This window comes from Peromyscus leucopus, chromosome 13 (assembly GCF_004664715.2).
Source record: "Peromyscus leucopus breed LL Stock chromosome 13, UCI_PerLeu_2.1, whole genome shotgun sequence".
NCBI lineage: Eukaryota > Metazoa > Chordata > Mammalia > Rodentia > Cricetidae > Peromyscus > Peromyscus leucopus.
The window spans coordinates 48903847-48975935 of NC_051074.1; the positions used below are offsets into that span (position 1 = coordinate 48903847).

The 72089-nt window shown below is 42.0% G+C and overlaps 1 protein-coding gene and 1 non-coding gene across 4 annotated transcripts; one reads left to right on the forward strand and one right to left on the reverse strand.

The window, feature by feature from the left end:
- Positions 1-14059: 14059 nt before the first annotated feature.
- Zdbf2 (zinc finger DBF-type containing 2) lies at positions 14060-58565 on the reverse strand. Of its 3 annotated transcripts, XM_037210345.1 has the most exons (7): positions 58306-58565; positions 53849-53901; positions 51460-51566; positions 43178-43280; positions 38349-38482; positions 21381-28311; positions 14060-20642 (listed from the first exon to the last, which is right to left on the reverse strand). In XM_037210345.1, exons 4-7 carry the CDS (start codon positions 43220-43222, stop codon positions 18807-18809), a joined length of 8946 nt encoding a protein of 2981 aa, XP_037066240.1. In that variant the 5' UTR covers positions 43223-43280; positions 51460-51566; positions 53849-53901; positions 58306-58565; the 3' UTR covers positions 14060-18806. The 3 variants fall into 3 exon arrangements, with proteins under 3 accessions (XP_037066240.1, XP_037066239.1, XP_037066241.1); XM_037210344.1 differs by lacking the exon at positions 43178-43280; XM_037210346.1 differs by lacking the exons at positions 43178-43280; positions 51460-51566.
- Positions 30712-30814, forward strand: LOC114708218. Its single transcript, XR_003736761.1, has one exon. It is a non-coding gene; the product is annotated as a U6 spliceosomal RNA (small nuclear RNA).
- Positions 58566-72089: the final 13524 nt, after the last annotated feature.

Genomic DNA, 72089 nt, shown 5'->3' on the forward strand with positions numbered 1-72089 from the left:
TACAGGGTTTCGTGTTCGCTAGGTCGGGTTTAGGTCTTATTTGGATCCAATCTTTCCTTGCTGTCCCCCATTCCTCCCTCTTGGGATGAGGATGTTTGTTCTGTACCATTATATAGTACAAGTGAAAGGCTCGAGCAGCCCTGAGCATGGCAAGCATGGCTCTGGCAGGCCTTGCCCTTCTCCCCCATCCCCTCTGCCCTGCTAAACTGTTAGATCACATTCTGAAAGCGAGCTACCGAAGTCTATTCCCTTATTTGGCCACTTCCTCCTCCTGAGGCTGACCACCAAGGTCCAGCTGTAGAAGTATTGAAGTCCGGCAATCAAAAGCCCCCTTTTGGCTACCCTAATTAACATGCCCAATCAAAACAAACCAACTCATCCTAACACAGGCTTTCCCCTTTCCCCTATATAAACTGCTATTTGTCTATGGGCCACATCTGTTTCCTCTCTGTCCAGAGTCAGTCCTTTCTCCCTTTAGGGCAAATATCCCCTCCCCTTCTCCCTTGTGCCTTTTCTCATCTCCCCTGTCCTTCATCTCCTGTTCCTGTCTCTTATTCCCTGACCTTTGTCCCTCTGGGGCAAATAAACGTCCTTTGTGCTGAGAACTTGGTCTTAGGATATTCTGGGTCGACACCAATCTTTTCAAGAAGTATGTAACTTTTGAAAATTTCTACAAGGGCTCACCTCACAGTTAGGAATGTATCCAGACAGGGCTGGAGAGTGGCTCTTCAGTTAAGAGCAGATGTTCTTCTTGCTGAGGACCTGAGTTCAGTTTCCATCACCCAAATGGCAGCTCACAACCATCTGTTCACCCCAGTTCCAGATTATCTGGCTCCCTCTTCCAGCCTCTCTGGGCCCAAGCAAGCACACTGTATACATAAATGCAGGTGAATATTCATATATATATTTAAATTTTTTAAAAATAATTTTTCTTGAGTCTCAGAGGAGACATTAGATGTTCAAACAGTATTGGGAATATTAAAGACTATAGGATCCTCAAAATGGAACAGAATGCATTACACATTGTGAGAAATGTGTGACTTTGAGGGTCAAGGGTGGAAGATTATGACTTAAAAATTATGCGCTTAGGTGTCAGATTGAGAAGGATGAAGCTGTGGTGTTAGGTCATCATTGTCACCTTCTCTGGATTAATAATCACAGCCTAGCAGGCACACATCTTGGCATGTCTGCATTTCCAAAGAGGTTGAATGAGGGAAGATACACGCTGAATGTGGCCATCGCTGTCTTAAGAACTAGGATCGTGGACTGGATAAGAGATAAAAAGCAACCTGGACACGAGCATTTCTCTCTCTACTTTCTGACTGCACACGCAGGGCAACCAGCACCTTCCACTCCTGTCCATCAAGCTAGCGTCTACCACCATGTCCTCTTCACTGTGATGAACTTTATCCATGAACTGGACACCAAACGAAACCTTCCCTTCCTCAGGTTGCTTTTATCAGATACCTTGTCCCGACAGTGAGAAAAGTAAGCAATAAAGGGGAAATATGTATCGTGTAGAATCCTGGCCAGCAATGAATGGGCTGGTCAAGAGCTTGGAAGGAAATTCTGGAGGTAGTTTGAATGAAAATGGCCCCCATGTACCCAGGCAGGGGATTGGGATCTGTCCCTGGTCTGTGGTCAGATTTCTGGAACCCGGTGCCTGTGATGTGATACCTTGCACAGCCTTGGTGCAGTGGGGAGGGGCTTGGACCTGCCTAGGCTCAGTGTGCTGGGCTCTGCTGACTCCCCCTGGAGACCTTGATTTGGGGGATGTGTGGATGCGGGGTGGCTTGAGAAAGAGGGCTGGGGGTGGGAGGAGGGAGGAGCAGGGATCTGTGGATAGTATGTGGAGTGAGTAGAAAATTTCTTAATAAAGAAAAAAATTAAATAAAAAAAAAATGGCCCCCACAGGCTCACAGGAAGTGGCACTATTAGGAGGAGTGGCCCTGTTGGAGGAAATGTATCACTGGGAGTGGGCTTTGAGGTTTCAGAAGCTCAACCTAGGCCCAATGGCTCACTCTTCCTTCCCGCCGCCTGTGGATCCAGATGTAGAACGCTCAGCACCTCTCCAGCACCGTGTCTGCCTGCACGCCGCCATGCTTCCCTCCATGGTGACCATGGACTGAACCTCTGAACTGTAAGCCAGCCCCAGTGGAACGTTTTCCTTTATAGGAGTTGTTGCGGTCACAGTGTCTCTTCACAGCAATAGACTCCCTAACCAAGACAACTACTGTAAGAACTTCTAGAGTAGAGTCGAATGGACGGACAATGGGAACGAGCATGAAGTGTAAGCTTTTGTATCACACATTCACGTCCACCAGAAAGCAACTGCCACAGAAGAGGAAATAAACAACCCAGCAACTGAGAGGGCTCAGTCAGTAAATGCCAGGAATCCTTCATCTGAAGATGAGAACAATGAACACACTGATGGAGGACTCACTATGGCGGAGACGGAGGCAGCATCTGGGTTTAACAGCACGGGCTTTTACTCTAGCCTGCCAACCATAGAGACGACAGTGGACACTTTGTGTCATGGAGTGAGTGGCCAATGATGTATTCTCTCAGGGACAGACACTTATTTCCAGTTTGGCCTTATCTTGTCTTCCATCCTTCCTGTCACTGCCATGGCTGTGGTTTTAGATCTTACAGTGGCCAATCTGCAGGCATAAAACCACACGAAAGAGCCGGGTGTGGCGGCGCACGCCTTTGATCCCGGCACTCAGGAAGCAGACACAGGTGGACCCCTGAGTTTGAGGCCAGCCTGGTCTACAGAGTCAGTTCTAGGACAACCACAGCTACACAAAGAAACCCTGTCTCAAAAAAACAAAAAACAAAAACAAAATGAAAGAAAGAGAAAAAAAACAAAAGAAAGAAAGAAAAATGAACAAAACAACAACAACAAAAAACCTCTCCTGAAAAGCAACCAGCATGTTCTAACTGTCTGTCTGGAGAAAGAGCCTGTCAAGGCAATACTCTACAATGAACCTTGGATCCGCATGGCACTCAGAGAAGACTATTGTAGCCTTAGGGTGAATCCCTCGGATCTGCTTTCATGAACAGCTTGCTGACAATCTCCATCCATAGCATCTTCAGGAGCCACGAAACATTTAGACTGAACCGGTGATCTTCTTGGCCTGCCCAATTTACGAAGCCATCACTTACAATTTGGAACTCATTCTTGGACAATTATTTTATTGGAACTCCTGGGGGGCTAGCTGAGGTTTTCTCCAACTGGCACCACAGTCTGTGACTCTCTCTTTACCCTCTCCTTTCACAGGTGACAATCCACACTGATCTGAAGACATTCTCTGTGGTTTGAATAAGAATAGTCCCCACAGGCTCGTATATTTAAATGTTTGTTTCCCAGTTGATGGAACTGTTTGGGAAGGATTAAGAAGTGGAGTCTTGTTGAAGGAAATGTGTGACTCAGGGTGGGCTTTGAGGTTTCAAGAACCAGTGCCCGGCCCAGTCTCACTATTTCTGTGCCTCCTACCTGCAGATCAGGATGTAAAGCTCTTAGCAACTGCTCCAGGACCATATCTGCCTGCCTGCTACCATGATAGTCATAAACTAACTCCCTGAAATTCAATGAAAAAAAAAAGGAAAATACCTCCCATGCATTGTAGTTGGAATTTTTCTTTGGGCTACCAACCAGCTCCCAAATAAAGACACTGAGACTTATTATTAATTATGAAAGCTTGACTTTAGCTTAGGCTTGTCCCACTAGCCCTTATAACTTAATTTAACTTGTATCTATTCATCTATGTTTTGCCTGGGAACTTTCTACCTTTCTTTCATTCTGTATGTCCTACTTTCCTGCTTCCTCTACGTCTGGCTCACTGGTCCCTGGTGGCTGTTTTTCTTTCTTCTCCCAGCCTAAATTCCTCCTCTTACTTACTCTCACTGACCAGAAGTCCCACCTATACCTCCTCCCTTGTTATTGGCCATTCAGCTTTTTATTAGATCAATCAGGTGCCTTAAGCAGGCAGGGTAAAACAGCAACACAACAGCAACAAAGTTAAACAAAAGCAACACATTTTTATATAATTAAATAAATGCAACACACCTTTACATAGTTAAACAAATATTCCACAACTAAACAAATGCAATACATATTTATATAGTTAAACAAATGCAACAAATATTTGCACAGTTAAACAAATATTTTGCAACAATGCATATTAAGAAGGCAAAAGCTATGTGGGAATTAACAAGACATTAACCTTTCCAGAATCCCAGTGTATGATGTTTGAATTTCAGTGTATACAAATTTAATATATAGTTCTATATAAATTGCTTTCAGAGCAAATTATTAAGGAAAAAGAAATAAGATCTGGACTTCAAATTCTGTGGGCTTTAAGGGGAGCCAGATGTAAGTGTTATCCAGTCTGGATTGACAAGACTCTCATTCTGGGATCAGAATGGTGTACAATACACAGTAACAAATGAAGCATGACTAAGGCCCAGTTGACAGGTTCAGTCAGGAGAAACACACGGGCCTTTTGAGACATAGACATTTTATTCCATGCATAAATGAAAGGTAGCATAAACTCCAGTTCCATGGGCTCTTTTTCCCATATAACAAAAAGGACAACTCAAAACCGAAAGGGTCAGCTGATTACATGAGCCCTGGGACATCTTATTCCAGGGAAGCTAATTCTAGGTTGCCACAGGGTGCTTTTAAAGTCTGTATATTACAAATATATGAATTAGAAAACTTCCCATCTCATCAGTATCTAGGGGACAACAAAAAACTTACGGATCTCCAGGGCAGGCTCCATGCTCAGAAGTAGTTGCCCAACACAAATTGGACTCCATGTTTTTGTTCTTGTTTTTTTTTTTTTTTTTTTTTTTTTTTTTTTAAGAAAAAGAATATGAAGTTGGATATGTAGGAAGGTGAGGGAAGCTCTGGGGTTGGGGAGGGAAGAATACAAGCAACATTTGTTGCATGAAATTCTCAAAGAATAAGTAGAAACACTTTATTATGTAAAGAAGAAGAGAGAAACTCATGGATGATAGACAGAAAATCTGGTATCATCCTCTTGTATTCTGATAGAATGAGAAACTCTGCCATGGCTATGATTCCCTGTGGTTCATGCCTTTGCCTGCACGGCTGAAGTAGCTCCGTGAAAGCTGCCAGTGTGGCAGAGGGGAGATGCTCCTCTACAGGCCCATGTGGATGCTGGCCTTGTGAATCCAACACAAAGTCAAGTAAGGCCTTTTTTCTCTTTCCTGCTGAGGCACCCCAGCCTTGCCCTTGTCTCTGTCTGTCACACCTGCCTTGGTGGACAACTGCTAACTGCAGTTAGCCCATTTTTGCTGTAGCAAAGGACATGTCTTCTAGTTCTGCATTTTAATTTTAATAAGAGTTTTTAACTTCATGATGGTTATGAATGGAAACTTTTGTATGTACAAAAACTAAATAAGTCAATAGGAACAAAACAAGAAAGAAGACCCAAACTTTAAGATTTCTGCTTGCTCCAATGGAAACAAGAAAGCATCTTCAACAAATGGTGCTGGTCTAACTGGATGTCAGCATGTAGAAGAATGCAAATTGATCCATATCTATCACTTTGCACGAAATTCAAGTCCAAGTGGATCAAAGACCCAGTAGATAAAAAACAAGATGCACAGCTTCAGACCAACCTGGTCTACACAGTGAGTTCCAGGACAGCCAGTGCTATATAGTGAAATCCTGTGTCGGGGGCAGGGGCGGGGGGGGGGGGGGTGGTGCGGCACGCAGGGAATGGATACAGTAAACCTAATAGAAGAGAAAGTGGACAATAGCTTTGAATGTATTGGCACAGAAGACAACTTCCTGAACAGAACACTGATAGTGCAGGTATTTAAAAAAAAAAAAAAATCAATAAATGGGACCTCATGAAACTGAAAAGCTCCTATAAGGCAAAGGACACCATCAGCAGGACAAAATGGCAGCCTACAGAACTGGGAAAGATTTTCACCAATTCCACACCCAACAGAGAGCTCATTCCCAAAATACATAAAGAACTCAAGAAACTAGACATCAAGAAAACAAATAACCCAATTTAAAAATGGGGTACAGATCTAAACAGAGAAGTCTCAACAGAGGAGTCTCAAATGGCCAAGAAACACTAAGAAATGTTTAGCATCCTTAGCCATCAGGGAAATGCAAATCAAAACTCTTTTGAGATTCCATCTTACACCTGTCAGAATGGCTAAGATCAAAAACACAAGTGACAGCTCATGCTGGCAAGGATATGGAGTAAGGGGAACACTCCTCCATTGCTGCCGGAGCACAAACTTGTACAGCCACTTTGAAAATCAATATGGTGGTTCCTCCAAAAATTGGGAATTGATATACCTCAAGATCCAGCCACTTTAGTTAGGTTTTTTTTGTTTTTTGTTTTTTGTTTTTTGTTTTTTGCTATGAAGAGACACCATGATCATGGCAACTCTTATAAATGAAAACATTTAATTGAGGGGACTCACTTACAATTTCAGAGGTTAAGTCTATTATCATCATGGAAGGGAGCATGGTGGCATGCAGGCAGACATGGTGCTGGAGCTGAGTCCTACATCTTGTCTCAAAGGCAACAGAAAGTTGACTGACACAGTGAGTGATATCCTAAGCGTAGGAAACCTCAAAGTCGGTCCCACAGTGACACACTTCCTCCAACAAGGCCATACCTACTCCAACAAAGTCACAACTCCTAATAGTGCCACTCCCTGTGAGAGTATGGGGGCCAATGACATTCAAACTACCACACCAGGTACACCATTCTTGGGCATACACCCAAAGGACACTCCATCCTACCACAAGGACACTTGCTCAATCAACCATGTTCATTGCAGCTTTATTCATAATAGTCAAAAACTAGAAACAATCTAGATGTCTCTCAACTGAAAAATGAATAAAGAAAATGTGGTACATTTAAACAATGGAGTATTATTCAGCTGTTAAAAACAATGACATCATGAAATTTGCAGGCAAATCGATGGAACTAGAAAAAAAAATTATTCTGAGCGAAGTAACCCAGACCCAGAAAGACAAACTTTCTTTGTATGTACTCACTTGTAAGTGGACATTAGCTGTTAAATAAAAGATAATAATGCTACAATCCACAGACCCAGAGAGGCTAAGTAACAAGAAGGACTCAAGGGGAGACACATGGCTCTCCCAGGAAAATTGGAATAGAATAGATTTCAAGGGTGGACTAGGGGCTGGTGGGGATGGGAACAGGAGTGATCCAAGAGGGGATGAAAGGAATGAAAGGAGAGAGTACTGGAAGAGACAACTGGAAAGGGAGAGAGTACTGTGGAAACTTCCTGTAATCTACAAGAGTAATCCTATAGAAATCTAGTAACAGGGATATGGAGCCCAAACTGGCCACCTTCTATAACCAGGCAAGGCTTCTAGCATTGGGACTGGGACATGAACCCAGGCACAAAACCTTCAACTTACTATTAGACCTGCCTGAAAGATGTGCTAGGGTAATGGTGGTGCAGAATTTGTGGAAGTGGCCAACCAATGACTGGTCCTACTTGAGGACTACACCATGAGAGGAAGCCCATAACTGACACTGCCTGGATGGCCAGGAACCAGAGGCAGGATAACCCAGAAACCCAGGATAGAACCAAACACAACTGGCAAAAAAAATCAGTGAAATGATTTTAATGATATTTTGCTATACACATAGATCAGTGCCTAGCCCAAGTGTCATCAGAAGGGACAGAAACTGATGGGAGCAAATACAGAGACACACAGCCAAATACTAGGTGGAGTGTGGTGATATATTGTGTACCCTAATAAAATTTGCCTGAAGATCAGAGGATAGAACAAGCCACTAGGATTAAACACGGAAGCCAGGTGGCACACACCTTTAATCCTAGCACTCGGGAGGCAGAGATCCATTTAGATCTCTGTGAGTTCAAAGCCAGCCTGGACTATATGAGATTGACTAAGTCAAGGAGAGAAACAGAGCCAGGCAGTAGTGGCACATACCTTTAAGCCCAGTACTTGGGAAATCACATGCCTTTAATCCCAGCACTAAGCAGAAAGTGATGGCTGGGCAGAGAAAGGTATATAAGGCATGAGGAGACAGGAACTGAAGCTTTCTCAGGCTGAGGAGTCCAAGAGGTAAGTGGTGGTGGCTTGTTCCTTTTTCTCTCTGATCTTTCAACATTTACCCCAATATCTGGCTCTGGGTTTTATATTATAAGACCATTTAAAATTCATGTCACAGCAGAGCTCGGGAAACCCCAGAGAAGAGGGGAAGAAAGGATTGTAGGAGCCAGAGGGGTCAAGGACACCTTGAAACACAGCCCACAGAGTCAACTAATCAGGGCTATTAGAGGCTCATAGAGACTGAAACAACCAACACAGACACTGTGTGGGTCTGAGCTAGGTCCTCTGCATATATCTCATGGTTGTGTAGCTTGGTGTTCTTGTGGGACTCTCAGTAGTAGAAGTGAGGGGTGTCTCTGAATCTTTAGCCTACTCTTGGGACCCTTTTCTTCCTACTGGGTCAGTTCATCCAGCCTTGATATGAAGTTTTGTGCCTAGTGTTATTGTAACTTGTTAAGCCATGTTTGGTGGATATCCCTGGGAGGCCTACTCTTTTTTTTTTTTTTTTAAGGAAAATGGAGGCGGGGGGACTGTCATTGGGATGTAACACAAGAGAAAAATAAAAGAATAAAATAAAATAAGATGGATTAATCTACTGGGGGAAAAACAATTTCTGTGTGTTCACTGAAGAGAATTAGAGTAGGTGATCAATTACCCAACCACATTCAGCAGGGGCAAGCAGACAGGCCAAGAATTCCAGACCCATATAGAGATCACCCCTATCTACCTGGAAATTGTACGTTGGCCAAGTCAAAACAATTAGTGGCTTTTCCAACCTCCAAAATAAGGATATTAATGTGTGGAGCACTGATAACTAGTAATATTATCTAAAAGTGACCATGAGGTGCTACTTCCTTTCATTCATTAATTTGTTCATAATTTACTTATTCAACACATTTTTTGCAAACCTATTGACAGGCAGATATTGTTAGAGGATGAACAAATATTGTTGAATAAAGTAGATGAGGCCCAATTCTGATGAAGTCTATGTGCCAGTGAGGAAAACAGACACACAGAAAATGCAATATGCACAAATTACACCAAGTGTTAAGAAGGAAAAGTATTTGGCTGAATGCAGTATCTTTTTTTGTTTGTTTGTTTGTTTTGGTTTTTCGAGACAGGGTTTCTCCATTTAGTTTTGGTGCCTTTCCCGAAACTCATTCTGTAGACCAGGCTGGCCTCGAACTTGGAGAGATCTGCCTGCTTCTGCCTCCCAACTGCTGGGATTAAAGGCATGTGCCACCACTGCCCGGCCTGAATGCAGTATCTTACATAATTATTACATGTTTGTACAAATCATACACTTTTTAATTTATTTTCTCATGTGCATTGGTGTTTTGCCCTCATGTTTATCTGTGTGAGGGCATCAGATCCCTGGAACTGGAATTGCAAGCAGTTGTGAGCTGCCATGTGGGTGCTGGGAATTGAACCCAGGTCCTCTGGAAGAGCAGGGAGTGCTCTTAAGCACTGAGCCATCTCTCCATCCCTAAACATACACATTATATATATATATATATATATATATATATATATATATATATATGCTTTCGATTTCAGAATTTCTAATTCTACTTTCTCTTTATTGGTACCCTTTGGGAAAATATTTTCCTACTTTCTGTAATGACTATTCTTGGTTGCCAACTTGACTGTATCTGGAATTAACTAAAACCCAAAAATGGAGGACACACCTATGAGGGATTTTTTGCTTAATTTGAAGAAAGTAAACCCACTTGTAATTCCAGATCTTTGAGGTGGGAAGAGAAACACTGTAGTGGGTAGCTATTCCAGCTTGGATCTGGAAGTTCCAACCCCCATTGAGACTCTGGCAACTGTCACGCCTACGAGGCGGGGCCAAGGGAGGCGCCTGGAGACCCGAGACCTGGATGGGCAAGCGCTCTCTCTGTTCCTGGACCCTGGACGGTGGAGGTTGACTGAGCAGAGCTCCAGAGAACACCGCTGGACTGCAATACACCTTCCCCAGACCCCCGCAACCTATCTATTCCTTCATTTGTAAGTCACCCACTAAATAAATCTTCCTTTTAACTACGTGGAGTGGCCTTAATAATTTCACCAATAACACACCTTTAATCTGGATCTTGAGGCAGGAAGACATACCTTTAATCTGGACCACACCTTCTGCTGGAAGTCTATATAAGGACTTGAAGAAGGAAGCTTTTGCTCTTTGCCTGCTTGCCCTCACCTTGCTAGCAAATCCATTCCTTTCCTAGCATTAGGGCCTACTTCTTCAGGATTCCAGCATATACTGAAAACCAGCTGAGACATTCAACCTTGTGGACTGAGAAACCACTGGATTTTTGGGCTTTCTGGTCACAGCCAGCCATTGTTGGATTAGCTGGACCACAGCCTGTAAGTCATTCTAATATACCCCCTTTCTATATATAGAGAGAGATTCATTCTATAAGTTCTGTAACTCTAGAGAACCCTGACTAATACAATTCCTCACATATGATTTCTTTTGGTTTTGCTTTTAAATTGATATTTATAAATCATATACATTACACGTATATAGTAGCTGGGTTAATGTCTTTATTGCAAGTCCGCCGTTCAAGGACATTTTCTATTAAGTGCATCTGGTTCTTCTTCTATATATGGTCATAGTTTCCTGGGTTTTTTTTCTATTTTTTAAATAAAAAATGGGTATTTTAGGATTGAGAAGATGAATCTGTAGGTAAAGTTCTTGCAACACAAGCATTAAGACCTGTGTCCAAATCCCCAGTACTCCAGGGAAAAAATGGGCATGCTGATGCTGAGAAAGTCAAGACAGGAGTATCCTGGAGGCTTTCTGGCCAGATAGTCTAGCCTCTTGCTTCTACACATGCACACATGGGAACATGTACATGCCCCACCCCACCTCACCACACACACACATAGACAGCACAGGTATTTAAGGCTGTACTGCTAGGGATCAAATCCAGGGCTTTTCGTGCATGCGAAGAAAGCACTTTTCTACTGAACCTCATTCCCAGCCCCCAAAACAGTATCTTGTATATGACATCTCTGGAAGTTGGTTATTAATGTCACTATTTGATAGTTTGGTGATTTCCACGAGCTATTTCTGTGAAGCCCGACTCCCTGTACTGTGAATCCACTGACTTATCTGTTCATTGAGCTTACTGGTCAGCTAATGATGGGTCAGAATTAATATCCCATGAGAATGCTTTATGCGTATGTGTTATTAGTATTTGCCCTCAGATCTCTGGCAGTTTACAACTCTGCCTTGGCCCTAACTTCCTGCTTAAATGGGGTCTCTAGTCAGTCAGACATGAATGAGGCCTTCTCTAGATTTTCTAGGGCACGAGGCCAACCTTCGTGTAACCTTTTAGATCACCAGGAGTTATCAGAGCTTTTCCCATTGACACTTTGCTTCCCAACCTGTCCAGATTGGATCAAGTTCTTGCTTGCTTCATGTGGTAATACTGTCCTAGGTGGCCATGATGTTAGACAATTTCCAGTGAGTGTTCAAGAAAAATGCTCTGAGAATAGTTTTCAGCAGAATTAACTCCATATCAGGACAAACTAATGTAACTCCCTCCAAATGGAGCTTTCCCAGGAAGATATGAAGGTATGTCAAAATGTCCGTTCTGGGGATAAGGTTTTGGAGGAGCACCACAATAATACCTCCTCTGGAGCTACAAGGCTACTGGTTTTCATAGCAACTAAATAGCAAGGTTTTCTAGTTTAAGGTTACAGTAGAGCTGGTGGGTATATAATGAGAGCAATTCAAAATGCTGTCAGGCACACAATCCTGAGACTTGGAAGGTTTTTGTTAATATTCATTATAGTATTGCAAGCCTTCAATTTCTAGAGACCAGAAAGCTGTTTACCTTTCTGCTTTCTCATTGTTCTTAAGGAAGGGACAGATTTACAGAGGTCTTCATTTTAACACTCCAGAAGCTCCAGACTCTTTGAAGTTAAATGAAAATTTCTGAGATGATGTTCTAATTTTGTGGCCACAGGCATGGAGACAAGCATTATGGGAGAATTATTTGTAGACCTCATTGAGGTGTAGGTTATATACAAACTTTAATCACTCTGAGTATAGCTTGATGGGTTAGTGTTTTTAACAATTTTTGATGTAAAAAAAAAAATACGGTAGTTTTGTATCTCTGTAGTAGAAAGATCAGAGCAACAATACCTATGACCTCAACTATCCTTTGTAGTGAAAACATTGAACAAATCATTGTTTTGAAATATACACTAATTGTGACCTTTTACTACTCCTGATTGTGCCCTTGTACCCACAGAACAGTGTCAGAACATGGTCCAGGAATGGAGTCCTGGGAGAATTCTGAGAGCTTGTGAGGAAACTCCAAGAGTCTTGTGATCTCAGGTTATTCAGAACATGGAATTGCTCTTGGAATGTGTTTTCAAGATCCTCCCAGGTGTAGTGGATAGGAGTGGATAGTCCTTCAGACTAGTCATTATAACTGTCTGTTAATGAGACTCATTCATCAACTCCATTCTCCCAAGATCCCATGGCCTAGAGTGGTGACAGACCAGGAATCTCTCCTTTTCCGTCCTCTCAACCAGGCTCTCCTCTCCACTTCTGAGTTTGACATTTTTAGAATCCACACATAAATGAGATTCTTAAGTTTATATGCATTAGCCTATTTCATTTAGAATGTTCCCCCCGAGTTGACCCAAATTGTCTTAAATGAATTTTTTTTTCTTTTTCTTTTTTGTGGCTGGATAGTATTTCATTGTAAACAGAAGACTGATTTTATATCCATTCACATGTTGATTGACTGTGGGAAAACTTGTAGGTAAGTGAAATGATGGAAATTGTGTGAACTTAGTATATTATTCTCCTAATCACACATGTTCAAGACTGAGGTGATTCCCTAGCAGAACGGACCCAGCTTAAGCACCGGAATCTTGATGCTTCCAAATATTGTTATCAGTGTGTACTGGTATCTCCGGCAAGTATTGACTTAATTCCCATATAACTATTGTTTCTCAGAAGGAAATTACTCAGGCCTGGGAATGCTAAATTCTAAATAATATATAATACTAATCCACAGAAGGCTTACATATCGAATATTTGTCATAAATACTGGACAGGAATTAAGAAAAGAAACTCGATCTCATGACTATTCCATAGAGTTTGGAATAATTCATGTAATCTGTACTACAAAGTGCTTATGCTTTCCTATAAAATGTTTCTCTAACCCTAGTAAGTAAAAGGAATTTTTGCACATGCTTTCACCTCTGGTGAGTGAAGTTTTAACTGAAAAAGATGTAGGAAAAGAATGTACCCATCTCAGCACAGAAGTACAGCATGGTAGACTGCTTGCCGCTTATGTTTGGATTCTTGGAATCCACCGTTGGCCCAGACATGTAGGGATATTGGGGGAGCATAGAATATTAAATATATAAGCTTGCCATCTGTCTTACACGATTATGGATTTTTCTTTGTGAAGTCTTGTTTTTTGAAACAGGGTCTTGTTGTATAGCCCAGACTGGTCTTCAACTCTCAATAATGCTGCTTTGGACTCCTGGATGCCACCATCACCACACTTTGCCCCAGTTTGCAGGATGTCTCACTATACCCTTGAACTTGAACCCTCCTCCTGCCTCAGTCTCCCCAAAATGGCTAGAATTACAGGTGTGTAGCACCAAATTTTCAGTAATAATTACCATCGAAATTAGTTGTACAAAAGTCTGTGAGATGTGTGCAAGTGCAGATACCTTCCAAGCCTAATGATCAGTTTGATCACTGGAACCCACAGGGTAGGAGGAAAGCCGACTCCTGTCAATTGTCCCCCAACCCCCACACAGGCAATGTGAGCAAGCACACACACAATGAACAGATCTAAGAAAACTTTAAGTGTCAACTAGTTTTTGAAGACCTCTATGAGATGTAGTTCCCACCCCATTTCTATGATTTTCCAAAGGCTTTTTCCATAAAATAAAGACAAACACAGGATATATTCTATCACCACATTTATTCAAACTGACATCACATGGCTTCAGTTAATACACACTGAGAAGAACACAGAATTCCAAAAATGCAGGTTACAAAGAAACATCAGACAAGCTTAAACTCAAGGATATCCCACAAATAAAGCAGTACTGTTAAAATGCCATGCTATCAAATACAGACAGGCGAGAAATTGCTCCACACCGAAGAAACCAACAAAGTCCATCAAGTCCAGAAATGTGGATCAAATCCAGGACCTATAAGGACATTTTGGGATAATTTGTGAAATTTTAACAAGGTCTGCAGAGTAGATAGATGAGATCAATGTTGACTTCCTGGTTTTGATGGTATCTAAATATGCTGAACAACGTAACCAAGAGGCTGTCACCAACACAGTTCCTGGCTCTGTGGCACACATCTGGATTAAACCAGCAATTTGGTGGTTACCATTCTCAGATTTCAGTTCCCTGTAAGCAATCCCTCATGAAAGGATTGAGAGCATGAGGTGATGCGTGCGTGCGTGCGTGCGTGTGTTGAAACTGAGGACTGACTGAGCACAGGGAATGCTGACGCTGGGCAGGAAAAGGAGAGTCAAAGATCCAAAGAGCATTCAACACTCAAGTGCGCCACAAGAACACCCCAAAAGGCGACTCTGCTGCCCAGTCTTGGATCTGAGGAGTAATCAGATCATAAAGAGCCATGAAGGGAACAATGCTAGCCTCACCTGCTGGCTTTCTCACTTGCTGTCAGGAGACAAAAACTCTGGTCACTAAAAACTGTCTGAGAACTGGAGTACAACACAGCAACAGGGCACCTAATCCACACACACACACACAAGGCCCTGGGTTCAACTCTCAGAGGCAGAAAGACAACAAAATTAAATTTGAAGTCAATTTAAAACTACTTGCTAAAAAGTAACTAAAAACCCAAAATACTCAGCATGCTATATATAACAAAGGAGATTCTCAACCAAACAAACGAAAAACAACAAAGAAAACAACAACAAAAACCCTAACCCTGATAAACAAAACAAATTAAAAAAAAAAAAAAAAACCAAAGTGAAACAAAGCAAGAAAAAACTACACAAAGGCTAACATAAAGGTACCGTTTTTATAAACTAAGCAGGGAAACTAGGGAAACAGAACCTAGAAGAGAGAGATGGCCTATAAATGGGGGTTAACTACTCTATGCCTCAGTTTTCTCTCTAGTAATCGTTCTAGAATCCAAGGCTCCCAAATACAAAGATCAAGGGACACGAAGCAGTTAAAGCTTAGGGAAATGTGCTGTCCTCAAGAAGGGCTCGATATGTACAAACACTAAATTTGGGAGGAGTAAATCTGGTAAATAAATTGCTTTCCAGGTTTAAAGGTTATTAAAATCAATAAACAAACCTAGAAATAATGTAAAGTCCCAGCAACAAACTTCTTCAGCCTCGACCTAATCCTTATCAAAGCAAATCAGTTTTAAAAACAAAGCCCATGGCTTAAAATACTTGGAACTTTACACACATAAAGTATAAGGACAAAGGGAAATGTTTTAAATTATCCTTTCCCCCCTTTAATATCTGAGTTCATTTGAACAAGAGATGAGGAAATGCCTTCTCCTTACCTTCCATTTCCCCAAGTTGGCATTTTGGTGTATAATTCTGTAATTCCATGATTCTAAACATAAAAGTCCTTTACTACAAAGTAATTTCTCATTGGAAAGAGTAAGATATTCTCATTCTAGAAACAAACCCTGTAAGTCAACAACTCTAGGGTCACAAAGCCTGTCTCACTCTTCCCTGACATACTCTTCCATGTCATCCTGTCGGCACGGTCTTACGCTATGGCACTAGAAGACAGGGAGGTAGATGGAAGGTTTGGGGTTCTCCTTTCCCAAAAGGGGTCAGATGGTGGGATGGATCCTGCTCCTGAACTCAATCCTTTCAGTACAGGTGCACAAGTAAAACACAGCTGCCCCATCACTCCACCATGCACATGAGTGGTCATTTAATCTTTTGAAATAACTACTGATTAGAGTACAACTGTGCATCTTTGGTTAAACTATTTTCTCGCCAGCATCAACATTTGCACTCTCTTATTTATCATCTCTCAGGCCTTTTACAGAGTTACTTCAGACTTGGTTACTCTCTGATTCTTTTTAAGTATTTCCAGGAAAAGGTTCTAATATGAGGAGAGAGTACACACAAATTTCAATATTTAATAAATTTATCTTGATAACATCAAAACAAGCCTACACTTTAAATTGCATTATAAAAAATACATCGGTCTTCACATTAGTTTTACATGGAAATATATAATTATTTGAATATTTAAATATAGCTTTCTTTAAGCAAAAGAAAAAGTGTTACTCAGAGCCCTAGTTACATAAATAATTTAAATGCACAAATGCAAAAAACACTCTTTACACAATATTGTCCACACACTGTATACACCAGGACAATTACAATAAAAGTCTATTCAAGATACTGAAGAGGACAAGATTAACAAAATATTCACTATGGTTGTAATTTGATGTACTACTATTAAAAGACTAAAATGCACTCTTGACTACACAAAATAAGCAATTGTTTCAACCTAGCCTGAAAATTAAGCCAATATTCATGTAGACAAAGGGGCACATCTTGTATCCTATCAGATTCTGAAAAATTCACTTCCAATTTAACTTACGTTTTATAATTTCAAGTTTCCAAGCTTGCCTAAAATAATATTCCTTAGAAGAACTTAGTAAACACTTGCAAAATGCTAAACAAAACCTGTAGCAGACATTTTATATGTGGGTGATGTGAATTTTACATAGGAATCTTTTCCTTAAAATGATACTTAGAAAAGTTTCCAATTTGTGGGAAAAAAAAACTGTAATATTTTTGAACTTGAAATTTTTATCATTTGAATTATAAGAATACTCCCCATTGCAGAATATAATCATAGTAGACATAATCTGGCATAATTCCATGGTAGGTTATTTGAATATGAACTCTCTCTTTTAACTTATATTGCAGGAGTGTTTATTTTAGTGGGTGTCTGGGAACTACAAAAGACATTAGGGTGTCTGGGAACTACAAAAGACATTAATACCTGCAAACAGAGTTCTTTTACATGTTTACTTCATAATCAGTGAAACAGTTTTCTTCCTTAATTAAAACTTAAAGATTAAAAAAAAAAACTAGTGGCTTACTGGGATATTTTTTAAGAAAGGGAATTAAAATGTTTGTATAATCAGGAGGCAAGGTTGAAGAAATCAAACACGTTACTTGCCAACTAAAAAAAACACATTTGTCCACTCTGCAATATAATTACTGCTTATATTTAGAAGTAATGACAGTATCACCATTAATGACTCACAGGTTAAGTAATGGCACCTGAAACAAAACCACATTGATATTTCATTAATTCTAAGGTAACACAGTTTTATCACTGAAATCAACACACAGCTTAACACTGACACTAGTTTCACTAAGATATATTAGTTACACAGTAAAGGGAAACTTTGTTTCCTTGTAACGTTGATGACAGAAAGAGATTGAGGTCTTGACTGAACAAGAACTAGGATGCATCTGCACCCGGTCAGTCAACGTCCCTTTAAAGGAATAGACTCAAGTACCAGAGGCTCACACTGTGTATCCAAGCATCTTTTATCTGAACTGTTCAAATCAATTAGGTAGTTGAAGATGTCAAATTAGTCTCACCTTGAACTATCTAACTAGTTTAAGATAATTAGACAGTTGAGGATAAACTGATGGATGTATAAATCGTTTCTCACTTGTAAAGTGGGTCTCTAGTTAAGTTACTAGTTTAAGTGTTCTGAAATGTTCAAGTTTTTCACTCATTGACAATGGCCAACCCACACACTATTATCAAACCAATAACTTTACTTCAATATTTTAAATGGTGCCTGAAATATTAATAAGATGATAAAAATTACCTGGATTTTCATTTTAGACTACTAGTAAAGGGAGAAAAGGTAGTTTAAACGCCTAATCATGTTTGCAAAGTCTTTTTTCGTATAAGGTTAATAATGCCAATGAACAGGCTTGTGGGTATGTGTCCAAACAAGGAAAGCTACAGACTTGCAGATCCAATCTAAATGAAGGAGAATCTCTGTTGTCTATAAAAATCACCAGGCACTTTAAAAAAAAAAAAAAAAAAAAAAAGAAAGAAAGAAAGAAAAGAAAAAAGAAACCTCAATTAAAGAATTATTTCGTGGAATGCCTTTAAAAGAAAAATAAATTACATTTTTGTGAACATTCAAGTCAATCATAGTCGAAAACTCAGATAGCACAATGTCGCTTTTTATTCATCCAGTTAGAATACTTATTGACGATTCAACTTGTAAGCATGGTAATTCAGTAAAGACGTCTGTCCAATTGTTTAAAAGATGACATTAATAAGTTTGCTGTGTTCATTCTCCCAGTGTTATAACTTTGTGGCACGAAAGATTTCCAGAGGAAATGAATGTGGACATGATTTAAGGGACAAAATTCTATGCTAAATTATAAGACAAATTAAGATGAAGCTCTTCTACAGAAACGGGACAAAGTTTGCTTTTAAACCTTTAAAAGAAAAAAAAAAAAGGACCCTAAACACTAATCTTAAATGAATATAAAATCTCTGAAAAATAATATCTGTAGCAAAATAGTGTAAGGATAGTGTCAGTTTCCCCACCAAAGCTGGGAAAAGTATGTCCATTCAAGTCCGAATGTGTTCCATTCAAGTGAGGACTGATCTCTCCATCAGCCACGATATGCGGCTTTTATTTTGCCTCGTTGCTTCTCGATTTGCTTGTGCGACGACGACGTGTCACCATCCTGTCGGCGGCGTTTGATGTTGATGTGGAACTTGAGCTTCTCAGGTCATACTCTCTCACGGGCAGCTGCTTCTTCTTCTTCCTCCTTCGGTAGGTTTTCCGGTAGCGCTTTACTCCCGCAGCAGCATTCGCAGCGGGAGAGACAGCGGGCAGCAGTGCGGGCCCCGCAGCCGCAGCCGCCGCCGCCGCGCTGCTTGACGGCTGTGGCTCTTCGGGAACAGCCGGGACAACTGAGACCACGCAGAGGCGCGAACGCGAACGCGCACGCGCACGCGCGCGCGCTTCAGCGGCTGCTCTCTTGGCCTCCTTTATCTTCCTGGCGACGATCTTCTTCTTCCTCAGTTGCATTCGAATAAAAACAGTCTTTGACTGACGCCTCCGGTGGCGTGTAAAACTACGGCCGCGGACATACTTCCTAACGATGTCGGTTGCTATCAGCTGAAGCCAAAGAGCCATTTTTTCTGAAAACTTTGATCTTTTCCGGAGAACCACTGTTTTGTAAGCATTTTGGAGTAAGCTTGATTGATGTGTAGCGGCCATCTTCTTTTTCCAAAATCTCTTATGATTTTTACTGTCTATAACCTCCTTTAGAATTAATTTGGGAATAATTCTGGGACTGTCACGATTGGAAAGAGTTTGCTGGAGATTGACATTAATAAGTTTGCTGTGTTCATTCTCCTTTGGAGATTTATCCTTTGGAATTGCAGGAACTGCACCTGAATTTTCTGGAGGTGAAGACTGGCTCTCCCCAAGGATCCTGAACACGATTCTTTTCTTCGGCATTGCCAGAATGGCTCTCGAAACCACGCTTGGTCTGTCAGCACCACTCTCTCCTGCACTGGGCGTGGGGTCAGTCTTGCTGAGACCACTGCCAGCTACCTCACGTTTGTCCTGGTCTGCAACCGCTGCAGTCTGGGGAGGATTAGTCACAGGTTTCTTATGTACTGGGCTAGGAGCGCTGTGCTCTTTACAACTGTATAAGAGTCGTAAGTCCCTCTCCCTGCCAGCCCTCTTTCTAGGCAGTTTCAAAGACTGATCTTCCTTCATAGTTAGAGAAGAAAAAATAGAGACTAAGTTATCGGGCTGTACAGGCTCCGAAGCTTTAGTTTGTGGTTTGGGTGACTTTGTTTTCTTAGTTCGGGTTTTCTTTTTCTGGCTGTCAGGTTGGGAATGCTTCCCTTTTGTTAATTGTTCTTGTCCTGCCGTTTTTCTTTTCTTCCGAGACCTTGCTTGAGTTCCACATCTGACTCCTTCTACCTGGTTCTCAGAAGCCACATGCCCATGTTGCTGATGGAGCCCCTCTGCTAGGGAACAAGACGGTTTACCTACAGCCACTGAGACATCATTGGTGTCTCCAACTTGACCTTCAATATATTCAAGATGTGGCAATGCAAGAACTGATGTGCTCTGGTTATTGTCAGAGCAGGCAGTCTTTTCTTTTGCACCCAGAAGAATTATCTTGGTCTTAGAGCAACTGGAGAGATGACCTTGAGATTCCTGTGCGTTGCTTTTCACCTCATTTTTCCTCATCCGAGACCGAGTTTTTCCAACAACCGATCCTGCTTTGCTCATCTGAGACCGAGCTGTTCCAACAACCGATCGTGGTTTCCTCACCTGACACCGAGGTGTTTCAACAACCAATGGAGCTTCACTCATCTGAGACCGAGCTGTTCCAACAACCGATCGTGGTTTCCTCATCTGACACCGAGGTGTTTCAACAACCAATGGAGCTTCACTCATCTGAGACCGAGCTGTTCCAACAACCGATCGTGGTTTCCTCACCTGACACTAACCGATCGTGGTTTCCTCACCTGACACCGAGGTGTTTCAACAACCAATGGAGCTTCACTCATCTGAGACCGAGCTGTTCCAACAACCGATCGTGGTTTCCTCACTGACACCGAGGTGTTTCAACAACCAATGGAGCTTCACTCATCTGAGACCGAGCTGTTCCAACAACCGATCGTGGTTTCCTCACTGACACCGAGGTGTTTCAACAACCAATGGAGCTTCACTCATCTGAGACCGAGCTGTTCCAACAACCGATCGTGGTTTCCTCACCTGACACCGAGGTGTTTCAACAACCAATGGAGCTTCACTCATCTGAGACCGAGCTGTTCCAACAACCGATCGTGGTTTCCTCATCTGACACCGAGGTGTTTCAACAACCAATGGAGCTTCAGTCATCTGACACCGAGGTGTTTCAACAACCAATGGAGTTTGGCTCATCTGAACGAGTGTTTCAACAACCAATGGAGCTTCAGTCATCTGACACCGAGGTGTTTCAACAACCAATGGAGTTTGGCTCATCTGACACCGAGGTGTTTCAACAACCAATGGAGTTTGGCTCATTTGACACAGAGGTGTTTCAACAACCAATGGAGTTTCACTCATCTGAGACCGAGTTGTTCCAACAACTGATCGTGCTTCACTCATTTGACATGGAGGTGCTTCAACAACCAATGGAGTTTCGCTCATCTGAGACCGAGGTGTTACAACAACTGATCCTGCTTCCCTCACCTGACACCGAGGTGTTTCAACAACCAATGGAGTTTCACTCATCTGAGACTGAGGTGTTACAACAACTGATCCTGCTTCCCTCATCTGACACCGAGGTGTTTCAACAACCAATGGAGTTTGGCTCATCTGAGACCGAGGTGTTTCAACAACCAATGGAGTTTGGCTCATCTGACACCGAGGTGTTTCAACAACCAATGGAGTTTCGCTCATCTGAGACCAAGCTGTTCCAACAACTGATCGTGCTTCACTCATTTGACAGGGAGGTGCTTCAAAAACCAATGGAGTTTCGCTCATCTGAGACCGAGGTGTTTCAACAACCAATGGAGTTTCACTCATCTGAGACCAAGCTGTTCCAACAACTGATTGTGCTTCACTCATTTGACAGGGAGGTGCTTCAAAAACCAATGGAGTTTCGCTCATCTGAGACCGAGGTGTTTCAACAACCAATGGAGTTTCACTCATCTGAGACCAAGTTGTTCCAACAACTGATCCTGCTTCCCTCATCTGACACCGAGGTGTTTCAACAACCAATGGGGTTTCGCTCATCTGAGACCGAGTTGTTCCAACAACTGATCGTGCTTCACTCATTTGACACGGAGGTGCTTCAAAAACCAATGGAGTTTCGCTCATCTGAGACCAAGCTGTTCCAACAACTGATTGTGCTTCACTCATTTGACAGGGAGGTGCTTCAAAAACCAATGGAGTTTCGCTCATCTGAGACCGAGGTGTTTCAACAACCAATGGAGTTTCACTCATCTGAGACCAAGCTGTTCCAACAACTGATTGTGCTTCACTCATTTGACAGGGAGGTGCTTCAAAAACCAATGGAGTTTCGCTCATCTGAGACCGAGGTGTTTCAACAACCAATGGAGTTTCACTCATCTGAGACCAAGTTGTTCCAACAACTGATCCTGCTTCCCTCATCTGACACCGAGGTGTTTCAACAACCAATGGGGTTTCACTCATCTGAGACCGAGTTGTTCCAACAACTGATCGTGCTTCACTCATTTGACATGGAGGTGCTTCAAAAACCAATGGAGTTTCGCTCATCTGAGACCGAGGTGTTACAACAACTGATCCTGCTTCCCTCACCTGACATCGAGGTGTTTCAACAACCAATGGGGTTTCACTCATCTGAGACCAAGCTGTTCCAACAACTGATTGTGCTTCACTCATCTGACACCGAGGTGTTACAACAACTAACGGAGTTTCGCTCATCTGACACCGAGGTGTTTCAACAACCAATGGAGTTTCGCTCATCTGACACCGAGGTGTTTCAACAACCAATGGAGTTTGGCTCATCTGACACCGAGGTGTTACAACAACCAATGGAGTTTCGCTCATCTGACACCGAGGTGTTACAACAACCAATGGAGGGAGGCCCTGAGGTGGCACTTCAAGAAATAGTTCTGCAAACTCTTCCTCTTCTTCCATTTCCTCAAATTCTTCATATTCATACTTAGTTACTTTCATGTCAAAAGTTACCTTCTTACTGGAGCGTGCTTTCTTGGCAGGCTGAGGTTCATCATTGTCAGAATCATAGTAAATATGCAGGTCAGATGGATTTTCTAGATCCTCGTCCGGTATCTTCAAAGGGATATGCATCACAGTTGTCCGGCCCATCACTGACACAGAACAGAAAGAAGAGCCTGGTGCAAAACAGCTAGACTCCCAGTTCCTGTCTCGACAGGTAAGACTTCTTGGCTCTCTCCAAGGACTGGCACTTCTGACAGTATCTTCCGAGGTGAAACGTCTTTTATGAGGATTAGAGACATTCTTCTTAACTTCTGGGTCAACAGAACTACGATCAGTTCCTTGTAACTGGCAGGTAGTTGGCTGTTCAGAGGCATCATGGCAATTAGAGTCATAGTTCGTAACTTCTGGGGCAATACAATTACCATCAGGCTCTTGTAACTGGCAGGTAGTTGGCTGTTCAGAGGCATCATGGCAATTAGAGTCATAGTTCGTAACTTCTGGGGCAATACAATTACCATCAGGCTCTTGTAACTGGCAGGTAGTGGGCTGTTCAGAGGCATCAGGACAATTAGAGTCATAGTTCGTAACTTCTGGGGCAATACAATTACCATCAGGCTCTTGTAACTGGCAGGTAGTGGGCTGTTCAGAGGCATCAACATTGAAATTGAGTTCATGACCACAAGATGAACAAGTGGAATCTCCCAGAATAATGTAGTCATTCTTCCGATTTATTATTTTGAAACTTTCCTTGGACTGATTTGTCACTGACTGAGAGGCTTCATAATCACAACCACAGAATCTGCAATAGTACTTTTCCATTGCTGCAGAACCAGCAGAATCCGTGTTTATCTCATTGGTTTCTCTGGCAGTCAACTGAGGTGGCTCAGTTTCTAGCTGAAGAGGGATATTTGAATCAGAAATTACTTCCCGGTCACAATCACTATCACTGGCCACAACATCCACAAACACCACCTGTGGTGAATCTGCTTCTCCATCATCTGCTGTTTGAAGCTGGTTAACTACTATCTGAAAAGAGACGTCAGAATCATACAGCATTTCTGGCTCACAAGACTCGTTGTACTTTTCTTCTATGTCAGGCTCTTTCTTCTCAAGATCTGCTACTGTGCAAGCCACTTGAGGTGGGTCAACTTCTGACTGTAGATGAACACCAGAACTGCATGGTACTTCAGAACAACATGGCTGGAAGGTCTCATTTTCTAGGTCATTATGAGTCTCTCTTTGCAAGTTTACTTCTGTGATAGACGCATCCTCCACAGATGGATATGTCAGCAACTGAACAGGATCATCAGGATAGTAAGTTGGTTCAAAATCAACTAGCCTGTAGCTCTTATCTTCCAGGTAAATATGGTCTTCCTTCAGAGTCATTTCCTTGACAGTTTTCTGAGGATGGCCTGCTACTGACTGACAAGGATCACTGGAATCCAAACTCGTTTCAGGACCGTCATGGGAATCAACACTCACCTCAGGACCACAAGGACTGCTGCTCTTTACTTTCAAACTGGTACACTCTGTTTGCAAACACTGTGGTTTCCGAGTCACTGAGCAAAAAATGACATTTGAAATAGCCACTATTTCAGAGTCACAGGGCTCACAGTCACTATCATGTGGTCTAACATGTCCCCTCAGTAAATGTATTTCTTGAGCAGGCTCTTGGGTTGTATTAGTCACAGACTGGAGTGGTTCATCAGAATGCAAGTTGCTTTGTGAGTCAATAGATTCACCAACTGTATCTTCCAAATCCCCCTGCTCCTTCCAATGGCTGCTCTCCTGAACTACTTCAACTTCAGTTTGGCCAGCCAATGGCTCAGGGACATTGGAAACACATGTATTTCCCAAACCCTGCACCTCATCCTTCTTACCCTCCGTGTCCTCTTTATCCTTCTGACTTTGGTCTTCCTCACTGTCACTATGCTGATCAGCCTCTGATTGGGCAGAGTCATTAGAATCACAAGACTCATTATTCCTACCTTCAAGTTCAACGTGTTCAGGCTCCGAAACAGTTATCTCAGGTGCTCCAACTACTGCCTGGACTGACAAATCTGAGTGCAAATTTGTTTCAGAACTGGCATCCTGGCTGTTATCTTCTGAGGGCAATTGATCATTACTATCAAGATTTATTTGTTTAAGAGCTAGTTCAAGGTGATCCATTGCAGAACGAAAAGAAACACTAGAATCATGCATTAGTTTTGAATAAATAAGTTCACTGATCTTCTTTTCAAGGTCCTTTGCCTCGTTTTTCCACTGGCTCATTTTTGTGATCACATCGTCTTTAGGTGGTGACTGACAGTGGCTAGGAGAATCAACACTTGCTTTAGAATCACTGGGTTGGCCGTTTGTGTCTTCCAGTTCAACATGGTCTTCCTTCTCAGCTGGCTGAGGTTGGCTAATGACTGAATCAAGACAACCAGAAGCATTCAGACTGCCGTCAGTGCTCTCGTCCTTTGGGTCAGCATGGTCCTCATTCAAAGCAGCTGGTTGAGGTTTTTCAGTCATTAACTGAGGCAAACCATCAGAATGGAAAGTTGGTGGACAGTCATATTCATCATCGCTCTTGACTTCCTCAAGATGCTTTGTCTTTCTCTTGGCTTTCTTACCTACGTAAGGTTCTGTCACTGCTTGAGGAGCAGAAGAAGAAGCTGAATTGATTTCAGAATGAGACTCCGTGCTTTGACTTGGCAATTGAGCATGCTTTTCTTTTGGAGGGCATACATTTTTGACAATTATTTCACATTTGCGAATAACTGACTGAAAGGGGATATGAGAATCCAGTGTTGTTTCAGAAGCACGTACTATAATAGGATCTTCAGAACGTCCAGGCTTTGAGTTAAGAGTGTCTAGTTCAGAATCAGTAGGTTCATTTTCCTTCTGTTCTATGTGAACCTGCTCATCGTTAGGGAAATTTATCTTTTCAACAGCTACATCAGAATTAGTCACTGAATGAAGAGGGGCATTAGAATCCAAACATATTTCAGAACCACTGGGACTGTCATTCTTCCCTTCTAAATGAACGTTTTCTTCTTCCTGAATGATTACTTCTTTAACAGCTACTTCAGGGTGATCATTTCCTGAATGAAGAGGAATATCAGAATCATATGTTATTTCGGAAACACAAGATGCATTACTCTTATTTTCCAGATCAACAGGTTCCTCCTCATAAACAGCTACTTGAGGTTGGTCAGCTACTGAGTCATCGGGAATATCAGAATCAAAAGTTATGTAAGAACTACTTGACACACAGCTTTCATCTTCCAGGTTAAAGTCATCTTCGTTTATTCCTTCAACATCCAGCAGAGACCGCTCAGTAACTGACAGAAGAGGGGAATCGGAATCAAATGTCAACTCAGAACTGGAGCACCCATTGCTCTTAACTTCCATGTCGACATTTAACTCATCAAGATTTACTTCACCCCAAGCCCCTTGAGGTTGATCATTAGCTGACTGATAAGAAGCACGGGAATCAGAACTTAGGTTAGAAATGCCAGAGTGAACACTCTGATTTTCTAGGTCAAGATCTACTTCCTCAGGATTTAGTGGAGATTGATCAGCCTCTAATTGAGCATCAGCATGAAAACCCATTTCAGGACCATGAGACTCACAGTTCATATCCCCACGGCTGGTACTCTGGTTCGGAACATTTATTTCTTCTGCTTCTCTCTGGGGTTCATCAGCCACTGTCTCAAGAGAACCATCACGTTCAGGTTGTGCTTCAGCACTACTGGGTTGGGGTTCATTTTCCTGTTGGCCAGCTCTGTCTCTGGGGCTTCTTTCTTGAGCGGGCATTTGGGGAGCCGCGTCACTGTCAGAACTGAAGCTACTTGACCCGTAATTCTCATCAACCAGGTGTGCATGGGCATTCTTCGGAGGCTGTTGCTGTCCTGCTGCTGCTGCTGCTGGAGTCTCATCAGCTGAGGACCCAGAATCTTCACATGCTTCAGAGCTGCCGCTTCCATAGCTGTCAACCAGACGGATGGCCATCTGTGTACGAAGGCTTGCTGCTCTCATAGGCTGTGGAGGATGGTGACTAGTTGACGGAAGAGAGTCATCGCCATCAAAATTCTCTTCAGAGCCACTAGACTCGTAGCTTTCATCGACCAGACTGATGAGCTGTATGTTCTGTGTAATCACTGGAGAACGGTTGGTAGACACCTGATGAGAACTGCTGCCATTGTCTGAAGGTGCTCCAGAAACAGTAGGTGTTTCATCCTGAGGCTGTACATTGTCAGCATGTGTTTCTTCTGATCCATTTATCTCTCTAGCCGTCAGTTCAGATAGGGCACTCGGAGACTGACCAGAGGACTCAGAATCAAAACTCGTGTCAGAACCTCTAGACTCGTAGCTCTCATCTTCTTGATCGGGTCCCTCTTCGTCCTCTTCTTCCTCTTCTTCCTCCTCTTCCTCCTCCAGATAACGTAAGTCGTGTACTGCAGCTTGGGAATGACCAGGTACCAGCTGAAGAGAGCCACGCTGGAAAGTCACTTCAGAACTCACTGGGCGTTCCTGTCTGTTAAAGACCAAACATGTCTCTTCTCGGGGACGAACCACATTTGAACGAGATGCCTCACCACGACGCTTTGGAATGGCACCTTCACGAAGTGCTCGTGCTAGTGTGTCAGTCTCACTGGGGTTTCCCGATGTGCCTTCCCCTGCCTCAGAAGACGGCCCAGCTCTTACAGAACAAAGCTCATCACCTGTTAACTCACGAACTCGTACAACGGGGGAAAAAGACGCACCCTGAGCTCTGAGATTTTTCTGTGCAAGCAATTTGTCTAAATTTATGTTTAAAGGTTTCTTTTTCGGGTCTTTAGTTTCGGGTTGAGATGGCGGATTGCTAGTGCCCTGATCTGGGGAGTCAAAGTATGTTTCAAGGTTTTCTGTGTCACAAGCTGGAAAGGAATCTGAAGCAACTGCCAGTACTAACCGAGGAGCACTGGTAGCCGCAACTGGTCTCTCAGAGCCTCTAGGCAAAGATCTGGCAGGAGCATTACAAATCACTGGGGGACGCACTAACTCTTTTCCACTAGTTGTAGCCTGAACACCGACTGAATTAACTCTTTCCACACCACTCTCAACTTCCTGAGCCAACTCCAAGGGCTGCTGCTGCCCCCGCTCCAGCCTTTGAATAACCGATGGTCGAACCGCAACCTCTGCACACTCCTGGGAAGTACCAGGTCTACAATCTATCTCTTCAACAGATTCCGAATCCTCCGAGTTCTGCTCTCCAGTGCTCTCTGTAGTATCATCCTCCTTTTCATCGGAGTCATCCAAAACGACCACTTCAGGTGACTCAGGATTTGCTGCTGCTGCTGCTGCCGCTGCTGCTCCCTCGGCCGCCGCTGCTGCTGCCGCCACTGCTCCCTCCGCCGCCGCTCCCTCCGCCATGGCTGCTCCCTCTACTGCTCCAGCTGCTGCCGCCGCTGCCTCGTCTGGTGCAGGTCTAAGAATAATGAGGGGAAAAAAAAAAAACATTAAAATACCCAAGTTTTTGCTTAGAATTCATGGTATTGTTTCTATTACGGACTATTATTGGAAAAAGAACACAAGTTATCACAGCAGATTGTACACTCTATATACTTTAGAAGTTAACTGGTAGAGAAGATACAGTAAGCCCACCAGCTGCTATTTCATAAACAAATGGCTCCTGAACATACAAAAATGTAAATGAATCCCTGTCTCCATTTTTCAGTTATCACAAAAGACAGAAAAGTCTGATCCAGAGGCTCAGGATGTCACTCAGTCGGTAAAGCGCTTGCCAAGTATGTGCAAGGCCCTGGGTTTGATCCTCAGAAACCTCTGTTTTTAAGAGCTATGTCAAAAAAAAAAAAAAAAAAAAGACAAACTACAGAGTTAATCCTATCTATAGAAGCACATGGAAGAAGCTAGTCCTATCTGTTACCTTTAGGAAAATGAACAGAAAAGTCTGGGGCCCCAACAGGAACACAAAGAATATGTATTTGTCTCCTTTTTGTAAAGGTAGTGCCCCGGCTATGCTGCCCAGGTTGACCTTTCTCTAGGATGAGCAAATGCTACCACCTCCGTTTCCCAAGCAGCTGGAATTAGAAGCACAACAGCATTACACCTAGCTTACAACTGAGTCACTTCTGAATGTTCTTTCTGAATTATGTCTACATACACTGTATTTTCCATTCAAAAGTTCAAATTACTTTTTGTTCTTTGTTAGTGTGTTTTGTTTTGTTGAGACAGGGTTTTTCTTTTCTTTTTTTCTTTTGGTTTTTTTTTTGAGACAGGGTTTCTCTGTGTAGCTTTGCGCCTTTTTCCTGGAACTCACTTGGTAGCCCAGGCTGGCCTCGAACTCACAGAGATCTGCCTGCCTCTGCCTCCCAAGTGCTGGGATTAAAGGCGTGCGCCACCACCGCCCAGCGAGACAGGGTTTTTCTGTGTAACAGCTCTAGCTGTCCTTGAACTCACTGTGTAGACCAGGCTGGCCTCAAACTCACAGAGATCCACCTGCCTCTGCCTTCTGAGTGCTGGGATTACAGACATGTGCCTCCATGGCTGGCTGATTAAATTACTTTTCTAAAGATCTGAAATTCCATATCTAAACATCTGTAGGTCATCTTTCTACTGCCGCCAGCACAACAAGCTTGATTCAAAACATTTTAGAAAATCTTCTTTCATATACACAAACAGCTGTCCTCAAGACAGTCACAGTCTTCATTCAAGTCATAGCAATCATCTACTAAAGGTTCTCTACTCAGTGGTACTCTCTATGGTAGACAGTGAACAAATTCAAAGAAAGACAATCTGGCTCTCAAGCAGCATTCAGTTGGCAGCAACATCCAGTGCAAAATGTCAATATCAGCTCATTTAGACCCACAAAAAAAGGTATCACAACTAAGAGAAGCCAAAGGTATCATAAGCTAATTTAAGGTGGATGGATATCCTAAAACAGAAAGAAATCAAATTTGAAAATCTTAGTTTAAAAATCCATTTTAAAAATTACTAAAGAGGCTGGGTAGTGGTGGTCCACACCTTTAATCCCAGCACTCTGAAGGCAGAGGCAGGTGGATCTCTATAAGTTCAAGGCCAGCCTGGTCTACAAAGTGAGTTTCAGGACAGCCAAGGATACACAGAAAAAACTTGTCTCAGGGGAAAAAAAATTATTAAAGAAACAAGTTATAGACTTTAATGTATTATCAGTTCATTAGTTATAACAAATGTACCAGACTAATGTTGAGGCATTAATATTAGGTAAATTCAGTGAAGTCATATTATAAAGACCCTCTTTAAGGGTGGGGAGTGACAGGGTCTTACTATGTAGCCAGATGTGATGGAACTATGTAGGCCAGGATGGCCTCAAACAGAGATCCTCTACTTCCTGAGCGCTGGGATTAAAGGCGTGTGCCATTATGCCCAACTTTATAAAAACAAACAAACAAAACCCTACTTTTAATTTTTCTGCTAAAATTTTCTTTAAAAGATTACAGCCTAAGGCTGGAGGAGATGGCTGCAATGGTAGAGTACCTGCTGTGTGAGGACCTGAGTTTGGATCCCCAGCACCCACATGAGAACCAGGAACAGACAAAGCCGTGCACATCTATAACACCAGCATAGTGCAAGCTGGAAGGATCCCAGGAGCTCACTGGCCAGCCAGTCTAGTCAAAACAGGTAGTTCAACCTTGAGTGTGAGACTGTCTCAAAAAATAAGGTGGGGAGCCAAAGACACAGCATCAAGCTGTAGCCTCTTACACACACATATAATACTACAGTTTAGCAATAGCAAGGTGGTCATCTCAGAACTCAAGAGACTATGGAGAAGGGGATCAAAGCCATGCTGGGACACATTCTGAGACACTGTCTGAAAAACACCCAACAGGTGCTCACTTCGGCAGCACACACACAACAACCGGACTGACAGAGATGAGCACTGGCCCCTGCACAAGGATGACATGCAAATTTGTGAAGCATTCATATCTTTGTGTTTGTGCATTTAGTGTTTTTAAAATATGAAATGAAATAGTGTGTTACCACAAAAAGTGACAAACAAATGTCTATAAAAAATAGAAAATACAGCTGGGTGTGGTGGTGCATGCTTTCAATACCAACACATGGGAGGCAGTGGCAGGTGGAGCTCTGTAAGTTTGAGGCCAGCCTTGTCTAAATAGTGAGTTCTGGGCCAGTCAGGTCTACATAGTAAGACCCAATCTCAAAAGAAAAAAAAGAAACAGTAAAAATTAAAAAACAAGTATTTTTTTTAAACTTGAGAAATGCCACATTTGTCTGAAAGCATGTGTGTACATGTGCCAGCAAGTGGCAACTGTAGTGGGTAGCCATTCCAGCTTTGATCTGGAAGTTCCAACCCCCATTGAGGCTTCAGTAACTGTCACGCCTACAAGGCGGGGCCGAGAGAGGGCCCTGAAGACCCGAGATCCCGATGCACCGCCTTCTCTTGCTTCCTGGACCCTGGACGCTAGAGGTAGACGGAGCACAGTTCTCCAGAGAACACCGCTGGACTGCGCTACTACTTCTTCAGACCCTACAACCTACCTATCCATTCATTTGTAAGTTATGCACTAATAAACCTCCCTTTTAACTACGTGGAGTGGCCTTAATAATTTCACCAATAGACAACTGCTTTTATTTTTTTTCTAAAGACTTATTTTATGTGTAGTATAGCGCCCGCGCTATAACCCATTCACCATGTCCGAGCAAGGGGCTGAGGATTAAAACAGAGACAAGACAGAAGGTCATTCATCTCAGTAGAATGCCCTTTATTAAAGGGAAGCAGGGGCCTTGAATACAGACTAACAGCACAGTGGAAGAACCTGGGAGGGCAAAAGTTTGCTACAGAAGTTTCACTATTTCACACCCTTGCTGTTTACCCCACGCTACAGGGTACACTAAACAAGGAACCTGTTTTCCAGGAAGGAAGCTGGCAGGAAGTCTACATAGGGAGGACATCTGGTGAAGGTCAGCAAGCAAGGCAGCAGCTACCCAAGGAGTGGGGCCAGGGCCAACAGTGTGGGCTTTGCCTGCAGGTTTATATGTGCACCACATGTATGCCTTGTATCTGTAGGGGCAGAAGAGGCAATAGAGCCCTTTGTAGTAGAGTTACAGGTGGTTGTTAGTTACCTGGTGTGGGTGCTGGGAATCGAATGTGGGTCTTCTGTAAGTACAGCAAGTGCTTTCAGCCTCTAAGCCCCTAAGCTGCTCTTTTGTTAACCTATCAGAAGTAATACTGCTGTCATTCCATAAGTCACTGTGGTGGTTTGAATAGGTATATCCCCCACAGACTCATGTTTGAATGCTTGGCCCATAGGGAGTGGCACTATTAGGAGGTGTGGCCTTGTTGGAGGAAGTGTGGCCTTGTGGAGGAAGTGTGTCACTGTGGGAGCAGGCTTTTAGTTCTCTGATACTCAAGCCACACCCAGACGCCTCCTGCAGCCTACAGATCGAGATGTAGAACTCACAGCTCCTTCTCCTGCACCATGTCTGCCTGGATGCCACCATGATCCACCATGATGATAATGGACTAAACCTCTGAAACTATAAGCCAGCCCCAATTAAATGCTTTCCTTTATAAGAGTTGCTGTGGTAATAGGGTCTCCTCATAGCAATAGAAACCCTAACTAAAACAGTCATCTTTTTAAAAAGGTTTTTAAATTTATTTTATGTGTATGAGTGTTTTGCCTGTGTGTATCTAAGTGCACAATGTGTGTGCCTTGTGCCTGTTGAGGTAGGAAGAGGGTGTTGGATCCCCTGGAACTGGAGTAAAAGATGGTTGTAAGCCATCATGTGGGTGCTGAGAACTCAATCTGGATCCTCTGCAAGAGCAGTAAGTTCTCTTAATTGCTGAGCTATCACTCCATCCCCTTGATAATTCATTTTATTTAATACTAATTTGGAATATGAGTAATAAAAAAGGTAACTGTCATCAAATAGCATTACGTAATGGTTAAAAACAATTTTGACTTCTAATCAATGAAATGATAATGCAAGAACCACTTTCACCTCTTTTTCAAAACTCTGGATTACCTTCATTTGGTTTGTTGTTTGTTTTTTGAGACAGGGCTTCTCTGTGTAGCCCTGGCTGTCCTGGAACTCACTCTGTAGACCAGCCTGGCCTCAAACTCAGGGATCTGCCTGCCTCTGCCTCCTGAGTGCTAAGATTGAAGGTGTGTGCCACCACCTCCTGGCTACCTTCATGTGTTTTAAAGTCTATCACAACATACTTATAACTACTTCTTTAACAAGACATTACAGAAAATGGAAGGAACCAAAAATAAGAGGAAGAGAAAAGATAGAATGATATGGCAACTACCACCTAGAAGCTTCCATGTGCATCTATATCTGTACTTAATAGTAACAAATTATTATTCAATTTCTAGTCATTTGTCACTTTGCCACAAAAAAAAAAAACAACCCTTCAAACATACAACTATTAAAAGTTAAAAAAAAAAAACCCACTCTTGTACACCACTCTTAAGCTAAAGGGGTACTTTAAGGACTACTGGCTCAGTGGGTAAGTTGGCAGGCACAGCTTTAATCAAGCAAGTCAACCAAGTTAACACCATCCATGTTTGAAGGATGGACTAGCAGGAGTGGGAACACCAAGGGCAGTAGGGGTGACTGGAAGCAAAGTACAACAGCACACACACAACAGAATGTCACAATGAAATCCATTCTTGTGTAGCCTAACTAAATGAGATTAGTCATCTTTCAAAAACATCACCAGCAATTAACTATGTCAACATCTTGTGCCTCAAAGGATACAATCTCAGCTCTAAGGAACTACTGCCCAAAATGTATACTCTTAGTTTAGTCATGGGAAAACATCAGACAAGCCCAAATTGGGGTGTTGTCCATAAAATAAATAAGCCCAGTGCTCTTAAAGTGTCATAGTCTTAATAAGTAACTAAGTAATAATGAAATGATAGAGATGAAGGGAGACTAAGGAGACAGGACATTCACTGCAGTGTGTGAGCATGGGTGGTCCCAAGCACAGGGCAATGGCATGACAAAGGGTACATCTACAGACAAGCTAGCAGCATCCAGCAAAGTGGTTCCTAGTTTAGAGAATTACACTGTGCTCACTTTAGATTGCACAGTTAGGGCTCAAATTCCTTCTGTCACTTTTACAAATGTTTTTGGTAAGCCTTATATGTTATTCCAAAATGAAAAGTTAAAAAATAAAGACTATAACAGTGGTTCTCAAACTTCCTGATGCTGTGACCCTTTGATTCAGTTCCTCATGTTGTGGTGACCCCCAAGCATTAAATTATTTCTGTTGCTACTTCATAACTGTAATTTTTGTACTGTTATAAATCCTTGTTTTAATTATTTTTTATGTATGAGTACTCTGCCTGCATGTACACCTGCATGCCAGAAAAGAGCATCAGATCCCATTACAGATGGTTGGGAGCCACCATGTGATTGCTGGGAATTGAATTCAGGATCACTGGAAGAGCAGTCAGTGCTCCTAGCCTTCTCACCAGCCCCTACTGCTATGAATCTTAATGTAAACATCTGTGTTTTCTGTTGGTCTTAGGTGACCCCTATGAAAGGGCCCTTTGACCCCCAAAGAGATCATGACCTACATGTTGAAAACTGATGTTTTATAATGATCTATACACTTTAGCCTAGAAATTCAAATCCTATGAAATTAAACTATAGAAATAGTTGCGCACGCCTTTAATCCCAGCACTCGGGAGGCAGAGCCAGGCGGATCTCTGTGAGTTCGAGGCCAGCCTGGGCTACCAAGTGAGCTCCAGGAAAGGCGCAAAGCTACGCAGAGAAACCCTGTCTCGAAAAATCAAAAAAAAAAAAAAAAAAAAAAAAAAAAAAAAGAAATAGTTGCTGTGATGATCTGAATGATAATAGCCTCCATAGGCTCATATGTTTGAATACTTAGTCCCCAGTTGGTGGAAGTATTTGGGAAGGATTAAGAGGTGTGGCCTTGTTGGAGGAAGTATGTCACTGGGGGTGGGCTTTGAGGCTTCAAAAGCCCACACTGTTTCCAGTTAGCGCTCGTGTGCTCCCTCTCTCCCTCCCTCCTCCTTCCCTCCCTCCCTCCATCTCTCTCTCTCTGTCTCTTGCTTGTGGATTGTGGATCAGATTTAAGCTCTCAGCTACTGCTCCAGCACCATGCCTGCTTGTTGTCATGTTCCCTGCCATGATGCTATGATAGTCTGGACTCTAACCCTCAGAAACCAAGAGTCCCAGGTTAAATGTTTTCTTTTTTAAGTTGCCTTGACCAAGGAGTCTTATCACAGAAGAAAAAGAGTATCTTGGACAGTTGTACAAACATATTTGTTGAAGAAATGCTTATAAGGTTTCTAAGTCAGAAAGTCTTATGTACAATCCCATGGTTAATCTAATCTCATCTTTCTACCAGCTCTTATAAGAAACAACATTTGAAAAAAACGTTTCCCTATGAAAACATTTTCATCATTTCATCATTCTAGGTTAGTATCTTGCAAAACATAAGTTTCTTTTTCTACTACTGGTATGCACCTCAACTAATTCTTCATAGATATGTTCCCATTTGCTTTATCTTGTATACTTTTTATAATCTAATTGCTAGGCTTTTTTAGCCCAGAAAATTAACCATTAACTTTTAAGTGTTATCAAATGTTTCTTTTTATTAAAACTACCAAAACAAGCTGATTGGTGGGGGGGAGCTATCAAAGGCCAGAAAGACAGCTTCAAGGGTAAAGATATTTGTCACCAAGCCTATGTGTGATTTCCAAAACATACATGGTACTTAAAAGAGAAAACTAGCTCCTGCAAGTTGTCCTCTAACTTCCACATATACACAAATGAACAAATAAATAAATATAATAAAAATGTAATAAAAAAAATCTTTTGAAAAGACATCAAGATTCTGATATATTAAGAGACCATTCCCTGGGTGGTGGTGGTTGCACGCCTTTAATCCCAGCACTTGGGAGGCAGAGTCAGGCAGATCTCTGTGAGTTCGAGGCCAGCCTGGTCTACAGAGGAAGATCAGGACAGGCTCCAAAACTACACAGAGAAACCTTGTCTCGAAAAAACCAAAAAAAAACAAAAAAGAGTTCTTTCAACCTAACACATCCTCCACTCAATCAGCACTCAGTTCCATTATATAGAACTGACTTAGATTTTCACTTTGACTATCTTACCCTATTATGACCTCACTTTTATGTTACTAATCTTCCAAAGCATTTTGCTCCACCTCCATCCAACATTTAATCTTACGATACACCCAAAAAGCACCTTAAGAACACATAATTACTTATCAGCCCAAGACATTTACTTAGGAAAAAGCATAGTTATGGCCATATTTTCTGCAGTGGATTGTTTTTATTACCAGGGCTGAGGACCGAAGCCAGGGATTCACTACTACTAGACAAGCACTCTACAACTCAGCTAACACTCCCAGACCTACACTGAAATAGCATACAAATAACTGAGGTGGAGAAATGGGTCGGCAGGCAAGAGGACTTACTACATAGTCATAAGGACCAGAGTTTGGATCCCAATAGCCATATAACAAGCTAGGCTTCTATACAGGCCTGTAAACGTAGCTCAGAGGTGGTCTGTAGAAACAGGGGGATTGCTGAGACTTGATGGCTTTTAGCCTAGCCCAGAAAACACTAACCTTGGCATGCAGGTGCACAAGCACACACGTATGCTCTCGCGCACGTGCTAGCACATGTAAGCACACACACAAGTTGATGTTTAAAAATAAATTTAAAAATACTTATTCTTACAATATGTCTATGAATGTTTTGCCTGCATGTATGTGCACCACATACATGACTACAGAGGTCCAAAGAAGGTGTCAGATCCCCTGGAACTAGAGTTACAGGTGGTTGTGAGCCAATGTGTGGGTGCTAGGAACTGAACCCAGGTTCTCTGCAAGAGCAAGTTCTCTTAACCACTAAGCCATCACTCCAGACCCCCTACAAATAAATCTTTAAAGACATAAGTAAAATAAACAATTGGAAATGGAAGTTACTAGATAAAACTTCACTTTAGGGCTAGGTAAGTACTAACTCTTCTCCTAGCCCTAAATCAAAATTGTATCCAATTAACCAGACTACAACCCACAACTCCAGAGAAGCTAGCTAACAAGGAAGACCCAAAGAGGGACCCATGGATCACCCTGGGAAGGGGAAATAGATGAGATCTCCATGAGTAAACTGGGGGGGGGGCAGTAATGGAGGGGGATGAGAACATAAGGTAATGGGATGGTCAAGCTGGAACAGGGATGGAGTGGGAGAGCAATGAAAGGGATATCCTGATAGAGGGAGACATTACGGGGATAGATTGAAACCTGGTGCTAGGGAAGTTCCTAGGAATCCACAAGGATGACCCCAGCTTAGACAACTAGCAATAGTGAAGAGGGTCCCTGAGTTGGCCTACTCCGGGAATCAGATTGGTGAATACCCTAACTGTCGTCATAGAGCCTTCACCCAGTCACTGATGGAAGCAGATGCAGAGATCCACAGCCAAGCACCAGGTGGAGTTCTGGGAGTCCAGTTGAAGAGAGGGAAGAGGCATTCTATGAGCAAGGGGCATCAAGATCATGATGGGGAACCCACAGAGACAACTGAACCAAGCTAGTGGGAACTCATGAACTTTAGACCAACAGCTATGGAGCCTCCATGGGACTGGACTAAGTGAGACAGTTGTGTAGCTGGGTCTGTTTGAGAGGCTCCCGGCAGTGGGATAGGGATCTATCCCTGGTGCATGAGCTGGCTTTCTGGAGCCCGTTACCTATGGTGGGACACCTTGCACAGCCTTGATGCAGGGAGGAGGGGCTTGGACCTGCCTCACCTGAATCTACCAGGCTTTGCTGACTCCCCATGGGAGGCCTTACTTTTTCAGAGGAGGGGATGGGGTGGGCTGGGGGGTAAGGGGGGAAAGGGATGAGAGGGGGATAGGTGGTTGGTATGTAAAATGAATAAAAAATTTCTTAATAAAGACAATAAAATTTAAAAATTTCTTAAGAAAACAAAATTGTATTCAATAACTTTCATTTCCAAGTATTTGTTTTTATTGGTTAAATAAGACAGTTCACTACAGAGCTGAGAATACATCCACAGTAAAGTGTTTGCCTGGCATGTTTGAGCCCTGAGGTTCAATCCCTAGTTTCATAAAAGCAAAAAATTTTACACTTTTTTTTTCTTTTTGTGATCTTTCAAGACAGGGTTTCTCTATGTACCCCAGGCTGTCCTGGAAATTGCTTTGTAGACCAGGCTGGCCTCAACTGACCGAAATCCACCTGCTTCTTCTTCCTGAGTGCTGGGATTAAAGATCTGCACCACCACTGCCTGGCTGTACTTCCTTTTTTTTTTTTTTTTTTTTTTAATTCAATTACAGACCTTAAAAGGTAGGTATGGTGGCATTCATATAATCTCATCTCCTGAAAACAGTGTGAATGGAGCTAGTCTGGGCTACAAAGCAAGACGGCAGGGTGAGTGGACTGTGACGCCGACACAAACCCAATACTCCGCTGAACTGCCTTACCCGTTGTTGTCTTGGTAATTGTACGGATGGTGTCGAAGTACATCCTGCAGGAAACGTTCCATCAAAGTGTTACTGGTGGCTGTCCGACGGCGGCTCTGTCTGGTCAGGCTTCTATGCTGAGCACTGAACAAGTGCTACAAAGAGAAACAGGGGGATTGTAAATGAGTAACTGCTACTCATGTAGCACAATACGGGCTCATGCATGTATTTCTTGTAGAAGCTGACATTCTTTCCATATAGCACTTCTAATACATGTATCTAACACCATAACAGTGTGTCTCCCTAAATATAGTTGTCACGTTCCTCTAAACCCATCCTAAGGATGATATCAAAAAAGAACCTTAGCACACCATATAGTATTCAACAGGAAACTGCGTAAGAATATCCTTAAATGACAGTGTACATTAAGATGCAATACCATGCGGCTACCTAAAATAATAAAGAAACCATAATAACATAAAGAAATGCTAAGTATTAAAAGAAAAATCATAGTGTGGCTCTATCTCAAACTACAGTTTAAAAATATACAGACAAGCAAATGGAAGAAAATGAACTAAAATCTTAAAAGTATACTTTTAAGTGATATACTTTTGGATAATTTTTAATTTTTCTTACAATTTTTATATTTTCCAATGAGTATTTTTACAATAAAAAAAAACTGTGAAAAAAAGAGAACAGGGTTGGATTATGGTATTAAAAAAAGAACAAAGATTAACTCAAACCCCTTCATTTCTTTTCCTTCAGTGATTAAGAAGAATCCTGCCTTGGCAGAATATTAGTGTAAGCACATTAAAGTCTTCAGCTTTGCACAGATACTAGTATTAGTGGATTAGCAACACAGTAAGAAGGACTCTACCACAGGCTGAAACGGACCAAATGCCACACACAGGGCTATTCAATCCCTCTCAAAAGCTCACTGCATTTCACTCCGCAAGAACAGTGCCCTCTTTTGACACAAAGAGAGTGGGGCACAAAAAATAAAAAAAATAAAAGCAAACCGCCTTAGGTTCTGTACCCAGCAAACAACAAAGCCAGGATCTGAATGTGAGTCAAACTGTAGTTTATGTGCTTTTCACTGTCACATGGCTAGTATAAATTGCATATTAATCACATATGTTCTTTATAATACAATAACATGCTTTAACAATACTTAAGAAAAATCATGTTTTCATATATCATAGTTAAGGTACTATTTAAAAAAACAAAAACAAAAACAAACAAAAAAAAAACAACAAAAGACAGGTTGCTAGTTCCTGACGACTGTTACAACGCTTGGAATTATGTCCCATCATGCTGATGTGAGACTCCTCCTGCAATGTTACCTTAGCCCCAGGAAAATCAAGTATGCCAGTCTCAAAATCCTCTCGCTACACACTCCCCCACTGTCCAGTACCCATCACCAGAGCTAGACTGCTGGTAATAAAGAGGACAAGTGCACAAGGGAACAAAGATTCCACTAAAATCCAACCTTGCCCTCTCTGCTAAGGCCAACAAAGAAGAGCAATGTGAATGGAGAAGTGCGCCTGTGTGAGCTACAAGAGCCACATTATACATGCCCCACGTGGGCTCACGAGAATTTTCCAGCAAAGATCACATAAAACACACAAAATACTTGTATGTATCACACTATACTATCACAGAACAAACACATCCATAAGCATCTATCCACAAATATAGCACCTAGAAAACCCTCTACTGCCCCATACCAATCTAACAGCCCTTCTCTCTTAGCCAAGTGTAACTATAACCCTGATTTCTGATACTGTAGTTTTGAAAGGTTCTGAAATTTATATAAATGACACCATACAAAATGTATTCTTTTGCACTGAGCTCAACACTGCATTTATGTTATTATTCAACATCAGTTGTATTCTGTTCATCTTCAAGTACACATCTGAACTCTGTTGTATGAATGTATCCTATTTTGTGCATTCTGCTCTTGATAGATTTTGGATATTATAAAGAATGCTGCAATGAACCTTGTTATTTGTCTTGTGGGACAAGGCACGTGTATTTGGGGGGATAGATTACTAGGAGTAGAATTTCTGTGCCATACAGTGCATGTATGTTTAGCTTCAGTATCTAGTTTTCCAAAGTAGTTGGAACAACTTATGCCTCAACCAACAGTATATCTTTATCTTTGCATTGCTCTCCTTCGTCATCAACACTCAGTATTCTCTTTTTTACATTTTAGCTATTGTGGAAGGTGTTCAATGCCATATATTGTGGTCTTAATCCATAATCTGATTGACAGCTTTTCATTTTTGCTGGCAGTCCAGATTGTATCTAATTATGGCTCCATTCAAATTTCTTCCTGATGTCCTTTTTTTTTTCCAAGATGGGGTCTTCATTATGTAGCTCAGGTTAGCCTTAAATTCAGTATCCTTGTCTCTAGAATGTTGGGTTACAAGCAAATGCCACCATGCCAACTCCTCTTCCTGTTTTTCAAATAGATTGTCTTCTTTATTAACTTGTAGAATTTATTTATTCTGGACACAATCTCCTTTCAAGTATCATCTTCCTTTCTGTAGCTGGTCTTATTGTCTCACTTCCTTTTTATAGTTGGTCTTGTCTTCTCACTTCCTTCCTGTAGCTGGTCTGGTCCTCTCACTTCCTTTCTGTAGCTGGTCTGGTCTTCTCACTTCCTTCCTGTAGCTGGTCTGGTCTTCTCACTTCCTTTCTGTAGCTGGTCTGGTCTTCTCACTTCCTTCCTGTAGCTGGTCTGGTCTTCTCACTTCCTTCCTGTAGCTGGTCTGGTCTTCTCACTTCCTTCCTGTAGCTGCTCTTGTCTTCTCACTTCCTTTCTGTAGCTGGTCTTGTCTTCTCATTTCCTTCCTGTAGCTGGTCTTGTCTTCTCACTTCCTTCATGTAGCTGGTCTTGTCTTCTCACTTCCTTCCTGTAGCTGGTCTGGTCTTCTCACTTCCTTCCTGTAGCTGGTCTGGTCTTCTCACTTCCTTCCTGTAGCTGGTCTGGTCTTCTCACTTCCTTCATGTAGCTGGTCTTGTCTTCTCACTTCCTTTCTGTAGCTGGTCTTGTCTTCTCACTTCCTTTCTATAGTTGGTCTGGTCTTCTCACTTCCTTTCTATAGTTGGTCTGGTCTTCTCACTTCCTTTCTATAGTTGGTCTGGTCTTCTCACTTCCTTTCTATAGTTGGTCTGGTCTTCTCACTTCCTTTCTGTAGCTGGTCTTCCCACTTCCTTCCTGTAGCTGGTCTTCTTACTGCCTTCCTGTAGCTGGTCTTGTTTTCTCACTTTTTTAACCATCTACCACCTTCTTAATTTTATTGCAGCCACTTTCTTAATTTTCTTTTAAAGTATTTTGTTAACAGAAAGCTCTTCCTCACAAATTATAAAGTGTTTCTCCAGTCTGTTATTAGTTCCTTTATTATATTGCCTCCAACATTCACATCTATAATTCATTTGGAATGATTTTTACACACAAGATGATTCAACAACACTTTCATTTTTTTCCCAACTAGTTACTCATCAGCATCTACTAGCAGCAAGTCTTGTTCCCGGCTGCTCTGCAGTGTCGCCTTTGCCCCAAATCCAGTCCACACACTCCTCCATCTCTGGACTCTGTTTCTATGCTCTTTCTACCTTTGCACCAAGACTGCCTTGTCTAATGAGTAAAGGTGAAAAAGAATGGTTCGCTGCTACTATACACCATCTCACTCAGATCTTCTTCAAATCTAGTACTCATCTTTTTCATTTCCACATTTATATTGACTTAATTTTCATTAATTTGTGTGAGTTTCACTGTAATTTCATTGAATAAGTGCAATAATTTGGGGAAACTGGACATTTTTAATATTAACTCTTTCAATCCATGAAAACATTATGTCCCTCTCCTGCCCAATGCTGGGGATTAAACCTAGCCTAAAGTATGCTAAAGCAGGCATGCTATCAACTGAGCTAAATCCTCAGCCTTCAGTGTTTACAGATTGTATGTAAAGGTTTTATACATATTTTATTATAATTATTCCTCAGAATTTTATTTTCATGGATGTTACTGTAAATGATATCTTTAGATCTCATTTTCTGCAGAGTATCTGCATATATGAATATGAATTTTTCTGTTGTTCCAACCACCTTGGTTTTTTGGGTTGTTTTTAGCCAAAGGCTCCCCATGGTGCCCAGGCTGATGCCAAATGCACAGAAAGACTCAAATGATCCTCCTATTTCAGCTCTCCAGAAGTTAGGACCACAGGCATGCACTACCACATCCAGCTCCAACAAGCTTTTAAACTCATCAATTCTAATAGTTTATCTATTTTTTGTTTTCTAGTCCACCATCATGTTATGACAACTGCTTTTTATCTTCTTACCCAATTATCTTGATCATTTTAGTCATTTTTATCTTTTTCTTTCTTACTTCTGTGACTAAGGCCTCCCATAAAGAATTAAACAGAGTTCTAGTTTTCCCTTGGAGCTGCTCTCATCTAGAGCAGGCAAGTGCTCTGCCACAGAAGGAAACACGCGCACACACTGGAGTCACTGAAGAGATTTTTAATTGAAGCAGTAAGTCTATTTTCACTTAGGTATAATTGGCAGTCTGTTATTTATGATTCTTATGGGTATTTTCTCTCTTCTTTCTTCTTCTTCATTATTCTAATTTCCCCATTTTGTTAGCTCGGTAGTTATAGACTCTCTTCACAGTCTACTAGTAGGGACAAATGACAAGTCTAAACTATCAAAGTCTACAATTACTACCTTATTCTCTCCTTAAACCATGTAAGGTCCTTAGAAATTAACTCCACTTACTACCCTCCCAACCTACATCGCTCTTAATCCCACAAACATGATTTATTGATTGCCTACATATTTACCTGTCCATTGTTCTTCATTACTTCCTGATAGCTCTGAGCTTCCATCTGGAATCATTTTCCTTCTGCCTGAAGAACTCCTTTTAGTTTTTCCTTTAGTGAGGGTCTGCTGGTGACAAATTCCCTTAATTTTTATTTCCTGAAAATATTTTTATTTTACCTTATGTTTAAAAGTTATACTTATTGAGTAGAGAATTCTAAGTTGGCGGTTGCTTTTTCTTTTGGCTCCCATTGTTTTCTATCGAATACTCCACTAGGTTTTGGCCCCATAATTCTTCACTGCCTTAGTAGTTTTCCAAAGCCTTGAAATATATATATGTGTGTGTTTGTGTGTGTATAATATATATAATATATATATATTTTATATATATATATATTATACACACACATATATATATTTTTTTTCCAAGCTTTCAAAGTTAATATAAATTATCCTGGCTGTCATCAACAGAATGTTTTTAAATTCCAATTTAGTGCAAGAGTGTCCAAATGAATAAAAAATACTTTAAATGTTAGGCAAAAAAAAAAAAAAAGAAATTGCATCAAATCTTTATTGAATAGAACCTGTTGTTAAAGAAGTAATGTTTGAAAACTGCCAAAGGTTCAACATGTCCAGTCATGTAATGAAACAATTTATCATTCATAAGAGAAAGATAAAGAGACTTCATTTATTTTCTGCCTCATGTTTATGACCAGCATTAAAAAAAATTTAAAAGAATAGAGGGGTTAAAAAAAACACAACAAAAAAACTTTTTACTATGAAATTAATTGATTTCTATTAGATAAAGAAGACAAATGCCACCACATATTATACAGTTATCTTAGATATTAACTAAGATAAAAACAAGTCAGCATTTATAAAACCAGAACATCATTATAAACTGTTTCACATACACAAAGTTACAGCTTAGACCCAGAAGAAAAACTTGAGACACTTCTAAACGAACAACCCTGGTCAGAAAACAGTAGCTACTACTACCATGAACAATTGTGTCAAAATATATACAACAGTCAGTAAAACTCTTTCAACAAAAATGGAAGGGAGCACTATTCAATTCAGTCTATGAAACTGTTATTACCCTAATACCAAAATGACACAAAAGACACCACAAGAAATTCACACACCAACACTCCTTACAAATATATATGTAAAAATCCTCAAAAAATATTAACAAACAAAATCCAGCAACATCAAAAGAGAACTAAGTGTATGCCATAACCAAGTAAGATCTATCCCAGGAATGTTAAGAGTAGGGTAACATCCAAAAAAATCAGTCTGTACTACACACTGACCCACAGCTAACCAAAACCCCTAATATGACTAAATTTAGACACAATTTAAGGAATTAGGATTACACGACACCAAAAGGATGAAGTTCTAATACAGCATTGATTGTTGACCTTATAAGAGAAAGAGAGATTATCCTCCCTGCACAAGGGAAGACACATTGAGAAGGCAGCCATGTACAAGCTAGGAAAGTAGATAAATAAGTCAGCTAGTATCTTGCTCTTGGACTTCCTAGCCTTTAGAAGAGTAAGAAAAAAATTCAAGTTGCTTAAGTCAGCTAGTACTACCATGTTTTTTAATGGCAGCCTGAGCTACTACACTTATATAACAAATATGCATGTTACAAATCCTGCACTCTTTCATAAGGAAACACTCAATAAACTAGGAAATAAACTGAGACAGAAGATCATTTCCTAAATCTAACAAGGTTTTCTATATAAAACCATACTATGTATCATATTTAATATTGACAGGATGAAAGCTTTCTCCCTAAGATCAAGAGAGACAAGAGATATCTATTCTCACCACTTCTACTAGATACTTACTAAATTAGAGAGGTTCAAGGAAAGAAAAAGGGTATCCAGACTAGAAAACTAGTGTGATGACTTTGTACATGGAAGAATCTTACATACAAAAAGTCTTAAGGACTCACAAAAAAAATTAGAACTAGTAAGTTCTACAAAGTTGCATGATGTAAGAGCAATATTTTAAAAAGTAATTATAGTTCTATACACTAGAGATAAAGAAAAGTATATTTAACAAAACAATAGCATCAACAATATTAATGAATAAATTTAACTGTACCCTGAAAAGCCCAAGACGAGGTTGAAAGGTTTTTAAGAAGCTGTATACAATGGAAATACATACTCCCTGCTCACAAATTGGAAGACTCAGTGCCAAGATGGATACTCCACAAATTCCTCTGCAGATGCTACACAATCCCTATCAGAATCTGCCTGCCTTTCTGAAGAACCCAACCTTAGGAAAAAAACTGAAGAACGGAGAAAGCCTATGGTGTTTAGTGGGGACGATGAGATGGGGATATGGTGGTATATCTGTGTTCTAAAAAAGACAGAAAACCTATTCAACCTAACAAACTAAAACTGTCTATCTTAGAAAAGATGTGGCTGATCAAAGGACCTCTGAAACTTGACCCAAAAGGGTCATATGTACTACAAGATGAGATCTTGAATGTTTTTCAAAGGCTCATATATTGAAAGGTTGGTCTTTAGTCTAAACTGGAGGTTTGAGGTCACTCAGAGAAGGCCTCCAGGGAACATTTAGGAGTCCCATTGTTGTGTCTTGTTTCCCACTCAACAGCCTGTGTCACGACACTCCATGCCAATCTGTGTTGTGTCACCACAAGCCCACAGCAATAGAACCTATCAATTACAGACGAAAGGGTCTCCAAACTGAGAACCCAAACCAAACTTCTCTATATAAGTCGACTATCTCAAGTATTTTGTTATGGTACAGAAAGATGACAAATTGCTCCCAGTCATCACTGTCAAGTTGCTAAAAATAAGAGAATTCTAAAGATAGCAACAGAAAAGCATCAAATCACATAAAAGGTAATTACCAATAGACTAAGAAAATTTGTCAGCAGAAACCTTATAGGATGAAAAATATTCAAAGTTCTGGAAAAAAGAAAACAAAAAATCCAACCAATACTATACCCAGCAAAGCTATCCTTCAGAAATATAGGAGAAATATAGTCTTTCCAAAACACAAAAACTGCAGTAATTCCCCACCATCAGTCCATCCATCCCTAAAAGAAATGTCTGTTAGAGTTCTACACTAAAAGTAAAGACCACTACCATCATAAAATATGCAAATATAAAACTCAACAGTTGTTCAGATATACAAGAGAAGACTCATACAGAAGATCATCAAACCACAAAAAAGAGTAGGGAACAAAACATATACCAAAAATTAGGAAAAAACATTAAAAATATAACACGAGTGTATCATTACTTGTCAATAATAAGCTTGAACAACATCGCATTCTCGAAAGAAAGGATGTAGACTGGCTCAAAAGGGATTTTTTTTTTTGTTTTGTTTTGTTTTGTTTTGTTTTTGTTTTTGTTTTTTGGTTTTTCGAGACAGGGTTTCTCTGTGTAGCTTTGCGCCTTTCCTGGAACTCACTTGGTAGCCCAGGCTGGCCTCGAACTCACATAGATCCACCTGGCTCTGCCTCCCGAGTGCTGGGATTAAAGGCGTGCGCCACCACCACCCGGCTCTCAAAAGGGATTTTTTAAAAAAAGACTCAATGTTATGTTGCTCTAAGAAACTTATTTCATCAGTCAAGTGACAATACTTCCTAGAGGTGAGGGACAGAAAAAAAGACAGACCATGTAAACAAAACCAGGCAGGAGTACCCACATTTGTATCAGTATCAACAGACTTGGAGTCAAAAACTGGAGAAACAAGACATAATGACAAAAAATTCAACTCAACAAAAGGAAATTATATATATATATACACTATATATAGTATATAGTATATGTGTGTGTGTTTAAAATAAATGCCGCCACAGGGCTGGAGAGATGGCTGAGAGGTTAAGAGCACTGACTGCTCTTCCAGAGATCCTGAGTTCAATTCCCAGCAACCACATGGTGGCTCACATCCATCTGTAATGAGATCTGGTGCCCTCTTCTGGCCTTCAGGCATACATGCAGGCAGAACACTGTATACATAATAAACAAATAAATCTTTAATTCTTTAATTCTAAAAAAAAAAAAAGAGTGAAACTGAGGAGAATACACATAACAAACAAACTCCCCCACCATGATGATAGTGGACTAACTCTCTAAAACTGTAAGCAAGCCCCTAATTAAATGCTTTCTTTTATAAGAGTTGCTTTGAGGGGGCTGGAGAGATGGCTCAGAGGTTAAGAGCACTGGCTGCTCTTCCAAAGGTCCTGAGTTCAATTCCCAGTACCCACAGATGGTGGCTCACAACCATCTGTAATGAGATCTGGTGCCCTCTTCTGGCCTGCAGGCATACACGCAGACAGAACATTGTATACATAATAAATAAATCTTTTTTTAAAAAAAAAAAAAAGTTGCTTTGAGGCTGGGCGGTGGTGGCACACGCCTTTAATCCCAGCACTTGGGAGGCAGAGGCAGATGGATCTCTGTGAGTTCTAGGCCAGCCTGGTCTACAAAGTGAGATCCAGGACAGGCACCAAAACTACACACAGAAACCCTGTCTCAAAAAACCAAAAGTGAATGAATGAATGAATGAATGAATAAATAAATAAGTAAATAAATAATAAAATGAAGAGCTGCTTTGGTTATGGTGTGTCTTCCCAGCAATGGAACAATAACTAAGACACACTCCTCGAAAGTGTTAAGACCCAAAACTATGAAACTACTAGAAGAAAACATAAGAGGCATGAACATGCCATGGTGCACATATGGAAGTCAGAGGACAACCTCAGGTGCCAGCTCTCTCCTTCTACCTTGTTTTAAGACAGGGTCTCTGCCCAGTACTTGTTCACTGCCACGCATCATTCTTTGCCTTGCCTCCTCCTATCTTGGCGCAGAAGCGCTCCAAGTACAGAAGAAGCACACTACCATGGCTTGCTCTAGAGTGTTCTAGAGATCCAAACTCAGTCCTGAAGTTTGTGTGGCATGTGTTCCATCAAGCTACTTCACCAGACTTTACTATTGGTTTTTGGTGGTGGCAGTGGTTTTTTTGAGATATGATCTCATGTATCTCTGCCTTGTCTCAAACTCATTATGTAGCTAAGGCTAGCCTTCATCTCCTGATACTCTTGCTTCTACACTTCCTAACTGCTGAGAAGGCATGAGCCACCATATCTAGCCACCCAAAGGATTCATTCTAGAATATATAAGGGACTCAAACAACTCAACAGCAAAATATAATTTGTTTTGAAAATGGGCAAATATCCTGTGTATAGCCATATTTAAAAGATAATATACAATATACAAACAGCAAACCAATATATGAAAAAGTTTGATATCATTAATCATCAAGTAAATATAAATCAAGACAATAAGCTATCTTCTCAATCCTGTAAGAAGGGCTACTAAGAAAAAGATTTTTAAAATGGCAAGTTATAATGGGATGTGGCAAAGGGGGAGCACTACTATAAGACTAATGTTAAATGTAGAACCATTACAGAAAACAGGACAGAGGTTCCTTGGAAAACTAAAAACAGAACCTCATAACAGAAAATCCCACTACTGATGCATATGTAAGGGAAATAAAATCTGTATGCCAAGGCAACATCTGCATTCTTCCGTTTACTCTAGAATATTCACAATGGCCAAAAAAGGAATCGCTACAGGTGTCCACAGACGGATGAGTGGATAGAGTGGTCACCCAAGCTTGACAAGGACAGAAGGATGGGAAGAGGAGGGTTAATGGGGATGAAGGACAGGTAAATAAGTGGAATAACTTCTAATGTTCTACAGAACAGGAATAGTAACTATGGTTTACTTTACCATATAATGATATATATTAACTGTCTATTTCAAAAGAGCAGAGAGAATGTTCCTAGTACAAAGAAATAATACATGTCTGAGATGACAGGCCAATTATCATGATCTGATCATTACATATTGTATACATGTACTGAAATATCACACAATTACCTGATAAGTACATACAATTACTATATGCCAGTTTAAAATGTTTTTTTAAAAAGACTATGGTACTAGCATTACGATGCACATGTAGACCAATAGAACAGAACTGAGAACAAGGAAATAAACTCTTACAATTTTAAGTAGTTGATTTTTCAACAGATGTGACAACTGAATAGGAAAGACTACTCTTTCCAACTGAGAGTCTAATGATTACTGGATATCAAAAGCCAAAGAATGAAACTGGATTCCATCTCTCATCTATATAAAAATTAATTCAAATTGAACAGAAGACCTAATTATAAGAGCAACTATGAAACTCTTAAGAGGAAAATACAGGCATAAATCTTCATGATGTTGGGCTGGGCAATCTTTCATCCAAGACAACACAAGGAAAGGCTCCATGGTACAGAGCTGCAGTCAGCACTGAGGAGGTGAAAGAGGAAGACTCCTCAAGCCTGAGACCAGCCTGGGCTGCACATGAGAACTGTCTTCCATGTTGAAAAGAGAACATACATAAACTGAAATTGTTTGGGGGCATGGGGGAGAAACAGATCTCACTATGTAGTCCAAACCAGCCTGGAACTTGTAATGTTCCTGCGTTCGGCTCCTAAATTGTGGGATTGCAGGCAAGCATTGCCACACCTAGCAAAATTTAAAATGTTTTCGCATCAAAGCATACCATCAACAATGTAGAAAGACAAGCCACAGAAGTAGGACAAAGTATTACAATCACATTGTTTCACAAAGGTCTGCTAGCCAGAAGAAAGGCTATAAATAAAAAAAGACAAAACGGACTAAAACATGGACACAGGCTCTGAATAGGCATTTGTCCAAAGCATGTACACAAACAGCCAATAAGCACATGAAAACATGCTTAATGACACTGGTGAATGCAAATCAAAGTCACAATGAAATATCACTTCACATCTACAAAATGACTATAATTTAAAAAAAAAAGAGAGAGAGGTGCTGGCAAGGATGAGGAGAAACTGGAATCCTCATGCATTGCTGGAGGTAACATAAAATACTAGAGCCACTTTGGAAAACAGTGAGGCAGTTCCTCAAAAAAAAAAAAAAGTTATCATATGACCCAACAATTCCACTCCTACATATATACCCAAGAGAACTGAAAATGTATGTTCACACAAAAAAATTATACACAAATATCCATAGCAACAATATTCATGGTAGCCAAAAAAAGTAAAAACAACCTAAGCATCCATCAATTGTTGAATGAATAAATAAAATGTGATATTACTTTTATAATGGAATATTATTCAGCCATAATGAGGTAGTAATACATGCTATGATATGAATGAACCTTGAATATATTAGGCTAAATGGAAAGTGAGACACAAAAGTCACAAGCATACGCTTCCATTTTGAGGAAATATCTAGGATAGTCAAATATTTTGAAACAGAAAGTAGATTAGTGGTTGCTAGAGGTTAAAGATCCAAGGGTACAGTTCAGTGGGTATGTGGCTTCCTTTTAAAGTTGAAAATTAGACAATAGATCACTTTTGTATACACTAAAAGTCACTGAATTTCACTTTAAATGGGGGAAGTTTATAATGAAAGAATTACACTGCAACAAAATAAATAGGAAAGAACCCCCATACCAACCGTTCTCATCAGCATCCAGAAAGATCCTTAATATGAGTTCGGTAATAGTTACCCTTTTCATAGTGCTATGACGGCCACCAACCTCAGTGGCATAAAAGTCAGTGTTCTCACCTTAACCTACAAGGATGGTTGTACGTTTCCTGAGACAGGGTCTCACTGTACACCTGCCTCTACCGATCTGTGCTGAGATTAAGGGCAGGCAGCCCCGTGCCCAGGAACCTACTGAGTTTTACAGACTTTATCACGCTTCCTTTTTCACCTGTATTTGGCACCTATCGTCCAACTTCCACTGGAGTCATACTGGCCTCTTGACTCCGGTCAGCATACTCTTCTCCTTCAGGGTATTTCCTCTGCCTGAACTCTTCCTCCATATATATGCAAACCTGGCACTGAACTTCTTTCAAATGCCAATTCAAATGTCACTTAAAAAAAAAAAAAGGCCTTATCTGGCCATTCTACTTAACCAACACTCTCTCGTTTACCTTCTTTTCCTCATAAAACTAACCATAATTTGACATATTATGTATTAAAATTATATGATTACTTATTTTCTGTCTTACTAAACTATACTGTAAACTCTATGAAAAAAAAAATTTTGTTTTTGTTCGTGATCATAGTCTCATACTCTTAAGCAGTATCTGCGAACCAGCAGATTCTCAACAAAGTCCATTCAGGGAATGAATGAGCCAAGCTACTCAAATGGAAAAGAGAAACTCCCATCTAAGGTGCTGAGTGTGATCGTGTGGGGGACCTCTCACCTGTTCCAGGTTAGGATACTGCACACGGCAATAGCTGCAGTACCCTTGTCTTTTCTGCATCTTAACTAGTCAGTCAGGAGGCTACTGGCTGAGCTCAAATGGTCAAACTACAAAGGAAGAAAAAAGAAGCAATAAAAATAATAATAATAATAATAAACAATAATTCCTTATTACTATTAGGAAAATAGCTCAAAATCATTCCTGTTGGTTTTTTGAGGCAGGATGTCACTATATATCTTAAGCTGACCTAGAATTCACTATGTAATCCAAGACTAGCCTGGAAATCGCAATCCTCCTGCCTCAACTTCGTGAGCACGGGAATAATAAGCATGCACTATCATGCCTAACTTCCACCTGCCCTGTTTCTATTGATGAGGAGAATAATACAAAGCAGACATGAGCTACTGAGTCAATATGCATCACTGGAAAGAGCAGTTTGCTGCAGTTATCTGAAGACAATGAAGGTTCTTATCAATTTTCTATAGCTCTGAGTTACTAGAAAATTATTCCAGATGAAATAGTACAGCACTAGATTTCTAAAGACCATATTACTATAATATACTTACTAAACCCTTCTGAAAGACTATTTTCCCGAGTTCTTATAACAAAAACTCCAGGTTATCTGAACTTGTGGTATCGTAGAGAGCATCTAATTATCATAAGAGTAAAGATGTCATGTGGTAGTTTATGCTCAGCTCAAAGCTTCTAATTTATCAGAGTTGCTAAAAATATAAAGAGCAACTGAAGTGGTCTCTGAATCAAAACTTTCCTAACTGTATAAACCACAAACAATTGAGAATTTTTATTAGTAGTACCTTTTGAGATTTCTTGACCAATAAATGGTTTACTAGTTTTTATGCACCTAAAACTGTAAGTCTTCCATAATGTATCAAAGTTCAAAATCAAGCTGAATGCTAAAATCATTCCCCAAATCGTGAATCAGTAGAATTGAGTTAGCGCCTAGGATTCAGCATTTTTAAAGATTTGCTATGCTGTTTAAAGGGGGGCTTCAGAGTAAGTCTTACACTGCTCCCCTACAGTGTATCTCTTCTGTGCTTGTACTTTGCTTCTAAATGAAAGCCCTGCTGCTTTGCAAAAATCAAATAAAAAGGTGTTCCTCTCTTGAAGTCCTCCCCACTGTCAGGAGTTCTCTCTTACTTTTCTAAATGAATATGCATTGACTCTGCTAAGAGAGAGATTGATTCCCTAGATATCTCCACACATAGCCAATTAATTTGTTGGCAACACACACGCACACGCACACGCACCGTTGCAGCTATTTTAATAAATTCAACGCAGTGGACTTGCTGTTTTGTTAAAAGTGAAAAGTTTAATTCTAATTATTTAACCATTCTTGTCTGTTGGAATATATACAACAGAATCATTCAATGTGTTGTATTTAGAGGGAGAAGGTGGAAACAGTCTTGATGTATTGCCCGGGCTGCCTTTTGACTCCTAATCCTTAGCGTCTCAAGCACTGAGATTTCAGGCTTGTGCCACCAAGCCTGGCTCTGTACTTCTGAGTAAGATTATTCCACAATGTAAAAGGTGTAACTATTAAAACCAATGGTTGAAAAATTAAATTACCTCAAAACTAATAAAATGAGCAAAAGCTTTGTCAAGTCAACACCCCATCATGATATTCACTTACCTATCACTCTGTACTGAGAACCTTTGCTTTTCTGACTTCCCACACTTATAGTGAAAATAAATCAATTAAACCAACATCTGAAATAATATATGTGAAATTTTAAAAATGGATCTTTCCCCCCATTAATTTACCTCATTTATTAACTGAAAAACCAGAGAACAGGACAAAGCTCATAGTTTTATTTGTAGATAAGACAATTTTTATCCTAAGTGAATCCTAGAACATAAAACTAAACTTTGAAAATTATAAAATAACAAATGTTTTAAGCACTTACTATCTAATTAAAACATTCACTAAATGAAGGCAGAATGAGTGTAACGTCACATACACAAATATGAAAGCTTACAGCCTTGAACTCTAGGGCTCCCGCAGCTGCCGTTTCCATCACCTTTCACGCCACGGTGAGTTACAACAGATCAGAAGCACGTGCTGACATTTTTTAAATTTAACATTCCAGGACCTCACCTACAACTTACCAGATCCAATCCCTTTGGAGTAGGAAGACAACACACATATATTACACAATTAAAATATTCAAGCTGATTCTAAATTGACCCAAGAACATCAGTACATTTTTTATGAACTAATAAAAGTTTAATTATTAAAAGGATCATTTATCCAGGGTCTAGAACTATACTGCTTTGCATGGGTCAATAGGTCTTTTTATATAGATTTGAATTCTACTAGAACCAGGATGATCGACTGCTTGTTTTTTTTAAAAATTAACAAGTGGATTACCTTGAGTATAGAAGATCAGGCAGGTCTTCAGCTGCACCAATCTGGACAAGCGTCTGTAAATTAAAATAAAACGACTCTTTAGACAGTAAGTCTCACATCTATAGTTGACTGAGCAAACACTCCCTAGTCAGACCGGTATTTGAAAAGTAACACAATTATTTCCAGTAACAGGAGAAAATTTAAAATTTTGAACACAAAGCACTTTACATACTACCATACACCTCCCCCAAAGGCAGAGACTGTGGACCCACCAAGCCCCCATGCACTTGGCTCTCTGGGCTGCAGGAACAACAGCTGTAAAAAAAGGGAAGGCACACCTGTGCCTTCAGCAAGTTAAGAGAAACAAAAACTGCCCAAAACCAAAGTAGGCTTCTGGTGAAATTTTGAAAGGAAAACACACACGTGTGAAACGTAAGTTTGGTCCTGGTACCTAATTCTCGGTTACCATACTAGTTTTAATAAAAAAAATAATTGTCACTTCTTATCATCCATCTGTATCAGCAGACAATTACGCAAAATGATCGAGGTTTTTAAATTCCTTGTAATTATGGGTCAGGTGTTAACCTGTACCCAGGACCACTTGTAAAGAAAAATTCCAACATTTAGTTTCAAAAGAACCGATAAAAACCATTTCTTACGCAAGCATTATGTTGTCAGGCACCTGCCTGGCACAGAACTCGGTCCTGGGAGCTTTAGGGGATGAACACAAGCTCTCCTGCCACCGAGGAGTGTAAAATGGAACTGGAAAAATCAATGCAAAAGTGTGAAGTGGTATCTGAGAACGAACGAAGTAAAAATAGTACGCATGAGGCAGAGTAAGCCTGCGTGCTCGAGCTCTTGCCTGGCATGCGAGAGGCTTGGACTGGATCCACTACGGCCAATAATAAAAATGTGATAATGGGTCAAGTTATCAAGATCAACTGAGAAATCTAGTGATTAAGGATATAAAGGCGGGTATTGTTTTAACCAAATTTTGTGAATGAGTAAAATTTACTTACAATAGGGTTAGGAAAAAATAGTCCAAGAAGCAAATGAACGAACATAGGTATAAAAACAAAGAGGCGTCAAGTGCATTTGGAGAGACTGAATTAGTAAGTTCTGTGAAACAAAGGTTTGATTTGAGAATTGACGGGGCAGCAAATCAGAAAAAGTAGGGTGAGTGTGGACATGGCAATATTCAAAAGCCAACCAAAAAAGAATTTAGAGGAGGATTTTTTTTAACAAGAGGTATATTAATGTTTTAAAGAAATTGTGTAACAAGAAAATACACGCTATTTTTTACTTTACAATATCCTTTTTAATACAAGACATTTATGTTGCACAATGGTAAAAACAAGTAAATAAATATAAATATAAGCCGAGACCCTATCTTACCATTTGTCATTTTTACAGAAAGGGACTGATACGGGGCATTCCATTCTGTCACCCTCCGCTTTCCTCTAAACGCGTAAGGATAAGCACCTTTCTACGCCATTACGCCATTGCGTAGAACTCCAAAATGCAATGTTGGATTGCTGCTTAGTCCCTCATTTTATTTGTGCAAGACAAAAACCTCTCATCCAACAAGATAAAAACCAGTAGTTGGTGAGCCAACAATTTTTAAAACACATACATACATAATCTTAGTGTTTTAATTTAAAACATATATGTGTTTGTTTAAAATTGGGTTAGATGTTTTCTTTTTCTTTTTTGCTTCGATGTTTAGAGAGGTTTTTGTCTTTTTGAGGGGAGGGGGGGGAAATTAACCTGTACTTCAAGCCGCATTTCTTTCACAGACCAACGTGATTCACTCCCAGTAAGCCTCCCCTTTACTGCTGTAACACAAGAGCCTAAATACATTTTCAAATCCAAGATTTGATTGTTTTCCATTTTTCCCAACCTCTTACAGATGTCACACCCAGTTAATAGTTTTGAAAGAAACGCCTTTTTTTTTTTTTTAGTCCAAAGCAGACCATTTTTCATAAAAATTCTAATACTATTTTTAATGACAATGTTTACACTCTTCATTCATTGGTTTTTGTAACATCTAAAATTGTATAAACCAGTCTAGGGCACTGGACAGATATCTGAATTGCATGGGATGCTGCTGTTGCTGCTGCTGCTGCTGCTTTTTTATAAAAAAAAATAAATTAATTAATTAAAAAAAAAAAAACACCTCTCGCACATCTCAGATGCGTACTGGGCGACGACGAGATAACCCAGTGACACTGCTGTGGTGGTCTGGAGCTATACCTGTCTTCCAGCTGTGTCCCTGTGACGAGAACTAGCAAAATTCAGAATCCTCATGGGAAATACTTCCCAACTGCCTGACAAAGGACATCAACGCAATAAAAATAAATAAATAAATAAGAAAAGACAATAGAAGGGTATCTGATTTTTAAATAAAACAGTCTGAGCTGTTTATGGTGGTGCACACCTAAAACCCTGCATTTGGGAGACTGACACGGGAGGATCGTGAATTCAAGGGCCGCCAGGGCTACAGAGGGAGGGAGACCCCCGTCTCAAAAATAAAAAATAAATTAAAAAGTTAAATTTCAAACAAACCCCACAATCTAAATTAGCTGTCTAGCAGTAGGAAATATGTGAAACAATCATAATCGTAACAATGGCCAAGCCATATATTTAAAAAGACCATATTTTAATTTAGTGTCACTTCCTTCATATAACACTATCAGCTAATTTTCACCTTTGCTTTTTTTTTTTTTTCCTTTTGGATTATCCATGCTATGCTGGCTTCCCGATGGCGACAAGCATCCTGGACACTTCCATTGGGTCCTAATAAAATAATAATAGCTAACCGTGAGCACTTAATCTGAGCCAGGCATGCTGTCAGCAGCTTTATACGCATTATCTTATCAAAAGATAGGAGGCAAACGACGACATTTAGAAAGAGGAGAGATATTGTTCCAGGTCTCACACCAAACCCGGGGTGGCTGGTGACTCTGAGCAAAGGGGGCTTCGGTTCTATAAAACGTTTCTTGATTTTTTTTTTTTAGAAATATTTTAGAATAATTTAGAAATCATTGTTTTAATATTAGAAGAAAACAAATAATAAACAACCGAATTTGGTGCAATACACAATGCTACTACTCCAAAAAGAAGGAAAGATAAAATTAACATTTAGTTTAATTCCATCGTTTATCCCATTCTGAATGTTTAAAGTGCTTTAATGACTTTAAGCTTATTTAGCATGAGACCATAAGAAGCAATACCATTTTTATATCACAACCCAGTGCTTGAGAGCGCGCGCGCGCACGCGCAGAGGTGCGCGCGAGCACACACACACACATGCACGCACACACACGCATACGCAGTTTTTTTTTTTTAAAGGTTTCACAAAACAATACCCTAGTACTGTACGTTCTGGAACTTTCTATGTTACCTTAATTCATTTTTTTTAATGTTAGTCATGAATAATTAAATCAATCTGACAATTGACTAACCTGTAGAAAACTGCAGTGTGAAGAACAGTGCCCCAAATTATTAGGCAGAGTAAACAATATTTTATAGAAACTGGTTGCTACCCTGATTTCAGCTTTCTTCCAGCCAATAGGCTGGCTACTGCAGTGATACGTAATCAAATTTTCAACGAGTTTCTTGCTAGCCTTTTACGCTTTGGTTTCAGAGCATACAGAAAAGTCCTCGATGTATTAAGTGAAAAGAACAGAAAATGAACACCCCCGCGTACGTAAAACACGCATATAAATCAAGTACATGAATTTATACATTCTCAAAAAGAAGGGACCGATAATCTGAAATTGTTAATGGACTCTCTCCAGTGGGTGAGATTTGCCACGGGCTTTTTCTACATGCCCCTCGCCGCCCCTGGGAACGCAGAACTGCAGTAAAAACAGATACACATAAAAAATACTATCATTTGGGGAGCGAAACCGTCTCCGTGCCTTGAGACCCCGCATCTTTTGCATTTCTTTCGCGAGCTACCCAGAACTGTCGTCAGAAACCGCAGGACCTGAAAAGGGCCTTCTTGGGAGTTAGCAAAGACGATGGCGTCTTTGACCAGCTCCACACAACTGTTGCACGACGGCAGCAAAGCGATCGTTCACACGCACACACTCACACGCCCCGGCATCGACGGCCTCCTGCAAAACTCCGCGCCCCGGGAAGGCCGGGGACCCAGCGCGCGGGCAACGCGGGGAAGGGGGTGTGTGGACAGGTGGCGCCCGACTGCCTCGCGGCCCGGCCCTCCCGCCGCCCGCCGCCCGCCGCCCGCCGCCCGCGCCCCTGCTGCCCCCGAGGCCCACCTCCTCCCTCCGCCGTGCCCCGCAGCCGCCCCGAAGCTGCGTGCCGAAGGGCCGCTCCGCTCCGCTCCGTCGCGCCAGCGCCGCTCCGCGCCGCGCGCGGGAGCCCGGCCAAGCCGTCCACGCTGCTCCCGGGGCAGCGAGCGGGTTTCCCGGCCCCCGCGCGCTGCCCACGGCCCGCCCAGCCACGGCACTCACCTCCGTGGAAGCCGCCTGCCCTCCTTCCGGGCCGCGGCCGGCCGCTGCCGGCCTGAGCGCGCTGCCCGCCGCTTGGGTTCCGCCGCGCCGCGAGGGTCCCGAAGCCGCCAGACACCCCCGGCCACACCCGCCGGGGACAGAAGAGAGGAGCTCAGAGGAGCGCGTGTCGCTCGACGCGGGCTCCCAGATGCGACTGGGCTGCCGACTGTCAAGGGGCTGGTCAAGACTCCGCAGCCCCACTGCAGCTCTGACGTCAACCAAGGTGCGAACACTGGGCCCCTTCTGACGCACGGCCCCGGCGCCGCCCCCGGCCCCCGCGCCAGCCCCCGCCACCGCTGCTGCGAGCCCCTTCCTCCCGCTCTTAAAGCGCACACTTCCTGCAGGCGCCGCCCCACGCGGCCCCCACCGGAATCTGAGCTGGGAGCGGGGACTCCGCGCCAAGCTTCAGCTTTTGGAGAGATGGGAGCCAAATGACCAGTTGAAAAATGTCTGGCAGAGCAACATGTGAATGCAGGCGAGGAAGCCGGCGTTCAAGGGGTTAATCGAGCGCGCTCGGTTGCCCGGAGTCTGCAGTGAGGTGCCTCAACCAAAAGCTGCTTTTTCAAAGATCCGTTTACTCAGGGCTAGACACTGTTTTAAGGTTGCTATCTCGTCCTGCGTTTCACTGCCCAAAGAGCAAGCATAAAATGAATCCCGAGCCCCCTTTAACAAAGCGAGGACCTAGGCCCCTTTAAAGAGGCAAGGTATTCAAAGCCTTATGTTGCACAAGAAAGGATTTACGAATATTAACAAATATCTATTAATCCTCAATTACATTCACTGCCCTGTCTCCTACAAATGCGGTGGTGAGCAAAAACAATTAAGTCGTGAGGGACACAAAACTAAATCAGACACACTACTTAATATATACTAATGATATGTGATAAAGAAAATAATCGTTACCTAAAATAGGGACAGCCTCTGAAAGCAATCTTTTCTCTCTCTCTCTCTCTCTCTCTCTCTCTCTCTCTCTCTCTCTCTCTCTCTCTCTCTCTCTCTCTCTCCCTCTCTCCTCTCTCTCTCTCTCTCTCTCTCTCTCTCTCTCTCTCTCTCTCTCTCTCTCCACTCTCTCCCTCTCTCTCTCTCTTCTCTCTCTCTCTCTCTCTCTCTCTCTCTCTCTCTCTCTCTCTCTCTCTCTCTCTCTCTCTCTTTTTTTTCTTCTGCAGACAGGGTGTCCACTAAATAGCCAAGGCTGAGGCTGGCCTCAAACTTTCAATTCTCTTGCACTGGCCTCCTCACCAAGAGTACAAGCATGGCTCACGGCTAGGTAGCCATGCTTTGTGTAATAATCTTGATGGCTTTAGAAGGAGCTGTTGGTATTGCCTTTCTGGAAACTCATCCCAGCCACTCAACAGAACACACGCCAGGCAAAACCCTCCCAGTCCCTAGATTGTTAAACACCAAAAACACAGATTTCTTTCAGAGAAACTGTTTTACACAAATCAGCCTTGGGATTATCAAAGAAACCCGATCGATCATACATTAACCCAGCCCTCCGGACATAACTGTACTTCGGCTAAGGCACACTTTCTTCTTTTTTTTTTTTAAATCTTCCCACTTCAACATCTCTGAAATCAGAATGCATCTTGAAACTCGGGGCCTCTTGATTTTGTTGGCCAGGTGGCAGTATTGCTTCCACATACAAAAGATGTATGCAGCTGTTCAAATTGTCCTTGTTTCAAATAAGTAAAATGCATTGTTTAATGAAACCCACAAGGAAGGGAATTATCAGACATCGGGTGGCGTTTTAACTTGAAAACAACGCGCAAGCTTGTGCGCGCTCACACACAGCCGAGCGCACACGTATGTACATACATACACACACACAAACAATAAACTTGAGATTTTTCTGAGGAAAGGGGTGATTTTTCTTAAGAAGAGGATTTTTCTAAAGCCAAAAACAGTTTCTCCGGGTCTTTGAAATGAGGGTGATAGGATGGGCTATCTATTACCTTGGTGACGGTCCCCATTTATTCACCGAGGATATTAGTTCTCGGTGCTTTCGGAGGGACCTGTAGCTGAAACAAGCCAGCTGGGCAACGTGCCACAGCCTGGGCTACATAGCTAGACCATGACTTAAAAAACAACACACATGCACATACAGCTATAAATCTAATTCTGTGAAGAAAAAAAAAAAAAAACCTTGACTATCTGACTATCTGTCATTTTTATTACTGATTGCCAGCCTGATCACATATAATCCCTTTTAAACTTTTAATGGAAAACACTGAAGAGCAAGAGCATGGCTTGGATGTCCGTCTACTTAGATGAAGAAAATGCCGGCATCAAAATTCGAGGGAGGGGTACGGTCAGCTGCTTGAATGACTAAGCTCTTGTACATTACCAGCAATTTAAAGCGTTTAGAACTCATTTTCACTGTATTATATGGAGGGTCAGCGGGCATGTGTAGGTGTGCGAGGCACAGAGCTCGCGTGTGCGTCACAGAGCCCCAGTGGAGGTCAGAGAGCTGAAAAGAATCACATCTCTTCCTCCATCGCGAGTTCCAGGGCTTGAACTCCTGCCGGCAGGCAGGTTTGCAAGGCGAGCTGAGTCATCCGGCCCATCAGCCCATCACCGGCATTTTGTATCGCAGCAATCAACAACTGACTCAACGTGTGAGTCACCAAAATTGAAGTCTGAATGCCAGAAAGTTTTGAGGGGGGACATTTTAGCCAATTTTACTTCTACTTCCCCTTAGGTGCATTGATGTAGGAAAAATAACAGCTCTCCCTGTGCTGTGGGCTGACGCACAGAACTTTTCTTCCAGTATGATACTATCCAGCATTGCGAAGAGGAGAATGGGGGGGGGGGGTTGGAGTCACGCTTCGTCGGATTTGCAGCCCATTCCGATCAAACTTCCATCTGCCGGTAACAAGTGATGGGAGGGGCCGTGATCAATAAGAGTAAGATCAAGCGTCGTAATATCCTTTTCAATACATTATAGAGCTGTACACAGCAGGAATTCATCCACAATTCCTTGGTCAACAGGTCTGCTTGCACCCTCTCCTCCTCAGTATACCTGGTCTTAGGACAACAGGATCCTAGCTTTGTATTCTCTCAGATTTTCTTCCCTCAAATAAAAAGAATGCTCATCTATGTCAAGAAATCATTTCCACGGTGTCTACTTTCCGATTGTCATTTCAGCTAACATTAGGTTGATGTCTTATGGGAAAAACTGTACAGGCAATCTAGAACTCACTGTTGAGTCACAAAACAAATTTAAACTATCATCAACTTGGGGGTTTTGTTATCCCTTCCCAAAATCTATTATTGTGTCCTGTAGTGTACCTATTCATGGTCCACGGGGTCATTCTGAAGCTTTCAAACAATGGCCTGGCGTTTTACCATTTTAAAGAGTGTGGATCAGGTATAGGGAGGGACACATGCCTGTAATCCTAACACACAAGAGGATGACGGTTCAGTGAGTGAAGACATTTGCCACCACGTCTGACAACCTGAGTCCATCGAGAGAACTACTGCCAAAATGTTCTCCGCTCTTCACACACACAAGAAAATGTTTTTAAAGCAGTTGAGATGCCATTCATGGTCATAAACGCCTTTAATTCCAGTGCAGAAGAGGCAGAGGCAGGTAGATTAGTGTGAGTCTGAGACCAGCCCGCCTACCGAGTTGACAGGCCCCACTTCAACAAGGATGGCATAGTGAGGAACCTATGTCAAAAAGAAAATTAAAAGGAGGCTGGAGGATCATCCGTATGAGGCCAGCCTAGGCTATACAGCAGAAAGTCATTGTCCAAAAAGCAAAATAAAACAATAGTGTATGTTGCAGCAGGGCACTGGTGGCGCACGCCTTTTATCACAGCACGTGGGAGGCAGAGGCAGGTGGATCTCTGTGAGTTTGAGGGCAGCCTGGTCTACAGAGTGAGTTCGAGGACAGACAGGGCTACACAGAGAAACCCGGTCTTGAAAAACAAAACAACAACGATAAAAAAAAACAGTGTATGTTGGCGTTGGAAGCACATGTGGGTTAGCTTTAAAGCACTTGCTCAACGTGTGCGCGCAAAATCCTGTGTTTGATCATGAGTATCGCAAAAAGTGTGCGTCACTTTTAAGGGTTAATGATTCACTCCTATTTCACATCTAAATCGTAATTTTAAAACTCATGAGATGGGTCACCAAATATTTGCATTTTTTGCCCTCTTGTCTCCTCTCTGAGAAACACACGAGAATTCCGTTTGAATGGTAGAGAGCACAATAATGCAGTCAGAAAAGCTGCCGGTTCCAGCTGGCAGCCGCTAATGCACAAACCCCTAACAGGCTGAAGTACCCAGAGTAAACGATGGTGGAGGGTGCCGCCCTAAAAGGGACAGCTGTATCCCTAGCTCTAAGGCTCGGGGAACAGTTAGGGGACGGACGGGCACAGAAAGAATTCAAGAGCCACAGGGGTGGGAGATGGACAGCAAAAAGCATCTTCTGTGCTTGGCATAGCTGTTGCGATCGCGAACTCGCCGAAGCTGTAACAATCCACACAAAACCTGCACAAGATTGGGCCTGTCTACGTTTAATCATGGATGGGAGAGGGGTCCTAGAGGCCAGACCCTTCCCTGAGGGACTATCCACAGCTAATGGTTGATGGGGGAGGAGAGTGTCATTTTCTCCAGTGATGTACTCACTGATGAGTGGCCAATGCGCCAGTAAATTACCTCCTACCCACGCTCCAGCAAGAAACTCTAATTAAACTCAGTGGGTCACACAGAAAAGAAGACATGGAAATAGGAGGGGGCTTGTTGATAAGGGTTTAACTGCAGAGAGGGGACTGAGAGTGAAAAACGACCAAAATTCTTTATACAAACGTAGACTGTCAAAGGATTTTTGAAAATTTAAAGATGATAATGTCCTTGCTTTACCGCCTGTTCAAACAAAAAAAAAAAAAAGTTGGTGAAAAGCATGCATCTTAAAGGTAGATAGGTGAGTCTGCTGCAGGGCTCTAAGACAGGCATATGACGGGCTGGCAGAATACTCCATGTGAGAACCAGTGCAGCGGGGAAAGCCTGCAAAAGGGTAAAATCCGTATCACGGAAACAAACATAATAGCTGGTGCCTACAAAATTAGTAAATCGTCAAATAGTGCTGCAAACAAACAAATTCTTCCTGCATGTCAGATGTGCACAAAAGCACAGTAAGCAAGGCCCTGGACAGATCTTTCCCCCTCCTTTTTATAATTTTATTTTTTATTTCTGAGAGACAGGCTCTCATGTAGCCCAAACTGACTTTAAAATCGCTCAAACTTGCTACGCAGTATAGAAGACTTCTATCATGAAGGCCTTCCATGGTGCGGGAGCTCAAGCCCAGGGTGCTCACCAAATGCTCCAGCATACACCTAACAACTGAGTTTCACTGTGCCGGCTCTGCAGAAAGTCTAGTTTTCAGGCTTCCCCACGGTTAAAGTCCCCTCGCTGGCTTACCTAAGACAATAAAAATTAGTCCTTCTCCCCTGTTTTTGGAGAACTGGTCTCAGCCAAAACCTCAGCATGTCCACAGCCTTTTTTTTTTTTTTTTTTTTTCCTTGCCTGTGTTTTTCAGAGGTAATGGTAATAGGAGCGGGTGATCCTGTGTGTCTGTGTGCAGGTGCGGACGCCTGCAGCCCTCAGCTCTCGGAGAGCAGGCTTGTAATAAGCTGTTTCGCCCGCTGAGCCATCTTGCGGGTCCCCTTATCTGTCTTCGACTGTGGTTTCTTAAAGCCCGAGAGCCAGTGTTCCTATTGCACAACAATGAAGAAACAAGATGCTCGGTCTCCAGGGCTTCTGGTCCTGGGTTTGATTTTTTTGTGTGTGTTTTGTTTTGTTTTGTTTTGCCTTGGCAAAGATTTCTCTTTTTCTGTTTCCAGTCTTTTAAAGTAGGCACAGATTTGCTTACAATAAAACTGATTTCAAGAACCCATAAAAATTAAACCCAAACAATGAGATTAAATCTAGCAATCAAGAATGATGAAAAACACAAGACACAAGAAAATTGACTGACTGGGGTGATGACCTGACAGCGATATTGGAGTCCTGGTTCTGCACACCATAGAAACCGTCCAGTGAGCTTCAGGGATGGATCTTGATACTCATTACTTAATAATAATCCGCATAGAGTTAAGTGGTCTTTACACACAGACAGCAGCCATTTAAACTAAATACATTTTATTTTCTACAAGGTAACACAATTATAAGGCCACAATATTCCCTTTAGACAAATCCCTGAAAGTAGTGATTTAATATCAGTGTTACTCATTCTTTTCAAATATAAATTATTTTAACCTAATTAAGGTTACAGATAATTTTTAAATACTACAAACATCATGACTGGTATATTAAAATTATTTATAATATTTATAACTAATATCCAAAGGAAATTTACTGCCAAATGCTTAACTGCCGCCCATCTGATATGCTTACTGATTGATCTCATAGACATAATTATAGGTCATGATTTTAGTGTCTGTTCTTCTCACTAAATCAGGAACGCTGTATTTACCGACCGGGTAAACAAGCAGTGCGGGCACCCAAGGATCATAAGGGCTCTTCAGTTAGCTGTCGGAGCTCAGCTATAAATCCTTGCTATGTGAGAGCAAGTTAGATCCAATTCTTTATCAAAGGTACACTGTGCTGATGGAGGCTGTCATACGCCTTCAATATAAACCCCCAATCCAACAGCCAAAGGACAGGAGATCCGACGGAGGAGATGGAAGAAAAAACGTTAGAAATGCTGCGGAGAAAATGCCTCTCTTATTGCCTAACGCTTGTTTCTCAAGTGCTCAACGGAGCACTGCACACTGAGTGTTTAAAATTGAACTCCTGGGGCCCATGAGATGGGTAAGATCACCTGCTGGGAGAGCCCGACCACCTGAGTTTGATCCTCAGAGCTCGCCATGGAAGTAGTGCATGCACAATAATAAATTATATAAATTAATAAAATGAATTCTTTTTTAAAAAAAGGAACTCCAGTGGGTAATATTTTCTGGCCTACTTAAAACACTCCTAGAAGCATTACGAGACGTTTCTTGGAGACACTTTTCAACGGCTTTTCTTCTCCCAGACGGAGAGTTTTGTTTTCTTTCCTGTTGTGCAGATCTACTTCAGAAACACGGTGAGGGTCTCCGTGTGAGCAAGTTAGACAAGCTGGCACACTAGGCACACTTGCAGCTACTCCGTTAGGCAATCTGGTACACTAAGCACACTTGGAGCCACTCCGTCCAGGCTCGTGCTGGGAGCCCAGCAGTATTTTTTTTTTTCTTCCACACCACCATTACGCACAGAACCTGAGGCGGAATGCTGTTGCGGTTTCCATGCTAACACACTGCATGCTACACAAGAGCTAGCAGGTTCTCTGGCAGCTGAGGCCACTCGCTGCACCAGCTCAGGTCAGAGCCTCCTGAAGGCTTGCGTTCACTGGGGCTCCACCTCAGCGGCCTCCCAGATCTCTCACCTTTAAGGTTTTTCTTAGAACATACTGAAGACATTCTGTTTTTCACAGGCTGAGAAGCTTATGGATTCTACGATCTCTGTGGGCTCCAGGCTAGTAAGATGCTACAACACAATAGCGTTTCGATCAATTCACAAATTATCTTTCCTTCATCATTTTCCCTCTCTCTCTTTCTTTTATAATCACCAAGAACACCTTTGAGGGGCAGAGGCAGGTGGATCTCTAGGAGTTCGAGGCCAGCCTGGCCTACATGGTGAGTTCCAGGACAGCCAGTTTTACCCTGTCTCAAACAAAACAAAATAAACAAACAAACATTCAGATTAGTAAAAAAAAAAAAAAAAAAAAAAACCTCAACCTCAAATAGATATGCACTTTCTACAGTGTTGCCGGTGTCTCTAACAGGAATTACCCTTCCTCAGCAGCCAGCAGAGGAGAACAGGACACTGGGCTTGACGGAAACCTAAACCCAGCCCTTCCAGTCTTCACTCAGAGCTGCAGCAGCAATGTTTGTGGCCAAACACTACTCCGAGTACGAAGCCTTGCTGTCACACTCTGCCACAACACGTTTCTGGCAGCAGGTGGCTGGGAAGAAGCTACTGGAAGGAAGCAGCTGACTGCCGCCCAGGCACCACGGAAGAGGGCTAATTGTTCCGTGTAGACATAAGCCGCTACGAGGAAAACACTGAGGCTAATTTTATTTTCCATAGACTGTATTCCTAAAATTTTTACCACTGGCATGGCATTCGAGTATCGTGATACGCCAAGAGTATTAGAAAAGTCGATCATGTCAGAACACCGGGAGTGCTGTGCTGTTGATTTTCTTTAGTTCAGTGCCGAGGAGATTGAGTTCCCGCCTGGAGAAGGCTGCACACACGCTTCCCATTGAGCTCAGCCTCGGTTCCTAGTTTCTATTCATTTTATTTTTTTTACTCTATTTATGGGTGTATGTGTGCAGAGGTTCACTAGCCATGGCACCATGGTACACATGTGTACCACGGCACAAGTGTTGCCGTGACATGCATATACCACTACCACAGTATAAATATGCCGCTGGGTATGCGTGCATGGCATGGGGCGGTCCACAGCCAGCGCGTGCCACAGCATGAGTGCTCCAGGGAGTCCGTGTGTGCCATGATACAAATGTGCCAGTGTGTGTGTGTGTGTGTCAACGGTGCATGTGTTCCGCAGCGCGCGTGTGTGCTACAACATGTATGTGCACCAACGTGTGTGTGCCCTGGTGTGTGCATGCCACAATGGGAATGTGCCATGGCTCAGAGGATTAGTTGTAGGGGTCGGTTCTCTCCTTCCACGGTGCTCTGAGGACCGAACTCCAGATGCCACGCCATGCACTTTTACCCACTGGCCCCTAGCTCCCAAGTTCCTGATAAAGCTGAGGCAGCAATCTGAGGACTCACTTTGCCCCGGGGTTAACTCTGTCCACAAATTTAACTCCAGCACACCTGCCTTTGCTGCTCAAAATAACCATTCCCTATTCACAGCTCCCAATCACCTCTTTGAATTAGATATCCCCTCTGCCCTAAGGACTATGGCGGTCCAGGTACCACCGCTGGGGATCTACTCTGTAGGATTGTTCCACAGTTGCTACAAAAATTGTTCAAACTAGCCAGTCCTTTGTCTTCGTATGCCTGTACCTGGTATGCCGTTTCCTTTCAAGGAAGCCTGTTGCCTGCAGTTTACCTCCTCCTGCTAGCTTAACTTGCTTAGACATTTCCATTCATGTCCCCAAGAAGCTATGTGCCTCCTGAGTCTGGGAAACTGAAAATGATGCCGGGGGGTGGGGGGGTGGGGGGGGGTGGGGGGGGTGGGGTGGTGGTGGCGGCGAACGCCTTTAATCCCAGTACTCCAAAGGCAGAAGCAGGCAGAACTCTGTGAGTTCGAAGACAGCCAAGGCTACACAGAGAAACCATGTCTCAAAAAATCAAAGAAAAGAGAGAGAGAGAGAAAGAGAGAGAGAGAGAGAGAGAGAGAGAGAGAGAGAGAGAGAAGGATGTTGAAGCCCTGTGACCGGTATATGAGTGCTTGTCCAATGGGTCTCCAGATCGGACAGTCTCACTTCGCAAGGAGCACTGGACTTCAGGAACACACGGTAAACCGCTGGGACCACGCGACGGACCTGTGTACTGTCTTTTCGCTCATAATTTTGATGATTCCCTTGGCGGTTTTAGTGTCCTTTTGTCAATCATGCATGGGATAGATGTGATTGTTCCTGGAAACCCCATTTTTTTTCTCAAATATCTTCCCCCAAAATTCCTTGGGAGCTGATGCTTCTCAGGTTTCCTGTCTGGGGATGCCAGCTGTCTCTTCAGATCCCGGGAGCTGTTCTGATTCAGTGCTGACAGGATCTGAGGCGAATCACCCCAATTTCTATAAATATGTTTTGAATGAGAGAGATTGTTGTTCTTGAAAATGTGTAACAGTACCATTCTACCTTGGGTCCGCGATACAAAATTGGAAATTCCAAAAGGCGATTTCCTACCCCTTTAATCCCAGTGCTTGAAAGAATTTTACTTATTCATCTCTCTAGCTGTGAATCCGGGTAGGGTTGGTCTCAGAAAAGTAAGTATTTGTGTATAATATAAAATTTAGAGCCAGGTGACGGAGGCACATGCCTTTAATCCCAGCACTCCTGAGACACAGCCAGGCGGGTCTCTGTGAGTTCAAGACCAGCAGGGTCTACACAGCAAGATCCAGACCAGGCACCAAAGCTACACAGAGAAACAATGTCTTGAAAACAAAAACAAAAACAAAAACAAAACAAAACAAAAAAACAAAATTGGGGCAAAGGAACTGGCATTTTTCGTACTATAGATATTTAATAAGAACTAAATACTAAAAAAAATCCCAGTGCACACTTGGGGAAAGTGAGGTGGGAATGTTACAGGAACTAACACTGACAGGTGGTGACGGTGACGGTCTGCATCTGCTACCTGGAAGCCTGGGCTGGTCAGCCCACTTCGCGGCCCAGCGGGACTGTGGAGAGCGCTGTGGCCCCAGATAGAAGCCTGTGCTGCCCAAGCTGGTTTGAGGGACGGACTGGAGACCTCTTTGGAGCCAGAGGACCGGATGCCCGGAAATGGGTCAGCCTGACTACCCCTAAGCTGACTCAAAAGCCGGCTTGGCTTCCCCCACGTAGCAGCGTGGTACCCAGTGTCCCTGCTGTCCCCAAAGGACATTAGGTTTGGAGATGACCCGGTGGAGGAGGTTTTGAGAGACACACTGGACTGCGGTACCAGGGTACACAGTGCTACCAGGGACCAGATACTCACAGTAAGACTTTAAACCAGTGGCCCATATGGGTTAGGTGCAAAATGGGTGGCTGATCCTGGACCAAGAGACAGCACGGTGCTGGTGATAGATTTCAGATTCTTTACAAGCAGGACCCTTTTAAGTGTGTCCTGCCGCAGATTCTTTAAAGACTTAGGAATGTTTTTCTCGAAATTCCTAACTAGCTCTGTCTGGCCTGGTTTCTGTAGACATACGGGGTGCAGGATTTCTAGGCAGCTTCAAATGCCCACTTTTTTCTAGTGTTGAGTAAAAGAAAACTGAAAGCATTAATGACAGAATGGTTTACCCCATGGTTGTGTCAAATTTTTCATCTGACTGTAAAGATCACTTTTAACCACTGAAACACCAAGTGGGTCGTATTTTATTTTCACACTAGTGTGTGTTTCTTACTTTATATTTCTGCTTGATTCATCCAGCCTGGAGAAATGTACTCTGCCAAGGAGTTCGCGATCATTATTTCCAGCTTATTATTTTGTAAATCCATGTTCAGTTATTGGAATATTTGAAATCAGCACCACGCCAATCTCTTCCTGGGGAAGCAAAGGGGAGTCGCGGGGCTGGCGGCACACACCTCTAACTCATCTCTCCAGCTGACTTCTCCTCTTCTTATTCTAAGCACTCGTCTCTCCCCTCCTGTTGGGTATGGCGTTCCCTTAAAACCATTTAGGTATGCCTGGAAGCTTCCTTCACCCTACCGGCCCCCACCACAGGGAAAGGAACGCCTTTCCTCCGTGACTTGAGACATTTCTTTCTGATAAGTCTTTTAGTCCGACTGGAGAGTGTCCAGGATGGAAATTCTTGTTTCCATGACACTTGCCCACTCTGCTTCCTCAGAGCTCCTCTCAGCCCCCTCCTGTAACTTCCTCAGCTCCCCACTTCTCCATTCTAACATTTTGCTAAATCTCATGCCTTTATGTTTCCCTTGACTCGAAAGGTCAAACCTCTACCTGCTCCTGCATGGCGTGGTTTACCTATGGGTCCTCTAACGAAACAGCAGTCTATGATATAAACAGGGGTAGGGGTGGGGTGGAAGTACCATTTCAGGCAGGGGTATCCTCGGCTCCGAGGGTAGAATCAAAAGGAGTCTTCACAGTTTTCAAACTGTTACGTGAACAGTCCTTTCAACTTTACACAGATTGCTGCCATCTATCTCGCTTGTTTCCGCACATTGAAACTGTTCCTTTACCCCCCAGCTCTTTACACCATTTTCCTATCGTTACAAGATTTACCAAAAGTTAAAAAAAAAAAAAAAAAAAAAAAAAAAGATGTCCTCATGGAGAGGGTCCCTTCTTCCTTCTGTTCAGACTTAGGTTTCTGCTAAGGATTGTTGATCTTTTATTATTCACTTGGATTTCACTGCGGGCTTATTTTTAATTCTTGTTGTTCTTTTTCCAGTCATCATCAGTCGGTTCTGGTCTGGGTGCTGTGCACCAGGGTGTTGAGCTCATTACTTTAAACAACAAACAAACAAAAAGAGAGATTCGGGAGCCCTGTGGCTTAGTTTTGGACCGGTATAGGAGTGCTTGTCCAATGGGTCTCCAGATGGGACAGTCTCACTTGGCAAGGAGCATTGGACTTCAGGAACACACGGTAAATCGCTGGGACCACGCGGTATACCGCTGGGACCACGCGACCGACCTGTGTACTGTCTTTTCGCTCATAATTTTGATGATTCCCTTGGCGGTCTTAGTGTCCTTTTGTCAATCATGCATGGGATAGATGTGATTGTTCCTGGAAACCCCATTTTTTTAATCAAATATCTTCCCCTAAAATTCCTTGGGAGCTGATGCTTCTCAGGTTTCCAGTCTGGGCATGCCAGCTGTCATTTGTGACCTGGAAGCTGTTCTGATTCAGTGCTCACAGGATCAGAGGCGGATCATCCCTATTTCTGTAAATGTGTTTTGAAGGATATTGTGGCTCTTGAAAATTGTGCCTATGTCAATCACCTTTTTGTTTTGTAAAGACAGGATGTACCTGGCTCAATATTTGGCCAAGCTAACAAAATGCTAAGTGTTGTTTTGGTTTAAAGATGTTTTGATTTAAAAATTGGGGGAAAACATGTTTGACATATTTGTTTTTGCCTTAGGTTAACGTTGTAGGATGGGAAAAACCTGTTTTTTTAATATGGAAAAACATGCTTGATTTTGATGTACAAATTAGGACGGCTGGAGCTCTTCGCCGGCCAGGCACTTGTGTGAAACTCATCTGGAGTACCAACGATTCACTTCTTCGTGCTAACGGCCCCGTTCCTCATTTCAGGACCTGAACCCAGGACTGCGGCAGAGAAGGATTAAAAAAAATCTGCCTTCACAGCAATAATTTTCATAACTATTTACTCTGTGTGTGTCTGTGTCTGCGTGTCTGTGCGCGCTCACGTGAACCGCACACAAGTACCATAGTGTGTGTTTGTAGATGAGGATACAGCTCGGAGCAGTTGGTCCACTTGCATGGGTCCCAGGGATGAAACTCAGGTCCATCAGGCTTCATTATAGGTGGTTTTACTTGCAGAACCATCTTGTCAGCCCACTATATACATTCTTTTTTGTTTGTTTGTTTGTTTTTGGTTTGTTGTTGTTGTTTTTCAAGACATGGTTTCTCTGTGTAGCTTTGCGCCTTTCCTGGAACTCGCTTTGGAGACCAGGCTGGCCTTGAACTCACAGAGATCTGCCTGCCTCTGCCTCCTGAGTGCTGGGATTAAAGGCGTGTGCCACCACCGCCCGGCTACATTCTTTATTATTATTATTATTATTATTATTATTATTATTATTATTATTATTACTCTATTATTTGTTCAGCAAATGCCCATGCCCCCAATGTGGGGGTCAGAGAACCGTCTGTGGAATTCGATTCTCTCCTTCCACCTTGAGGAACAGGGGCTAGAACTCGGACCCTTGGGCTTGTCAGAAAGTGCCTTTACCCCGTGCTGTATCATGTCTGCAGCCCTACTGAACACTTTCTGAAGAAAAGTATGAAAGGCTTAGACACGGCTCACTGCTGTGGCTGCCCAGCGGACT

Bases quoted from the DNA above. Each gene is read 5' to 3' on its own strand.
- Zdbf2 (XM_037210344.1), bottom strand. From the start codon at position 51,519: ATGCAGAAAAGACAAGGGTACTGCAGCTATTGCCGTGTGCAGTATCCT. The intron at 38,483-51,459 runs GTGAGAGGTCCC...TTCTCTTTGTAG, and splicing joins AGTATCCTAACCTGGAACAG to CACTTGTTCAGTGCTCAGCA. The intron at 20,643-21,380 runs GTGAGGGAAGCA...GGTTAGTGTCAG, and splicing joins TTGAAACACCTCGGTGTCAG to GTGAGGAAACCACGATCGGT.